Source organism: Anolis sagrei, chromosome Y, assembly GCF_037176765.1.
Source record: "Anolis sagrei isolate rAnoSag1 chromosome Y, rAnoSag1.mat, whole genome shotgun sequence".
NCBI lineage: Eukaryota > Metazoa > Chordata > Lepidosauria > Squamata > Dactyloidae > Anolis > Anolis sagrei.
Genome location: NC_090035.1, coordinates 13,481,504 through 13,542,451, shown reverse-complemented (window position 1 = coordinate 13,542,451; position 60,948 = coordinate 13,481,504). Strand labels below are relative to the sequence as shown.

Here is a 60,948-nt window from a genome sequence, read left to right as displayed (position 1 = left end):
GGGAAACAGGGTCCTTAAAAAAGATGGGAGTGAGATTTGCAATTTGGGGGAAAAGGCCGAAACAATATCTGGGAGACTTGAGATGGGAACTCCTGGCAAAGATGGGCTGAGATTCGCCATTCTTTGGAAACTCCTGCCATTTCCTATTTCTCTCTGGCTCTTTTCCCTCCCTTCCCTGGAGAGGAGAGAGGAAGGCATTTTTTGAAATGAGGAAAAAGAAAATATCCCTCCTCCTCCTCTTTCTCTCCTTCCCTCCTTCTTTCTTTCTCTCCTCCTCTTTCTTCCCCACCCTTTTTTGGATCCTGACATCACTCAGGGAGGGAATCCGGAGCCAGACCTGCAAAACAAGCCCCACTCTCTGCTATTTTGGCGACCTGGAATTGCCTGTGAGTAGCCACAATTGGGGGGAAAAGAAAGAAAGAAAGAAAGAAAGAAAGAAAGAAAGAAAGAAAGAAAGAAAGGGGGAAAGAAAGGAGGAAAGAAAGGAGGAATGAAGGAATAAAGGGGCGGAGAACTTTGGAGAACTCTTTGCGCCTTTCTGTGCTTAAAGGGAGCCAGATGTGAAGCAAAGGCGGGTGAGAACTAAAAAATAGGCTGGGGGGGGGGGATTTGGACCCTTTAGTCAACAAAGGAAGGAAGGAAGGGATGGAAAAGGCAGTTGGAGAGATCCTTTTTTCTGTCTTTCCCTTTTGCAACTGTCTGGGAAGCAAGTTCAGTCCAGTTTTGCTCCAAGCACTCTGTCTCTTTTCTCTCCCCTTTCCTTCACTTTGCAAATTTGAATCCCGGCCCAAAAGATCAATAAAAATAGCAGGAAGCAGAAAGAGGGTGGGAAGGATCCATGCAGATTTTGAATTAGAATAAGTCCTTTCCTTCCTATTCTTCCCTCCCTTTCCCTCTTTCTTCCTTTTCCCTTTCTTTATTTTCTTCCCTTTCCCTCTCTCCCTTTCCTTCCTTCCTTCCTTCTTTCCTTCATTTCTTTCCATTCCTTTCTTTCTTCCCTTTCCCTTTCTTTCTTATTCCCTTTCCCTCCTCTTCCATCCGTCCTTCCTTCCTTCCTTCCTTCCTTTCTATTTTCCTCTTTCTTCCTTTTGCCTTCTTCCCTTGCCATTCTTTTCCTTCCTTTCCTTCCTTCCTTTCCATTTCCCTCTTTTTTCCCTCCCCCACCCGCTTTTAATTTTCTTCCCTTTCTCTCCCTTTCCCTCCCTCACCTTCCTTCCTTCCTTCCTTCCCATTTCTCTCTTTTTTCCTTTTCTTATTTTCTTCCCTTTCCCTCCCCTCCCTCATCCCCTCTTTCTTCCTTTTCCCTTTCATTTTTCGTTTTTTCTCTTTCCCTTCCTTTTCCTCCCTTCATTCTCATTTTCCTTCCCCCCTTCCTGCTTTCATTTCCTCTTTCTTCTTTTCCCTCCTTTCTTTCTTCCCTTCCTCTCTTCCTTCCTTCTTTCCTCCTTTCCTTTCCCCCTTTTCTTTCCTTTCCCTTTCTTGCTCCTTTCCCTTTCCTCCCTCTCTCCCTTCCTTCTTCCTTTCACTTCTTCCTCACTTTTACTTTTCCCCTTCCCTTCTTCCTTGCCATTCCCTTCCTTCCTTCCTTCCTTCTTTATCTCTCTCCCTTTTTCCTTCTTTCCCTCCATTTCTCCTTCTCTTTTCCTTTCTTTTTCTGGCCCCACCTGAGCAAGAAGCAGCAAGCTTAGATTGTTTATTTTAAAAATTTGCATTGCAAAAAGTTACTTTTGGGGAAAGATTGCCACTATCAGGATTGCATTACCACCTCTGTGTTTAGAACAGGTTTCTCATTCTTTTTCTTTTAAAATTTTTTGTACATCAGAGAAGTTTGAAAAAGTTACTTTTGTGGAAGGGGTTGGGCCGGATGGCCTTTGAGGTACCTTCCGATTCTGTGATAGGAAGAACTTACATTGTAAGAGAGTAGTGGGCACTCCTACTCTGGAGGGAGGACTTGAAACAGTGGCTGGATGGTCATCTGTTGGGAGGGATCAGATGGTGTCTTCCTTTATGGCACAAGGAGGTTGGACTGGATGTGCCTTGGGGTCTTGTCCAACTCTAGCATTCGGTGATATACCCATCATAGATCTCTCTCAAACATTTTTATCTCTCTCTCAATCATATCTATGGTTGAATGACAATCTGTTGGGAGGGATCAGATGGTGTCTTCCTTTATGGTAGAAGGGGGTTGGATTGAATGTATCTTGGGGCCTTGTCCTACTCTAGCATTCAGTGATATACTCATCATAGATCTGTCTCAAACATTTTATCTCTCTCAATCATATCTATGGCTAAATGGTCATCTGTTGGGAGGGATTGTATGGTGGTGTCCCACCTGGCAGAAGGGGGTTGGGCTGGATGGCCTTTAGGGGTCTCTTCCATAGAATCATAGAGTTGGAAGAGACCTCATGAGCCATCCAGTCCGAATCCTCTGCCAAGAAGCAGGAAAATTGCATTCCAACTCTAGGAGTCAATTATTCTATGAAACAGTGACTATCTGTAAGGAAGGATCTGATTGTGTCTTCCCACCTGGCAGAACGGGGTTGGACTCAGTGGCCTTTGGGGGTCTCTTCCAACTCTAGGATTCAATGATTATATGAAACAATGATTGGATGACTATCTGTAGGGAGGGATCGGTTTGTGTCTTCCTGTCTGGCAGAATGGGGTTGGACTGGATCGCCTTTGGGGGTCTCTTCCAACTCTAGAATTCAATGATTATATGAAACAATGACTGGATGACTATCTGTAGGGAGGGATCGGATTGTGTCTTCCTGTCTGGCGGAATGGGGTTGGACTGTATGACCTTTGGGAGGGGAGGGGGTCTCTTCCAGCTCTAGGATTCAGTGCTTCTATGAAAGATGGGCTGGCCATCTGTTGGGAGGGCTTTAGTTGCGTCTTCTTGCCTGTCAGAAGTGGGTTTGTCTGGATGGCCCTTGGGCCTCCCTTCCAACAGTTGTGACCCCCCCCCCCCCTTTTGACACTTGAATGGTGTACTTTCTGTTGTTGCAACCCATGCTTTCAAGGATCTCAAGGCGCCTCCCGAAATGCAAGGAAGCCGCTGGGCATCTCTGCCTCGGAGGCCAAGCCCTGCTTCTCCTGTCAGCACACCTTTGGGTGTGTCCCAGGCATTTTGGCGCTTGGATCACCCTCAAAACAGCCACAACAGGCTGTGTTGCTCTCAGGAAGAGTGGAATCAATACTACTACGACGTCTACTACTACCATGAATAAATCAGGCACCATTCCTTATCATGGTCTGCTTTGTGTAACTTTCTCCATCCTTTGCAGAAGCACTGCAGAACCCTCCTTGCCCAGTGCAACCCATGTGCCCCATTGGGTTACAGTGCCCATCCTTTACTCCTACTACTACTACAACTACTACTCTTATTATTTTACTTGAGCCAATAGATAAAGATGAGCCAATAGTGTGATGCAGCAGCAAAAAAAGGAGCGTATAACCTAGGGAAGTAAACTAATAATAGTAATGATAATAGTAATAATATTGCTCGAGCCAATAGATACATTATTTATTTATCATTATTTTACTTGAGCCAATAAATATTTTTTAACATCATCGTCAACATATCATCATCTATATGCTGCTTTTTGTCTTGTAATTTTTTTTATTATTTTGCTTGAGCTAATACATTTATTATTATGATAATCACGACCATCATCTATATGCTGCCTTTGTATCATAAAATTATTATAAATTGGAGCCCATGGTGGCACAGCAGGTTAAACCACTGAGCTGCTGAACTTGCTGACTGAAAAGTCGGCAGTTCGAATCTGGGGAGTGGGGTGAGCTCCTGCTGTTAGTCCCAGCTTCTGCCAACCTAGCAATTTGAAAACATGCAGATGTGAGTAGATCAATAAATACTGCTTCTGCAGGAAGGTAATGGCGCCCCATGCAATCATGCCAGCCACATGACCTTTGAGGTGTCTATGGTCAACGCCGGCTCTTCAGCTTAGAAATGGAGACGATCACCACACCCCAGAGTTGGACACAACTAGACTTAATATCAAGGGGAAACCTTTACCTTTTAAAAAATATTATTGTTTTACTTGAGCAAATAATATAATTATATTTATTATAATTATCATCACGATCATCATCTATATGCTGCTTTTGCTCTTGTAAATTTATTAGTATCACCATATCATCATGTTTTTTAAGAGAAGTAAAGTGGGATAGAAATAATAATAATAATAATAATAATAATAATAATAATAATACTATTATTCAATAATAATAATGAGGCATAATACCGTTGCTCGGATGATCCATTGGAACTTACGCCACAAATACCATCTGCTTGTGACAAAGAACTGGTGGGATCACAAGTTACAGAAAATGGACACGTCAAACTCCTCTAGGACTTCCAAATTCAGACTGTCAGAGTTTTGGAGCACAATGCTCCTGACTTCACATTTGTGTTAAAAGCCAAAGTATGGATCCTCAGTGTTGCAATCCTAGGCGACAGCAAAATTGACAAGAAAAGCTTACACAATATGAGGATTTAAAGATCGAACTTCAAAGACTCTGGCACAAGCCAGTCAAAGTGGTCCCAGTGGTAATTGGCACACTGGGTGCAGTGCCTAAAGACCTTGGCCTGGACTTATACACAATAGGTGCTGACGAAATTACCATCTGTCAGCTGCAAAAGGCTACCCTACTTGAATCTGCTTGCATTATTCGCTGATACATCACACAGTCTTAGACACTTGGGAAGTGTCCGACGTGTAATCCAATACAACAGCCAGCAGATTGATCTTGTTTGCTGTGTACCAATCTTGCTGTGTTTCAAATAATAATAATAATGATAAAATTAAATGTAATATGATTAAAAACCATTAAAACCTATTACTACGGGATGGGAATGCTTCATTGCTGAAGACGGATCTTACAGTGCGGTTTCCTGCAGACGCAAGCCCTGTAAGGAATCCCAGCCAAGGCCATTAATATTCAGCTCGTTAATTTTAAAAGCACAATTGCTTAATTGCATAGACCTGACGCCACTGTCTGGAGGAACATCCTTCCCTCGATGAGTTTCAGGATCTGTCTTGCTCTCAGCACTTTTATGGGGAGACGCCACGAGAGGTAGGGCCTTTCGGGAGCTACAGAACTCCCTGAGACAAGGTTTTAACTTGAATCTTGTTTATTAACTTGATCTCGATAGGAAAAGACCTGAGAGGTAGGGCTGTTCCGTGGCTGCTTCCATCCCAAGGAACTCCCCGAGGCAGGATTTTAGTTTGTTTGCTCTCTCAAAATAAAATAAACGCAAGACTCTGCCTTCTTTTCTTCTGAGTTGAGGAGAAAGGAAAGCAGAAGTTGAGAAGGGAAACCGGGACATTTTGGAAAGAGTTGGAAAAAGTGGGATAGTAGAGGATTAATGGGTATGTCAAACCGAATGCATGAAGCGTGGAAAGAGTGATGTCTTAAGCGGCTGAGGGGGAAAAGGAAGGGTCCTGAGGCTGTTAGGAATGGAGTTGAAGTCCAAAACACCTGGAAGGCCCAAGTTGGCCCATGCCTACTCTAGAGGCACGAGTTGCAGACGGGATGCCATTCCTTGTGATCTGCAGCAACAAAAGTCCCTCTGTTTCTCTCTTCGACTCTCTCTTCGGACTGTAAAGATCAAGTCTGTTTCAGAGAAATAATAACGGGAGCGAACTAGGGTTGGGTCACGTACGGGGTGCTTCTCCTGAATGGGATCTTTTGCCTCGGCGCCAAAACCGTATGGATTGACTTCGTGCAGAATTGCAAAGAGGCAGAAAGAAAAACGTGCCAAAAACACAGGAGAAAGAAGACCCACTGTCTGCAGAATATCGCACGAAAACATGGGCTGAAATCCTGTCCATTACACTATGCAATGTGATTTTTTTGCTTCCCCTGAATGGGATCTTTTGCCTTGGCACCAAAACCGTATGGACCGACTTCGTGCAGAATCGCAAAGAGGGAGAAAGAAAAACGTGCCAAAAACACAGGAGAAAGAAGACCCACTGTCTGCAGAATATCGCACGAAAACATGGGCTGAAATCCTGTCCATTACACTATGCAATGTGATTTTTTTGCTTCTCCTGAATGGGATCTTTTGCCTCGGCGCCAAAACCGTATGGACTGACTTCGTGCAGAATCGCAAAGAGGGAGAAAGAAAAACGTGCCAAAAACACAGGAGAAAGAAGACCCACTGTCTGCAGAATATCGCACGAAAACATGGGCTGAAATCCTGTCCATTACACTATACAATGTGATTTTTTGCTTCCCCTGAATGGGATATTTTGCTTTGGCACCAAAACCGTATGGATCAACTTTGTGCAGAATCGCAAAGAGGGAGAAGAACGGATCGTGCCAAAAAAGAAGAAAATCCGCTGCCTGCAGAACATCGCACGAAAACATGGGCTGAAATCCTGTTCATTACACTACGCAACATTATTTTTGTTCCTGGGTTACAAATGTCATTTTCTAATTGGTTCTATCATAAAAATATGGGGAAAATAAGTCTATTAAACTGCAAAAACAGCTGTGGACAAGTCTACATAGCAACCCCCAAATACAGCATTGCCCAAACACGAGTCAAGGAACATGAAAGGCTTTGCAGACTAACTCAACCAGAGAAATCAGCCATAGCAGAGCACTTGATGAACCAACCTGAACACAGCATATTATTTGAGAATACAATTATCCTGGACCACTCTAACAATTTCTAATTGGTTCTGTCATAAAAACATGGGAAAAAAGGTCTATTAAACTGCAAAAACAGCTGTGGACAAGTCTACATAGGGACCCCCAAATGCAGCATTGCCCAAACACAAATCAAGGAACATGAAAGGCACTGCAAACTAACTCAACCAGAAAAGTCAGCTATAGCAGAGCAACTGATGAACCAACCTGGACACAGCATTTTCTCTGAGAATACCAAAATGCTGGACCACTCTAACAAACACCATGTCAGACTACACAGAGAAGCCATTGAAATCCATAAGCATGTGGACAATTTCAACAGAAAGGAGGAAATCATGAAAATGAACAAAATCAGGCTGCCAGTCTAAAATCATAACAGTAAATAAAGAACAACACTCAAAAACAGGGGAAAATCCAGACTAGAAACAATCAGGGCTAGCTAATGACCTTACAACAAAGGATTCCTCCAGGAAATAAGAAGCCAGACCTTGAAACCGCAAGACCATTAGATGCTAATCAAGCTGGCCAATTAAAACAATCACACCTAGCTCCAACACACAAGAGTTCTTTCTCCCACCCTGGACATTATTCCACAGATATATAAACCTTATTTTCCTAGTTTCCATCACATCTCACAACTTCTGAGGGTGCTTGCCATAGATGCAGGTGAAATATCATGGGAGAATGCTTCTGGAACATAGCCATACAGCCCAGAAAAATCACAACAGCCCAGTGATTCTGTCATGAAAGCCTTCGACAATACATTTTGCTATGGTTTTTAATGAATATCTAATTGAATCTCATCTGATTCAATCTAGTTTGTGCTTGCCATAGTTGCACGTGAAACGTCAGGAGAGGATGCTTCTGGAACATGGCTATACAGCCCAGAAAACTCACAACAACCCAGTGATTCCGGCCATGAAAGCCTTAGACAATACATTTTGCTATAGTTTTTTAATGAATATCTCATCGAGTCTCATTCAATTCACAAAAACAACATTTTTGGAATAGAACAACTACTTTCCAAGTAAGAACCATACAACTGAATGGGAAATAACACTTTCAAACCAGGAACAGAACTTTTTTTTCAAATTCTGTTACATAGTGTCATGGTAGATGGAGTGGACCAATGCTACCCACTGCGCATTCAGCAATACCTTCTGAATGTTCTGATGTAGATTAATCCTCTGCCTTCCCATTTTTGTCATTTGCTTTGAAAACATCCCAGTTTCTTATTCTCTTCTTTGTCCTCAACTGAGTGCAAGTTTATATTCATAGAATCATAAAGCTGGAAAAGACCATGTGGGCCATCTAATCCAACCCTTTGCCATGCAGGAAAAGCACCATTAAAGCACCCCTGACAGATGTCCATCTAGGCGAAACGGGATGAATTCCACCATTTTTGGTTGTCTTGGAAGGAAGAAAACAACAGTTGTGGCCTCCATTCATATAATCATAGAGTTGGAAGAGACCTCATGGGCTACCCAGTCAAACCCCATTCTGCCAAGAAGCAGGAAAATCGCATTCAAAGCACCCCCGACAGATGGCCATCCAGCCTCTGCTTAAAAGCCTCCAAAGAAGGCTTCCTTTCCTATTCATTTTTGCCATTTTCACCATTGTCGATATGAGTTGCTTTTGGTTTCTATCTTTTGATGTCAAAATTGGACAATTTTAGGTTGTTTCTGTCAGAGAGTTCAGATGGAGAGGAGGAGGAAGACCTCTAGGAATCAAATCCGCAGCTCAATTTCCAAAAGCTAGAAAACAACAAAATATTTGCTGCTGAATGTAATGTATCATCTTTATCATTTGGTCCAAAAAGGTGTGCATTACAATTGCTGCATGCATAGAATTCTTTATTTGAAAACAAAAGTATTAGGACACCAAAACTTCCATCAACCGAAAGGAAAAGCTTGGGGTGCATCTCTGTTGCAGAATGTATCCACTTGAATTACATTGGTTCAATGCTATGGAATCATGCGAACTGTAGTTTGACATGGTCTGGAACCTTCTCTGCCAAATAATGTTGCTGCCTCACTAAAGTACAAATCCCAACATTGCATAGCATTGATCTGTGGTCATTAAATTAGAGATGACATTATTTATTTAAGGTAAAGGTAGTCCCCTGACATTAAGTCCAGTCATGTCTGACTCTGGGGGTTGGTGCTCATCTCCATTTCTAAGCCGAAGAGCCAGCGTTGTCTGTAGACACCTCCAAGGTCATGTGGCCGGCATGACTGCATGGAGCGCCATTACCTTCCCGCCGGAGCGGTACCTATTGATCTACTCACATTTGCATGTTTTCGAACTGCTAGGTTGGCAGAAGCTAGGGCTGGCAGCGGAAGCTCATGCCGCTCCCCGGAATCGAACCTGTGACCTTTCGATCAACAAGCTCAGCAGCTCAGTGCTTTAACCCACTGCGCCACTGGTTTAGTTATTTATTATTTACGTTATTTATTATTTCCTCAGGGCGGCGTACAGAACCGGCACAATTAGATGCCACCTATATATACATACTTATCTCAGTTAATAGCAATTAAATTACATCACAAATACATATAAAAACCATAAAGGTAAAGGTAAAGGTAGTCCCCTGACATTAAGTCCAGTCATGTCTGACTCTGGGGTGTGGTGCTCATCTCCATTTCTAAGCCGAAGAGCCAGCATTGTTCGTAGACACCTCCAAGGTCATGTGGCCGGCATGACTGCATGGAGCGCCGTTACCTTCCCGCTGGAGCGGTACCTATTGATCTACTCACATTTGCATGTTTTCGAACTGCTAGGTTGGCAGAAGCTAGGGCTGACAGCGGAAGCTCACGCCGCTCCCCGGAATCGAACCTGCGACCTTTCGATCAACAAGCTCAGCAGCTCAGTGCTTTAACCCACTGCGCCACCAGGGGCTCCATAAAAACCATAGAAACAATGAAAACTATATAAATCTATAAAACCAATGTCTTCTGGTTCAAATTCCTCATCTGTTTACATCGTCTTCGCCGTTCCGTGTTCATATAACTATTTCAGTTTATCTGGTCACACTGAAGTTCCAAAGCTTGCTCAAAAAGCCAGGTCCTCAATCTTTTCCAAAAGGTCAGGAGGGAGGGGTCCAATCTAATATCCTTGGGTAAGCAGTTCCACAGCCGGGGGGCCACCACTGAGAAGGCCCTGTCTCTTGTCCCCGCCAAACGCGCCTGTGAGGCAGGTGGGATTGAGAGCAGGGCCTCCCCAGATGATCTTAAGTTCCTAGAAGGTTCATAGGGGGAGATGCGTTCGGATAGATAAGCTGGGCTGCAACCATTTAGGGTTTTTTAGGCTAAAGCCAGCACTTTGAATTGTGCCTGGTAGCAAACTGGCAGTCAGTGGAGCTGACGCAACAGTGGAGTTGTATGCTCCCTGTGCATCACTCCATTTAGTAACCTCGCTGCCGCATGCTGGACCATTTGAAGTTTCCGAGCAGTTTTCAAAGGCAACCCCATGTAGAGCGCATTGCAGTAGTCTATATGGGATGTAACCAGAGCATGGACTACTGTGGCCAAGTCAGACTTCCCAAGGTATGGGCGCAGCTGGCACACAAGTTTTAGTTGTGCAAAAACTCCCCTGGTCACCACTGAAACCTGGGGTTTCAGGCTCAGCGATGAATCCAGGATTACACCCAAGCTGAGAACCTGCGTTTTCAGGGGGAGCGTAACCCCGTCCAACACAGACATCCCTCAAATAGGAGCTCCAAATGCTCCTGAAGCAGCTTCCCTGTTTCCTATGGCTCAACACTAAGAGGACTGTATGACTCATTTTGGTGAGGTCATTTAGCCAAAAAAGGCGAGCATCAGATTTGAGTAAATAGGATATGTCTATATGTATGGTGGAGGCTCCTTCTTTGGAAACTTTTAAACAGAGGCTGGATGGCCATCTGTCAGGGGTGATTTGAATGCAACATTTCTGCTTCTTGGCAGGGGGCTGGACTGGATGGCCCATGAGGTCTCTTCCAACTCTTTGATTCTATGATTCTATATCTATAACACTATGTGGAGCTCCTGGTGGTGCAATGAGTTAATGCTCTGAGCTACTGAACGAAAGGTTGTAGATTCAAATCCGGGAAGCGGCGTGACCTCCCGCTGTTAGCCCCAGCTTCCGCCAACCTAGCAGTTTGAAAACATGTAAATGTGAGTAGATCAGTAGGTACCGCTTCAACAGGAAGGTAACGGCGCTCCATGCAGTCATGCCGGTCACATGACCTTGGAGGCGTCTACGGACAATGCTGGCTCTTCGGCTTAGAAATGGACATGAGCACCACGTCCCAGAGTCGAACACAACTAGACTTAATGTCAAGAAAGTCACAGGGAGGAGGGTGCAAGCTTGTTTTCTGCATCCCTGGAGACTAGGACGCGGAACAATGGCTTCAAACTACAAGAAAGGAGATTCCATCTGAACATTAGGAAGAACTTCCTGACTGTGAGAGCTGTTCAGCAGTGGAACTCTCTGCCCTGGAATGTGGTGGAGGCTCCTTCTTTGGAGGCTTTTAAACAGAGGCTGGATGGCCATCTGTCAGGGGTGCTTTGAATGCAATATTCTTGCTTCTTGGCAGGGGGTTGGACGGAATGGCCCATGAGGTCTCTTCCAACGCTATGATTCTAAGGGGAAACCTTACCTTTAAAAATTATTATTTTACTTGAGTGAAATAAACCTTTAGTTTTACCTATAACTCTATGTAACAAAATTTGAAAAGGTTTTCTGTTCCTGGTTTGAAAGTGTTATTTCCTATTTAATTGTGCGGCCCTTACTTTGAAAGTAGCTGTTCTACTCCAGAAACTTTGTTGGCTGCTGCAAACTCTGTCGAATTGGTTGAGACTCAATGAGATATTCATTGGAAAACTATAGCAAAACGTTCTGCAGGATGTCCTGCAAAAACAATATTTTTGCAGTTTAATAAACCTTTTCCACATCTTATGATAGAATCAATTAGGAAATGACATTTATAACTCAGGAACACAAATAGTATAAGCTTTGCTTATCCGGATGGCTCACTCCTGGACCGGTTTTAATTGCGCTGCTTTTCATTTTGATTTGCAAGCCTCTTTTGAGTCCTAGGCTTTAGGGGGAAAGTGATGCCAAGACGCTTTAGAAGTGGCTGGGAAAGGATTGGGTTAATGCTCAGGATGGTTGGCATGAATGTGTACTTCTCCAAGGCCTGAGAAAGTTTGGCTAAAGCTTAACCCATCACTGGTCATGACAGCAGCTGGCTTCGCCCATGAGTGGGAGCAGAAGGGCCTCTTCTTAAGGAAAGGAAAGGGAAACAATGGCCAGGAATGCCTCCACTTCATCCTCTGGTGGCGCAATGGGTTAAAACCTTGTGCTGGGAGGACTGCTGATGCAAAGGTCAGCAGTTCAAATCTGGGGTGAGCTCCTATCCATCAGCTCCAGCTTCTCATGTGGGGACATGAGACAAACCTCACAGCAGGATGGAAAAACATCCAGGTGTCTCCTGGGCAACATCCTTGCAGATGGCCAATTCTCTCACACCAGAGGTGACTTGCAGTTTCTCAAGTCGCTCCTGACATGAAAAAAATTCCTCTTCATCCCTGACTTGGATGGCAGAATGGAGGGCAATGCAGATCACTTTTCCAGGTGATACCAAACTGGGAATGGATATCCCCAAAGACAGGATCCAGATTCACAATGTAGAGTCAAAACGAATGTCAAATTGGACAACACTTAGGCAGAAAACAATGAAATATACAGAGATCTGATAGGATAGGTGAGATTTTGCTAAGGATCCCAATAAGGGTTCTTAGTAGACTCCATGCTGAATCTGAGCCAACAGTGTGATGCCGCGGCGAAACAAGCCAATACAATTCTAGGCTAAGTCCAGTGTCAAGATTGAGGGAAGTTGTGGTCCATTTTCTTCTGTTTTGATCAGGCCTCTTTACCTGGAATAATAACCCTGTGTCCAATGTAAAAGGCTTTCATGACCGGAGTCACTGGGTTGTTACATGTTTTTTGGGCTGTATGGCCATGTTCCAGAAGCATTCTCTACTGACATTTCAGAGACCTCACAACCTCTGAGGATGCCTGCCACAGGTGCAGGTGAAATGTCAGGAGAGAATGCTTCTGGAACATGGCTATACAGCCCAAAAAACTTACAACAACCCAACCCTGTGTCCAGTTTGGGAAAAAGCAACTCAAGAAGGAGGTGGACAAGACAGAAGAGGCCTGGAGAAGGGCCACCAAAATGGTCAAAGGCCCAGAAGCCATGAATCCCTCTTAAGGGAGATAGATGGCTTAAGGAGATAGATACGATTATCTTGGAGAAGAGAAGGCTAAGAAGAAGCGACTAGAGCAGCGGTTCTCAACCTGGGGTCCCCAGATGTTTTTGGCCTACAACTCCCAGAAATCTCAGCTGGTTTACCAGCTGTTAGGATTTCTGGGAATTGAAGGCCAAAAACATCTGGGGACCCCAGGTTGAGAACCACTGGACTAGAGAACCATGTTTGAATATCAGGAAGGAGGTCATATTGAGGATGGAGCAGGTAACCTTTCGGCTGCTCCGGAGACTGGGACATAACTGAGCCATGGATTCAAATTACAGGAAAAGATTCCACCTCAACTTTAGGAAGACCTTCCTGAAGAGAGCGGCTCGACGGAGGAATAGTTCTGATGGAATCTCTTTCTCTGGAGGTTTTTCATCAGTGGCTAGATAGCCATCTGTCAAGAGGGCTTGGATGGTGCTTGGCCAAATGGAGTTGGACAGGATGATATGTGGGGTCCATCAGTTGAGCTATTTGAAAAAGATAGGAGAGTCAGGACTTTGGAATTAGGCCTGCAATAATCGCACCCCTTCCCTTCTTTGCACGGTTTCTTCTTTGCCTTCCTCTGAGAGAATGGGACTTCTTAAAAGAGAGCTAAGCAGGGATTTGAACCCAAATCTTGGTGCTATTTGCCTTTTTTTCTCCCAAAGTTCCACCCTGAAAATTGCCCAAAGCAATAATTCAGCCCCACCTCTCCGAGGATTGCTTCATCTCCTCCCGGTTTGTTCGCATTTCCAACAATAAAAGCACCCAGGTGTTGTTGAAACAGGTAGACCTGAAATGGCAAGGTATTTGTGTGTATCTCTTGAGCATTAAGAGCAGCCAACCTCTTGCCTGCCCTCCTCCTCCTCCCAAAAAAGAAATCTGTGGGTTTTTTCCCGTCTTCCGCTCCCAAGACATAGAAGCATTTTGGAACAATTGATATTTGGACTAGTTTTGGAAACAGAACTTGTCAAAACTATTTGCACAATTGAATGCAAAGCAAAACTATTTTTTTTTTGCTCCTTTGCTTTCCTTTCTCTATTTTTCTCCAAAAATAAATGGAATTCTTTCCACCCTCTTCTTGCTCTCTCCAAAATGGAGAGAAGGAGGAGGGGAGAAAGAAAGAAAAGGAGAGAGAAAATAGAGAGAGAATGAGAAAAGGAAGAAAAAAAAGAGGTAGGAAAATGAGAGGAAAGGAAGAAAGGTGGGTAGGCAGGAAACAGGAAGGGAGGGAAGGAGAAAAGGAAGAAAGAAAATGTAGGTAGGAAAAAGAGGGAAGGAGAAAAGGAAGAAGAAGAGGTAGGAAAAAGAGAGGGAAGGAGAAAAGGAGGTAGAAAAAAGAGAGGGAAGGAGAAAAGAAGGGAAAAAGAAAAGGTAGGTAGGAAACACAGGGAAAGAAGGAAGGAAGGAGAAAAGGAAGAAAGGTAGGTATATAGGTAGGAAACAGGAAAGGATGGAAGGAGAAAGAAAGAAAAAATAGGTAGGAAACGGGGAACGTATTCTGAAAGTGTGGTGGGGTGATCTAAACCCACTGGATGCCTTTAGGCAAGACACACTCTCTCAGCCTCAGAAGAAGACTAAGACAAATCCCCTTTGAATAAAGCTTGACAAGAAAACACCTTGAGAGGGTTGCCTTAGGGCTGCCCTGAGTCTGAAACAACTTGAAGGCCGCCACAACAACAACAACAAATTACAATCTGCCCACCCCAACAGTCTGAGGGACTGTGAACTGGACCTCTGCTTAAAATGTTTGAGTGACCATTGGACCTGATTTCAAGTCCCTTCCGTGTCACAAATCTGCAACTCTGGATGCTCCTACACTGGAGAATGTATCTGTCATGGTTCAATGTTATAGAATTGTGGAAGCTGTAGTTTCACAACTGTCTTGAGCCTTCTAAAAGTGCAAGCCACAACTCCTGTTATCCCATAGCATTGAGCCATGGGGCAGGCAAAGCGGTCTCAAGCTGCCTTCGTTCCACAGTGTAGATGCACCCTCTGACTTCAGAAACCAGACCAGAAGCTTCAAAGGCAACTTTGTCTCGACACATAGATGGATGTCCTTTTTCTGGAGAGAGAAGGGCTGGAGTCCCTCCTGGAGCTACGTTTGGGGCTAATTGGTTTAATGACATCCTCGTGAGAGGCGTGAGGCACATTCTCCTCCAATGCAAGGAAATGAGGCCAGTTACGTTTGGAGACTGTTCTGCTCTACTATGGATATGTTTCCCTTTTTGAGAACAAGATTGTATGCTTTTTCTATCTTAGCATGCATTATGCATGGCCAGATTCATAGGACGCTGTTGAACTGCATATTTCATCATGCCCAGATAGCTTTAATGGGCTTTGCAATCCAATAGTGTAGTTGGAGGGTCCCTTAAGGCCCTCCCAACATGGCTGAATATGCAAAATACATTAATAATAATAATAATAATAATAACAACAACAACAACAATAGCAATAATATCCTGCATTTTCTGTGCCAAAGGAGACTCAATGCATTTGTCCATCAAGCAACCAATGTAGCTCAACATGTTCTGAATGATGGCTTAAAATTCCAATTTAGAGTTCTGATTAATTGAAAAAGCGAAACCCTTTATTGGGACGATGCCATGCCGATATCATCTAGATCGGACTCTTTCTACTTTTCTTTATTTATTGACTTTGTTTCGATCCTGCCTTACTCCCAATGTAGAAATGAACCTCTGTGGTGCATCTGCACTGCAGAATGAATGTGGTTTGAGACCACTTTAATGGCGACCGAATCCTGGGAGCTGTAGTTTGCACCCTTTGTCAGAGAAGGCTCAAATGACAACTCCTAGGATCCCATAGTATTGATCCGAGGCAGTTCAGGTGATGTGAATCTGTATTCATTCCACAATGTGTAGAAAGGAACTTCTATGGTGCATCCGCACTGCAGAATGAATGTGGTTTGAGTCCACTTTAATGGCGACCGAATCCTGGGAGCTGTAGTTTGCACCCTTCGTCAGAGAAGGCTCAAATGACAACTCCTAGGATCCCATAGTATTGATCCGAGGCAGTTCAGGTGATGTGAATCTGTATTCATTCCACAATGTGTAGAAAGGAACTTCTATGGTGCATCCGCACTGCAGAATGAATGTGGTTTGAGTCCACTTTAATGGCGACTGAATCCTGGGAGCTGTAGTTTGCACCCTTCATCAGAGAAGGCTCAAATGACAACACCTAGGATCCCATAGTATTGATCCGAGGCAGTTCAGGTGATGTGAATCTGTATTCATTCCACAATGTGTAGAAAGGAACTTCTATGGTGCATCCACACTGCAGAATGAATGTGGTTTGAGTCCACTTTAATGGCGACCGAATCCTGGGAGCTGTAGTTTGCACCCTTCGTCAGAGAAGGCTCAAATGACAACTCCTAGGATCCCATAGTATTGATCCGAGGCAGTTCAGGTGATGTGAATCTGTATTCATTCTACAATGTGTAGAAAGGAACTTCTATGGTGCATCTGCACTGCAGAATGAATGTGGTTTGAGCCCATTTTAATAGCGACCGAATATAGGGAGGTGTAGTTTGCAACCTTCAGCAGAGAAGGCTCAAATGACAACTCCTAGGATCCCATAGTATTGATTTGAGGCAGTTCAGGTGATGTCAAACTGTATTCATTCTACAATGTAGATCCTTTTTTCCTTTTGTTTTCAAACAGAAGTAACTTCTCCTAGAGTAGCTCCTTCCCCAGGCAAGAAGAATGCTGATCCTTTTGGCCTTTATCCTCATCTTCCACATCACTTCCGCCGCCTTCCTCTTCATCGCCACCATCGACAGTGTAAGTACACCCTGGAAATGTGTGTATTTCTGAAACCTTACGTTATGTTGGCTCGACAGCAGTATGTGTGAAAAAGATCTTGGGAGTCTTCGTGGACAACAAGTTAAACACATGCCAACAATGTTATGCAGTGGCAAAAAAGTCAATGGGATTTTGGCCTGCATCAATAGGAGCCTAGTGTCTAGATCCAGGGAAGTCATGCTATCCATGCTCTGTTCTACCTTGGTCAGACCACATCTGGAATCACACTGTGTCCAATTCTGGGCACTGCAATTGAAGGGAGATATTGACTTTAAGCTGGAATGTGTCCAAAGGAGGACGACTGAAAGGATCAAGGGTCTGGAGAACAAGCCTATGAGGAGCGGCTTAAAGAGCTGGGCATGTTTAGCCTGCAGAAGAGAAGGCTGAAAGGCGACATGATGTATAAATATGTGAGGGCAGGCCCGTAGCCAGAATTTTGATTCGGGGGGGGGGGGGGGGCTGAGTTTGATTCCGGGGTGGGGGGGCAGGATCTACCCTAGCAAACCTTTTGTATCATTATCCCAATGCCCCCATGCATATGGGATATATTGAGCATGGTGATCAGATCATGATATGAATAAATATAACAGTTTAAATAATGTACCAGTAAGGCCTTCTTGTGGACTACCCTGAGAATTTCGGGGGGGGGGGGAAGCGAAGCCCCTCAAGCCTCCCACCCTGGCTATGGGCCTGTGTGAGGGGAAGTCAAAGGGAGGAGGGAACAAGCTTGTTCTCTGCTGTCCTGGAGACTAGGATGCAATGGAACAATGGCTTCAAACTACAGGAAAGGAGATTCCACCTGAACATTAGGAAGAACTTTCTGCCTGGGAAAGCTGTTCAGCAGTGGAACTCTCTGTGCCGGAGTGTGGTGGAGGCTTTTAAACAGAGGCTGGATGGCCATCTGTCAGGAGGTGCTTTGAATGCGATTTTCCTGCTTCTTGGCAGAATGGGGTCCCCTTCCAACGTTATAATTCTGCGATTCCATTTACTCTGTATACTTGTCTATTCAACCCCCTTTAGACCCATCTTCTGAATTGTCCTCATTGTTGTTTGCAGCCATTATCCGCTTCTTCTAGTTTCCTCCATGCATAAACGATTTTCCTTAGTTTGCAGTTTGCTGTGGCACAGTGGGTTAAACCGCTGAGCTGCTGAGCTTGTTGGCTGAAAGGTCGGGGAATGGCATGAGCTTCCGCTGTCAGCCCCAGCTCTTGCCAACCTAGCAGTTCGAAAACATGCAAATGTGAGTCAATCAATAGGTACCGCTCCGGCGGGAAGGTAACGGCACTCCATGCAGTCATGCCGGACACATGACCTTGGAGGTGTCTACGGACAATGCCGGCACTTTGGCTTAGAAATGGAGATGAGCACCAACCCCCAGAGTTGGACATGACTGGACGATGCCAGGGGAAAACCTTTACCTTAACCTAATAATAATTCAGTTCTTGTGGGTTTTTTCGGGCTATATGGCCATGTTCTAGAGGCATTTCTCCTGACGTTTCGCCTGCATCTATGGCAAGCATCCTCAGAGGTGACCTCACCTCTGAGGATGCTTGCCATAGATGCAAGCGAAACTTCAGGAGAAATGCCTCTAGAACATGGCCATATAGCCCGAAAAACCCACAAGAACTGAGTGATTCCAGCCATGAAAGCCTTCGACAATACACTAATAATAATTTATAATAATGCAAGTATTTTAACCTTTACCTTAGTTGATCTCTGGATGCCTTTAAATATGTAGTGTTTAGTTCAATATATTCCTCCACTATTCTGTGACCAATAATCTAAAGATAACTTCTCACACCAGAGTTTACCAGTGGATTTCAACTTGTCTTTTAACTTTGTGTATTTTGTTGTATGTCCTTTTAAATACCGTTTCCCCTCTTGTAAATGTCACAACAGTCTTTTTGCGCGTGTGTTTCTCACCTCTTTTTTGTATTGCAGGCCTGGTGGGTTGCAGATGGATTTTATACAGATATCTGGCGGCGGTGTTTCAACGCCTCAAACTGTACGACGCTTGACGACAGCTTCCCGGGTAAGTCCCATTTAGACAAATTCAGTGGGTCAAAAGGGATCCGCTCCTGCTTCTTCAAGGGAGGTTCCCTTCCTCTGCCCGGAAGCTGTGTTTTGGAAAGGAAGCGCTCTCTGGAGAGTTGGCCAATGGCAGGCGACTTTCGTCGCTTTGCAGGCAAAAAAGCAGGATGCAGGTGGGCCCCAAGGAGGAAAAGTGGGGCGGAAAATAACGCTTGTGGCGAAGGAAGGGGGGAAGATCGAGGAATGGCTTGGAGGTGGAAGTGGTCCAAGGGTGGCTACCTGAGCAAGATGAAGGCTTGCAGGGTGAGACTCCAAATGTAGGATGAGAATCCAAAATTGCACTATGTAAACACTATTTTTGTTCCTGGCTTATGCATGTCATGTCCTAACTGTTCCTATTGCAAAAAACATGGGAAAAAAATTAAACTCCAAAACTTTTTTTTTTTTTTGCAAGAGGGACATCCTGCAGCACACTTTGCTCTAGTTTTTCAATGACTATCTCATCGAATTTCTACCAATTTGACATTGTTTGTGGCAGCCACAAAAGCAGTTTCTGGAGCAGTACAACAAAGTAAGGGCCACACAATTAAGCAGGAAATAACACTTTCAAACCAGAAACAGTCCCCCCCCCCCCCAAATTTGTTTATATGGTGTAAGAGTTGGAAGAGACCACATGGGCCATCTAGTCCAACCCCCTTCTGCTAAGCAGGAAAATCAAAGCCCCTAAACAAAAACAGATGGCCATCCAGTTTTTGTTTAGTAGCCTCCAAAAAAGGAGCCCACACAGGACTCAGAGGCAAAGTTTTCTGCTGTTGAGCAGCTCTCCCTCATGTTCAGGTGGAATCTCCTTTCCTGTAAATCAGTGTTTCTCAACCTGGGGGTGGGGACCCCTGAGCAGGTTGCGAGGGGGTATCAGAGGGGTCGCCAAAGACCACCAGAAAACACAGTATTTTCTGTTACTCATGGAGATTCTGTCTGGTGTGCCAAGTTTGGTTCAATTCTATCGTTCTTGGAGTTCAGGATGCTCTTTGACTGTAGGTGAACTATAAATCCCAGCAACTACAACTCCCAAATATCAAGGTCTGTTTTCTCCAAATTCCACCAGTGTTCACATTTGGGCATATTGAGTATCCATGCCAAGTTTGGTCCAGATCCATCATTATTTGAGTTCCACAGTGCTCTTTGGATGTAGGTGAACTAAAACTTCAAAACTCATGGTCAATGTCCACCAAACCCTTCCAGTATTTCCTGTGGTCATGGGAGTTGTGTGTGCCAAGTTTGGTTCAATTCCATCCTTGGTGGAGTTCAGAATGCTCTTTGATTGTAGGTGAACTATAATTCCCAGCAACTCCAAGTTCCAAATGTCAAGGTCTATTTTCCCAAAATTCCACCAGTGTTCACATTTGGGCATATGGAGTATTCGTGCCAAGTTTGGTCCAGACACATCATTACTTGAGTTCCACAGTGCTCTTTGGATGTAGGTGAACAACAACTTCAAAACTCAACGTCAATGCCCACCAAACCCTTCCAGTATTTCCTGTGGTCATGGGAGTTCTGTGTGCCAAGTTTGGTTCAATTCAATCGTTGGTGGAGTTCAGAATGCTCTTTGATTGTAAGTGAACTATAAATCCCAGCACCTTCAACTCCCAAACAACAAAATCAACCCTGCTCCCAACCCCACCAGTATTCAAATTTGGGTGTGTTGGGTATTTGTGCCAAATTTGGTCCAGTGAATGAAAATACATCCTGCGTATCAGATATTTACATCACGATTCATAACAGGAGCAAAATTAGAGTTATGAAGTAGCAACGAAAATAATTGTGGTGAGCCCCAACCATAATAATAATAATGATTACTATGATCTTGTAGGTTTTTTCGGGCTATAGGGCCATGTTCTAGAGGCATTTCTCCTGACGTTTCGCCTGCATCTATGGCAAGCATCCTCAGAGGTAGTGAGGTCAGAGGTAGTGAGGTCAGACCTCACTACCTCTGAGGATGCTTGCCATAGATGCAGGCGAAACGTCAGGAGAAATGCCTCTAGAACATGGCCCTATAGCCCAAAAAACCCTACAAGAACCTAGTGATTCCAGCCATGAAAGCCTTCGACAATACAATGATTACTATGGTTGGGGCCCACCATGACACGAGGAATTGTATTAAGGGGTTGCGGCATTAGGAAGGTTGAGAACCACTGCTGTTCTAGACTTAAGGTGAGAATGGTATTGCAATTTCTCTGCAGTCTCCTGCTTTCCCAAGCGTAATTGTCTTTTCCTCACAATGAATGGTCTCATAATACATCAAGCCTTTTACTGGATATAAACATTAAGGAGTTGCCCTCTTTTGCATCATGCAGATGCAAGTCCACTTATCGTCATATAAACCCCTACACAGTTCCATCATCATGGTTCTTATTATTCCAGACTATTCGTCGATCCAGGCCATCCAGGCCACAATGATCCTGTCCACCATCCTTTGCTGCGTGGCCTTTTTCGTCTTCATCCTCCAGCTCTTCCGCCTGAAGCAAGGCGAGCGCTTCGTCCTGACCTCCCTCCTCCAGTTCCTCTCATGTGAGTATCTCCCTGTTAAACATGGGGATGGGAATCCCCCCAAAGAGGACTCTTGGGTTGGAAGGGACCCCGAAACACCATCCAGTTCAACTCCCTTCTGCCACGCAGGAAGACACCATCCAATCCCTCCCAACAGATGGCCATCCAGCCTCTATTATTATAATCCTTTAGAAGGATATTAAAAACGTGGTTGTGGAACCGAGCCTTTGGGACTGCGTAATGAGGCGGCGATAGGAACTCTTAGTATGCTCACCAAATTCGATATGGTTGTTGAGACAGTTTTAACTAGAGGATTTTAACATCAAGATAAGTGATTTTAATGTTTTTCTATGTGTATGGTCTCAAACTAAGGCCCGGGGGCCGGATGCGGCCCTCCAAGGTCATTTACCCGGCCCTCGCTCTGGGTCAACCTAAGTATGAAACTACTTGAAAGCACCCAATAACAACAACAATCCTATCTCATCAGCCAAAAGCAGGGCCACACTTTCCATTGAAATACTAATAAGTTTATATTTGTTAAAATTGTATTGTTTTAAAATGTTTTTTGCACTACAAATAAGATATTTGCAGTGTGCATGATTTTTTCGAATTATAATCCGGCCCGCCAACAGTCTGAGGGATTGTGACCTGGCCCTCTGTTTAAAAAGTTTGTGGACCCCTGGTCTAGTATGTTTCGGCGTTGAATGTTTGCCATTTTATATCTAACCGTTTGAGTCGCCTAAGGGCTGAGAAAAGCGGTATATAAATGAAGTAAATAAATAAATAAAAAATAAATATATGTTGTGCTGCACCCTGAGTCCCCTTCGGGGTGAGAAAGGCAGAATATAAATGCTTTAAATAAATACATAAACAAATTAATAATAATAATAATAATAATAATAATAATAATAATAATAAAAACAACAAAAACATAGACTCCTAGAGTTGGAAGAAACCACTTAGGGCCATCTAGTCCAATCCTATTCTGCTATAAAGGAAGACCCCATCCATGCCCTCCCAACAGATGGCCATCCAGCCTCTCATTCATAATAGTAATAATAAAAATAAAATAATAATAATAATAATAATAATAATAATAATAATAAGATTTAAAGACCAAACTGCAAAGACTCTGGCACAAGCCAATCAAGGTGGTCCCAAGCCAATCAAGGTGACTGGCACACTGGATGCAGTGCCGAAAGACCTTGGCCTGCACTTAAAAACAATTGGTGCAGAAGGCCACTCTACTTGGATTTGCATACATTATTCACCGATACATCACAGTCCTAGACACTTGGGAAGGGTTCGAAGTGTGATCGATACAAACACCAGCATAGTGATCATGTTTGCTATTTATATTGATGTATATCTAATAATAATAATAATAATAATAATAATATGATTTAAAGACCGAACTGCAAAGAAACTGGCACAAGCCAGTCAAGGTGGTCCCAGTGGTGATAGGCACACTGGGTGCAGTGCCTAAAGACTTTGGCTTGCACTTAAAAACAATTGGCACTAACAAAATTACCATCTGTCAGCTACAAAAGGCCACTCTACTCGGATGTACACGCATTAATCACCGATCCATCACACAGTCCTAGACACTTGGGAAATGTTTGATGTGTGATCCAAAAGCCAGCATAATGATCTTGTTTGCTGTGTACTAATCTTGTTGTGTATCGAATAACAATAATAATAATAATAATAGTAATAATAATAATAATAATAATAATAATAATAATATGATTTAAAGATCGAACTGCAAAGACTCTGGCACAAGCTAGTCAAAGTGGTCCCAGTGATGATTAGCACACTGGGTGCAGTGCCTAAAGACCTTGGCCTGCACTTAAACACAATTGGAACTGACAAAATTACCATCTTTCAGCTACAAAAGGCCACTCTACTCAGATGTACACGCATTAATCGCCGATCCATCACACAGTCCTAGACACTTGGGAAGTGTCCGACGTGTGATCCAAAAGCCAGCATAGTGATCTTGTTTGCGGTGTACTAATCTTGTTGTGTATCTAATAATGATGATGATGATGATGGGGATGATGATGATGATTCCTAGAATTGGAAGAGACCTCCAAGGGGCATCTAGTCCAATCCCATTCTGCTATAAAGGAAATATAAAACAAGAGCCAATGTTACTGTCACAATAATAGGTGGCTCTTCAGGGATTGCAACTATAGCCAAACCCACACCTATGGTAAACATATCGAGGATATGCTTTTCTTGTAGCCAACCAATCAACATGATTATGCCAATGACACCATCAAAAGCCTCCCAACAGATGGCCATCCAGTCTCTGATGAAAAACCATCGAGTACTAAAAAAGCAGAATATTCCATTGCCAAATAGCTCTTACCATCACGAAGTTCTTCCTAATGTTGAGGTGGATTTTTTTATCCCTTGTCATTTGAATCCATGGCTCCGTTGTGTCTGGAGCAGCAGAAAACAACCGTATTTCCTCATCAGCGTGACTTCATATCCAGCATCTCAATATAGCTCTCCTGTCGCATTCCCTCAGTCTTCTCTCTTCCAAGCTAAACATCCTCAGCTTCCTAAGCTGCTCCTCCGAGGGATCCATCGTTTCCAGACCTTCAATGTTGTCTATACCCATATCTTGAACTGGACATAGAGTTCTTTCCAAAACAGAAGAGAGTGGGATAGAGTAGGCATGGGCCAACTTGGGTCCTCCAGGTGTTTTGGACTCCAACTCCCACCATTCCTAACAGCCTCAGGCCTCTTCCTTTTCCCCCTCAGCCGCTTAAGCGGCTGAGGGGGAAAAGGAAAGGGCCTGAGGCTGTTAGGAATGGTGGGAGTTGGAGTCCAAAACACCTGGAGGACCCAAGTTAGCCCATGCCTGGTCTAGAACTTCCCCCCATGTTCTCGATGCTGTACTCCTATGGATGTAGCCTAGAATGGTCTCGCTCTTCTCCTCCGCAGGCCTCTGCGTCATGATCGCGGCCTCTATCTACACCGACCGGCGGGAGGAGATCCACAAGGGCAACAGCTTTGGCTTTTTCGAAGTCACGAGCGGCGAGTACGGCTACTCCTACATCCTGGCCTGGGTCGCCTTTGCCTTCACCTTCCTCAGCGGCATCATGTACCTCATATTGAGGAAGCGCAAATAATGGACATCTGGATGCAGGTAACCATGGAGTGCTCACACAGCCTTTATCTTTGTGTCTATAGCCCAAGGCGAGTTTCTGAAGGGAAAGTTGGGGTTTTTATGCTGTTTCCAAAAGGGTTATTTTGGAAACAGCAGGTGGATTGGAGACACCTTGGCTCTCTGCAAGCCATTGAGCCTAATAATCATGGAGATAACCCATCTCAATCAAAAAGTGGGATATAAATAAATATATAATAATAATAATAATAATAATAATAATATTAATAATAATGCAAAGGCTCTGGCATAAACCAGTACTGGTGGTCCCAGTGGTCATTGGCATACTGGGTGCCGTGCCAAAAGATCTCAGCCAGCGTTTGGAAACCATAAACATTGACAAAATCACGATCTGTCAACTGCCAAAGGCCACCTTACTTGGATCTGCACACATCAACTGAAAATACATCACACAGTCCTAGATGCTTGGGAAGTGTTCGACTTGTGACACGAAATCCAGCATAGATTTCTCGTTTGCTGTAACATACTGTGTTTTAGTGTCAGTAAAATAATAATAATAATAATAATAATAATAATAACAAAATAACATATATATTGTCAAAGGTTTTCATGGCCAGAATCATTGGGTTGTTGTGTATTTTCCAGGCTGTCTGGCCATATACCAGAAGCATTCTCTCCTGACATTTTGCCTGCATCTATGGCAGGCATCCTCAAAGGTTGTGAGGTCTGTTGGAAACTAGGAAAATGGGGTTTACATATATCTGTGGAATAATGTCCAGGGTGGGAGAAAGAACTCTTGTCTGTTTGAGACAGGTTTGAATGTTGCAATTTGCTTCCTTGATTAGCATTTAATGGCCTTGCAGCTTCAAGGTCTGTCTGTTTTCTGGAATCCTTTGTTGGGAGGTGTTAGCTGGCCCTGATTATTTCATGTCAGGAATTCCCCTGTTTTTTGAGTGTTGTTCTTTATTTACTGTCCTGATACTGGTAGCCAGATTTTGTTCATTTTACTGGTTTGTCCAGGGTGGGAGAAAGAACTCTTGTCTGCTTGAGACAAGTGTGAATGTTCCAACTGTATTATAATGTAATGCAATATACTACTACTACTACTACTACTACTAAAACTAATAGTAATAGTAATATATTATAATGATATATTTATATTACATGTAATATTACTAATAGTATTACAATATAATGGTTTAGTACAATATAGTAATATTTAATACTGATATTGTACTATGCTAATAATATAATATATTCTATGTATATATATTTTGTAAGGCGCTCTGAGTCCCCTTCAGGGTGAAAAGGGAGGCATATAAATGTCGCAAATAAATAAATAAATAAATAAATTGAATACCTTGACTAGCACTGAATGACCAGGCAATCAGCCAGGCTTTGAAGCTGTAAGGCCATTCAGAGTTAATCAAGGTGGCCAATTGCAACATTCGCACTTGCCTCAAGCAGACAAGAGTTCTTTCTCCCACTCTGGACATTATTCCACAGATATATAAACCCCATTTTCCTAGTTAGTTTCTAACAGACCTCACAATTTCTGAAGATGCCTGCCATGGATGTGGGCAAAATGTCAGGAGAGAATGCTCCTGACATCAGGAACATGAGCTTGGAAAACACACAAGAACCCAATAAGAAGTCAATTAGCAAGAGGGGAGATTGGGTGGGTGGGGTGGGGGTGGGGGGGGATCTCATGTCTTGCCACCTAGAATAACAGTATGTAACACAATGTTTGTTCCTGGGTTATAAATGTCATTTCCTAATTGCCTCTCTCATAAAACCATGGGAAAAGTCTATTAAACTGCAATATTTCTTTTGTTTCTGTGGGACAGACATCCTGCAGCACATTTTCCTATATGAATATCTTATAAGTGTCTCAACCAATTCAATAGAGTTTGTGGCAGCCACATAAACAGTTTCTGGAGTAGAACAACTACTTTCAAAGTAAGTGCCACATAGTTAAAACAAGAAATAACACTTTCAAACCAGGAACTTTTTCCCCCCACATTTTGTTACATAGTGTAATTATTTACAGGCGCAGAGTGCAATGTATGGAATCCTTGTCAGGAAGTCATTGGGGACATCCAACCCAATTAGGATCTTGAAAAATTAGAAAGCAGATCGCCTTGGGTTTCGAACTGAGTCCATAGGTATATAGACACCATAGAGTCAGAGTTGGAAGGGACCTCCAGGGTCATCTAGTCTGACCCTATTCTGCCAGGCAGGAATCCACAATTCAAACACCATTTAAAGATGTCCTTCCAAACGCTGTTCATAAACCTCCAAAGATGGAGGAGCCATTTGAAGCAGTCCGTTCCGCTCCTGAACTGCTCTTACAGTCCAATCCCTTACATTCTTCTCTTTCCTTGTAATTTCAATTTTTCTCTTTTATTGTATCTTCAATCTATTCCAGTGGTTCTCAACCTGTGAGTCCCCAGATGTTTTGGTCTTCAATTCCCAGAAATCCTAACAGCTGGCAAACTGGCTGGGATTTCTGGGAGTTGTAGGCCAAAACACCTGGGGACCCACAGGTTGAGAAACACTGCTCTAGTAGAAGGCTTTCGTGGCTGGAATCACTAAGTTGTTGTAGGTTTTTTCGGGCTATTTGGCCATGGTCTAGAGCAGTGGTTCTCAACCTGGGGTCCCCAGATGTTTTTGGACTTCAACTCCCAGAAATCCTAACAGCTGGTAAACTGGCTGGGATTCCTGGGAGTTGTAGGCCAAAACACCTGGGGACCCACAGGTTGAGAAACACTGCTCTAGTAGAAGGCTTTTGTGGCTGGAATCACTAAGTTGTTGTAGGTTTTTTCGGCCTATTTGGCCATGGTCTAGAGCAGTGGTTCTCAACCTGGGGTCCCCAGATGTTTTTGGACTTCAACTCCCAGAAATCCTAACAGCTGGTAAACTGGCTGGGATTCCTGGGAGTTATAGGCCAAAACACCTGGGGACCCACAGGTTGAGAACCACTGGTCTAGAGGCATTCCCTCCTGACATTTCGCCTGCATCTATGGCAAGCATCCTCAGAGGTAGTGAGGTCTCCAACAGACCTCACTACCTCTGAGGATGCTTGCCATAGATGCAGGCGAAACGTCAGGAGAGAATGCCTCTAGACCATGGCCATATAGCCCGAAAAAACCTACAACAACCCACTGCTCTAGTCCTTCAGGTGTTTTGGACGTCAACTCCCAGAAGTCTTTGCTGATTTGGCCAATGCTTCGGGATTCTGGGAGATGAAGTTCAGAGTTTGAGAAACACTGTTAATCGAGTCTCTGGAACATCCCAAAACAATCCCTTGTCTGGCTGGATCGTTTGCATCCATCGCTTCAGCATTTACAGTTCCTTAAACCAGGGATAATATGGTTTTAGGACTGGATTAGGACCAGGGTTTGAGTCTTTCTTTCAGCTTTAAAAACCCAATGGATTGCCTTGGGCAAGTTACTCTTTCCGAGGATGTGCAAGTTGGCAAATGCAATCTGCGGAAATAAGGCTTGAAAACACCCAATACGCAAGGCTAAGCTCCAGGATTCTTAATGGTACAGCTAGAGGGGGGGAGAATCATCTTAATTTCCCTTTCTAAAACCAGTTAAGAGTAGGGCGGACCTGGCTGGATGGTCTGACTCAAGTCTATGGCATGAAGCAGGTCCTTTGGGCAGGGAAATGCCAGCTCTGCAGCGCTCTCAATGCCATGCATTTACATGCCAAGTCCACCTCTGCTGCTCCAAAGGGGAGGCTCCAAAAGGCTGGTTTTAAATGAGGAAATTAACAGGGCAAAGAGCACAGTCAGCAAGTCAGTCCTTTTTTTTTTCTAACCTCCAAAAGGTGCCCTTTTAGAGAAGCAGATTTCAAAAGGAACCCAACGACTGCAGTTGGGGCCTTTTGAAAACTCACTTCCCCTCAAAGGGCATCTCTGAGAGGTCGAAACCCAATGGAATTGATCTGTCCACAATCATGCCAGCCCCCAGTGCCACAATCTGTTAAACCCTTGTACTGGCAGGACTGAAGACTGACAGGTCAAAGGTTTGAATCTGGAGAGAGTGCAGATGAGCTTCCTCTGTCAGCTTCAGCTCCCCATGCGGGGACATGAGAGAAGCCTCCCACAAGGATGGTCAAAACATCTGGGCGTCCCTTGGGCAACGTCCTTGCAGATGGCCAATTCTCTCACACCAGAAGCAACTTGCAGTTTCTCAAGTCACTCCTGACATGAATACACACACACACACACACACACACCCAATGGAACTGATCTATCTACAATCCTGCCAGCCCCCTGTGGCACAATGGGTTAAACCCTTATGCTGGCAGGACTGAAGACCGACAGGTCAGAGGTTCGAATCTGGGACAGTGCAGATGAGCTTCCTCTGTCAGCTCCAGTTCCTTATGCGGGGACATGAGAGCAGCCATCCACAAGGATGGTAAAAACATCAAAACATCCAGGCGTCCCCTGGGCAATGTCCTTGCAGATGCCCAATTCTCTCACACCAGAAGCGACTTGCAGTTTCTCAAGTCGCTCCTGACACAAAAAATATATAAAATGCCAGCCCTGTCTCTTTAGAGGAGGTTTTAAGTTCAGATTCATCATCCCATGGAGCCTGATTCATTTCACACTTCAATAAGGAGGTGTTTGGAGCTCTTGAGGAAGGCAAACAATGACAACCATTGGCTACAATGGCATGAAAAGCCCGTTTCTTTCCCATTAACCGCTGCCAAATGGCGACGACTTCCTTCCTCCGCAGCCTTTGGGCGTCTGAAATGTGTCACCCGCCTGAAATTGATATCTTTGTCATTTTTTAAAAAGGGCTCTGAAACGCGAAGCAGGAGAGGGCCGAGGTCCTGCGAGAACCCACTGGATCCCCCCTCCAAAAAAACTCCAGGAGGATCGTGATTGCGGTGCCAAAGACCCAGTCCAGAAAGAGCCTTCGCCATTGAAACAAAACCTGCCTCTTTTATTTGTACATACAGTAGTGAAAGGGTCACATCTGAGAGCAAAACAGCCAGTCGCGCAACAGAACCTGAGAACTCTGCCAAATCTTCCTTCAACATAAGAACACTGACCGCCGGCCAGCAACCAACCCATGTTTCTGATTGCCTTTGCATCATCATCTTGGCCTGGAATAATCCAGAAGAAAGGCCTTTCGAACTCAGCACCCAAGAGACCTGCCAGGCCTTCTGGATTTTGGACTATCCCCCCCCCCCCCCGCCCCAAAATGGCTAGCTTTAACCCTACCGACTGTGCCTCTATTGTTTTGTATTATATATATATATATATATACCCCTGGTGTATATGGAAATAAAAGTTACCAAGAACAAGGTACCAGTGTTCGCGCTTTGGGTCCGGTTTTGAAATGGAAGCTTTCAATGTCCCAATATATTAGCTTCCTTCCCATCCAGGCCTTTCTAGGCTACTGGACTGCAAATCCCAGGATCCACCAGCAAGAAGGAAAGCTCCTACAAGGAGGGTTGGGGCCATCTGTAAAAGATGTAATTATGCCAAAGCTGTGCCCTTATTCCAGCACATGGAATTATACTGGCCTTTTGGCAGTCCAGACTGTCTCCAGCCAAAATGCCTGGGGATTCTGGGAGCTGGAGTCCACAATGTCTGGAGGTTGGGCAATTACTGAGGCAGAACGCCCTTATTAAGGGATACACACAGTATTTAACACAAGCAGTGCTATAATATTCACATTTATGGGCATTTTGACGTTTTGAGAAAACCACCCTGGGATTATTCTCATTGAAAGTGGCACTTTGGAGGCCTAAAGGCCACGGGATGAGAATGCTGGGCCTGGCACAAGACTTCAGCAGGAATTGCAGTTTGAAAAGGCCAGGTCTTTCTCTTTGACTTTTAGTGCACTGTGCATTGGTTGCTGTGCTCAAAGGTGCAAGGAGCCCCAACGTAAAAGGCACTTTGGTATGAAACAAAACAAATCAACATTTTTTCCACAACAGCGGACAGATGTTTCACATTTCTCACCTCTATCCCAACTACATTTGTGCACTGCATTCCCCGATACCTGGAGAATGTTGGGCATTATAGCACCAAAGAAATAACGTCCCCAGTGTCTGGGCGATGCATATAATCCAAGTGGAATCAAACTCTTACTTCTCAAAAGGCATCTAATGCAATGTGGGCTCTGGTTATCATTGAATTAGATGTCATTGGGGAGGTAAGAGTTCCGGTCCGCTCTGGGTTTCAGTCTGAATTCCACTGGAGGACAGCGGATGAGTCCCACCATCCTTTAAAGTTCAGACTAAAGCTTGGGGTGGATTTAACAGTACCAGTAACAACATGACCTCATGCTCCTGGAAGAACCTCAACCCAGAACATTGACCACGGGAAGAGGAACCTTGAATGGCGCCATGGTGGAGAACCGTGCCTCAGGGCCTATGCGGTGAAGACGGAGCGGACCTCGCTGAAGGGCCCCTCACGCCCGTAGATGTCCTTGGCCCGCATGGCAAAGTAGCACCAAGTAGAGGGGGGAAAGTCGGCCAGGGAGCAGGCCATGGAGAGCGAGACGGCCGGGATGCAGTGGGTCTCCCTCCAGGCAGAGAGGGTGCCCTTCTTGCTGTCTTCTTCTTGGCAGAGGAAGAGGTGGAAGCTCTCGACGGAGGCACAGAGGGGGTCTGGGTCCAGGACGCCCCACCGGAGGGCGATGCCTTTGGGCCGCTCCAGGCAGGCCACTGCCAGCGCCAGCTTCTGAGGAGGAAGGGTGCCCTGGAAGCACTCCACTGGGCCGGGATGGGAGTGGGCCTTTGGCAAGGGAGGCAGGCGGGAAAGGTGTCCTGGGCCCTGCGGGGTGGAAATGGGAGAGATCTGGTATGAAGAGCAGAGTACAGCACAGGCAGACTGGGCCCATCCCTTAGTAACACAGTATTTGTCCCTGGGTAATAAATGCTAGGGCTGGGCGGTTTCGTTCTTTAATTTCGTAATTCGTTATTGATTCGTATTTAAATTAGCTTACGATCCGATATTGAGCCATGCAGGAGCAACTAAAAATCGAAACGAATTTTTCAATTTATTTCGTAATTGTTTCGAAATCGTTTCGAAATTGTTTCGTTATTATTTCCGTATGTCTGGTTCAAGTTTTATAGTTGTTGTTTGTTTTATCAGTGATAAAAAAAATAAATTATCACACCAACAGTCAACAACAGAGGGAGAGGGAAGCTTCAGAAGTTCCCCCTGTCCCATTTGTAGGTTTTTTTTGCGTATTGCGCAATCGCATCCGCCATTAACGAATCAATTCGAAATTTACGAAATTTCGTAAATAACGAAATTTTTTAAAAGAAAAATTCGGAATTCTTTTTAAAAACGAAACGCAATGGACCCCCTAAAAACGAAACGAGTTTAGAAACAAATTTTTCCGTTGTTACCCAGCCCTAATAAATGCCATTTCCTAATTGGTTCTATCAATTAGGGGGGACGTCACCTACCTAATGTAATCTTCAAAACTACGTAAAACAAAACTTTAGGTACGAGCCTACTTTATATAAAAAAATTCTGATTCATACAATGGGTTTTATTAAGTTTTGAAAAAAAGGAAGTTATGCTGCTGCACCCTGTATATTAATATAATATAGAATTAATATATTACTGCTGTTGTACTGTGCTAATAATACAATATATTGTATACGCGATAATATTATAATGTAACACAATACAATACTAATAATAATACAATATAAGAATTGTAAATTTTATATTACATGTAATATTACTAATAATATTACAGTATAGTGGTGTAGTGCAATATAGTAAAATATAATACTAATATTGTGCTGTGCTAATAATATATTATTTATTATTATTTATTTACTATGCTTCTATACCGCCATTCTCAGTCTGAGGGCGACTCATGGCGGTTTACAAAAACAGCACAATTCGATGCCCACAACAGTACAAAAATAATTTAAACATTAAAAACATTTAACACAGGTAAAATTCATTGCAATTAACATCAGTAACACAATAAAAACCGTAAGTCCTCCGCATTTCATTACCAGTCATTATCCAGTCACGTTGTCCAACTGTTCCGAGATCAGCGTTTAATAGCTACACTGCGTTTGAAAAGGCCTGCTCATATAGCCATGTTTTAACTTTTTTGCGAAACGTTAAGAGGCTGGGGGTGGATCTAATGTCCCTGGGGAGGGCATTCCACAACCAAGGGGCCACTGCTGAGAAGGCCCTATCAATCATCCCCGCCAATTGAGCCTGTGAAAATGGCAGGGCCGAGAGCAGGGCCTCCCCAGAAGATCTTAAATTCCTAGAGGGTTTGTAAGGAGAGATACGTTCGGACAGGTAAGCAGGGCCAGAACCGTTTAGGGCTTCATAGGCTAAAGCCAGCACTTTGAATTGTGCTCGGTAGCAAATTAGCAGCCAGTGGAGCTGGCGCAACAGGGGAGTTGTATGCTCCCTGGGCACTGCTCCTGTTAGCAACCTGGCTGCCGGCCGTTGGACCATTTGGAGCTTTCAAACAGTCTTCAAAGGCAAACCCACGTAGAGAGTGTTGCAGTAGTCTATACGGGATGTAACCAGAGCATGGACCACTGTGGCCAAGTCAGACTTCCCAAGGAATAGTTGGTATCTTGGGTAGAGTAAGTTGTAAGGCTATTTGGTATCTCTAGCAGAGTAGGGTAACTTGCAGAAATATTTGGTGTCTACAGCAGCATAGAATAAACTGTAGGAATACTATTTGGTGTCTCCAGCAGAGCAGAGTGCGGTGGAAGTGGACTGGGCCCATAACCTAGAAAATATTGGGTATCCATAGAGCGGAGTGCAGCACAAGCATGCTTCATGTCAATAGGGTTTGCTCTTCTCCACAGCTGTATGTACCCACACAAAGGCCAAGAATGCCTTCCTCCTCCAAGTCGTACTGTGCTATTGTGGCTCTGGGAACCATTATGATGTTTCTGGCAGCCAGGAGTTAAGCTTTTAATAAGGGCAACCACTTATGCCGTGAAAAGGGAAAACCCGAGAGTGGCGTCTTTACTGTTCTGACACAGTCCCCTTGTGGCCACCCAGGGAAGCTCGCTCTCCGTCCACCATTCGTTCAGATTTGTTCTTGTTCTTGTCTAGTTCTCAAGGGAAGCTACCTTGCGGTTGCCACTGAGCTAGAATTGTATTACTCCTCTTTCATTGTCCATTGCCCCCAGGTCTCTGCCTGCATTGAGATTCCTCAATGCGGTGATTGTGGTGGCGCAATAGATTAAACCCTTGTGCCAGCTGGACTGCTGACCTGAAGGTTGCTGGTTTGAATCTGCAAGATGGGGTGAGCTCCTGTCTGTCAGTTCTAGCTTCCTGAGAGAAGCCTCCCAGCAGGATGATAACACATCCGGGCGTCCCCTGGACAACGTCTCTATAGACGGCCAATTCTCTCATGCCAGAAGCAATTTGCAGTATGTTCTCAAGTTGCTTCTGACACTTGAAAAAAAAAATCTCAAGTAACAGGAGAAACACCATCCCAGACAAAACAAAGCCCTGTGACTCTAACAGGCATCACTTCTCTACTCTGGTGTGGTTTTCATACACCTTTGGAAGAAGCCGGTGAAGCTTGGAAAGCTTGCATGGCATATTTTCAACGTTTTGGTTGTTAACCACGTTATGACTTTTTTGTGATTTTTATTAAACTATTTTTTTCTTATTTCATTTGAATATAAGTATTTATTATGTTATTATTTGTAAAGACATTCCCATAGTAATTAACACATAACTAATAATAATAATAATAATAATAATAATAATGCCTTTGAGCACCTCCTCCATAAGGGCCCTCAAGGTGGTTTATAACAATAACACAAAATACAAGGGGAATAAATGAGACGGTAGAAACAAACAAAATACATGTGTTCTCAAAGGCTTTCATGGCCGGAATTACTAGGTTGCTGTGTGTTTTCCGGGCTGTATGGCCATGTTCCAAAGCATTCCCTCCTGACGTTTCCCCCACATCTATGGCAGGCATTTTCAGAGGTTGTGAGGTCTGTTGGAAACTAGGCAAGTGAAGATTATATGTCTGTGGAATAATCTCCAGGGTATGAGAAAGAACTCTTGTCTGTTGGAGGCAGGTGTTGATGTTGCAATTAATCGCCTTGATTAGTATTGAATGGCCTTGCAGCTTCAAAGTCTGGCTGCTTCCTGCTTGGGGGAATACTTTATTGGGAGGTGTTAGCTGGCCCTTATTGTTTCATGTGTGGAATTCCCCTGTTTTTGAGTATTGTTCTTTATTTACTGTTATCATTTTAGAGTTTTTAAATACTGGTAGCAAAGATTTTGTTCATTTTCATGGATTCCTCCTTTCTGTTGAAATTGTCCACATGCTTGTGGATTTCAGTGGCTTCTCTGTGTAGTCGGACATGGTGGTTGTTAGAGTGGTCCAGCATTTATATATGCTGTGTCCAGGTCTGTTGGAGGCAAGTGTGAATGTTGCAATTGGCCAGCTTGATTAGCATCAAATGGCCTTGCAGCTTCAAAGCCTGGCTGCTACCTGTCAGGGGGGAATTCTTGGTTGGGAGGTGTTAGCTGGCCCTTATTTTTTCATGGCTGGTATTCCCCTGTTTTTGAGTATTGTTCTTTATTTACTGTTATGATTTTAGTTTTTAAATACTGGTAGCCAGATTTTGTTCATTTTCATGATTTCCTCCTTCCTGTTGAAATTGTCCACATGCTTGTATATTTCAGCGGCTTCTCTGTGTAGTCGGACATGGTGGTTGTTAGAGTGGTCCAGCATTTATATATGCTGTGTCCAGGTCTGTTGGAGGCAAGTGTGAATGTTGCAATTGGCCAGCTTGATTAGCATCAAATGGCCTTGGAATTCCACTGTTTTTTGAGTGTTACTTTTTATTTACTGTCCTGATTCCAGACAGGAAACAATCAGGGCCAGCTAACACCTCCGAACAAAGGATTCCCTCCCAAGCAGGAAGCAGCCAGGCTTTGAAGCTGCTATGCTATTCAATGCTAATCAAGCTGGCCAACAGTCACACCTGCCTCAAGCAGACAAGAGTTCTTTCTCCCACCCTGACATTCCACAGATATGTAAACCCCATTTGCCTAGTTTCTAAAAGACCTCACAACCTCTGAGGATGCCTTCCATAGAGAGGCAGGTGAAAGATAAGAAGATAATGCTTCTGGAACATGGCTATACAGCCCAGAAAAATCACAGCAACCCAAACAAAAGATAGCACAATTAACAGAAAATTAAAGGCACTGGAAACCTGGGAATATATATATCTTGTCTTCACTGTCCATATAAGAAAAAAAAAACCCACTAGAAGGAACTAACTATGGCAAGCATCACGATTATTGAAAGCAAAAGGGGTTACATTGCAACACCCGAGGCATAGTTGTGCTGTTATTACTGGGTTAGAATCCCTGCATAGTTTCCATTTTATTGGGCAGGGTATGCAGGGATTCTAACCCAGATCCATAACAGCACAACTATGCCTCGGGTTTTGCAAATTCAACCCTGAGAAGAGAAAGAGAATTACACATCTGAGTGTAAAAGATATGCATGTTCAAAAGGTTAGGTTTTCATCTTGGTGGCAACCTATTTCAATGTTTATTTCTCACCAGAGAATGTACCTGTTTGCTTTTAGAATGATTGATAACAACAACAACAACAGTTATTACTATTTTATGTGATCAATGTGAAGCCAGCCCCGGCCTCCAAATAGACATTTTTAAACCTTTTTAAAAAACTGAAATATATTATTAAATATTTATTTATTATTTGTTTACAGTATTTATATACGGCCTTTCTCACCCCTGGGGGGACTCAAAGCGGTTTACACATAAATAATGGCAAGATTCAATACCTTACGTTGGGCGCCGATACGATGCCAATACAAACAATTAAAATACTAAAACCACAATTAAACATATATCACAATTAAAACAATACATCAACAAGCATGAAAACAATAAAACAGTCTCGTCAGTCGAATTGCCGTTCTAGTCAATGCCCCTCTAAAATGCTATATACATCTACTGTCCGAAGGCCTGGTCCCAGAACCATGATTTAAATTTTTTTCTAAAAGCCAGGAGCGAGGGAGCGGATCTTGCCTCATTTGGGAGTGTGTTTACATACCCTTCTTTCATATACATAAGAATTTTTGTTGTTTCCATATTATCTAGTTCATTGTTTAGGGTAAAAGTAAAGATTTTCCCCTTGACATTAAGTCTAGTCGTGTCCGATTCTGGGGGTTGGTGTTCATCTCCATTTCTAAGCCAAAGAGCCGGCGTTGTCTGCAGACACCATCAAGGTCATGTGGCCAGCATGACTGTAAGGAACACTGTTACCTTCCTGCTGTAGCGGTACCTATTAATCTACTCACATTTGCATGTTTTTGAACTGCTAGGTTGGCAGAAGCTAGGCCTAGCAGTGGGAGCTCATTCTGCTCCCCGGATTCAAACTGCCAACCTTTCGGTCAGCAAGTTCAGCAGCTCAGCAGTTTAACCCACTGCACCGCTGGGGGATCCAGTTAATTGCGTACAATCTAATATAATAGATTAACCTTGTAAACATGAAGCCCCCATGTTGGAATTCTCTTTTCTTCCAGGAAATTTTCGAAAGGCTCCCAATCTTTTTTGAAAATTAAAGATTTTTGGGTGATTTTTGTATTTTAATGTCTGGCCTGAACGAGACTGGTATTGGTAAGCAGATTCCTACAAATAAACATCTATCATTGTGCTTTCCTCCAGATTTAAATACCTGGTTTGACGCCTCCAGCAAAGGCTGAAGAGGGTTCAACGTCTGAATCTCTTCTGTTGAATTTCTCCTTCCCTTTGCGTCTTCGTCTGTTGATACACAATCCATGAACATCACATTGGAGACTGTAGGCCACTTCCCATTCGCAGCATATTTGAATATCCCCCCCCCCCTTATTGAAATATTCCTTTTAGTAAAGTATCTTTGGGTTCTGATATTCTATGAGGCATTTATCATAATCATTGGAGCTCCCGGTGCTGCTAGGACTGCTGACCAAAAGGTCGGCAGTTTGAATCTGGGGAGTGGGCTAAGCTCCTGTCTGTCAGCTCCAGCTTTTCATGCGGGGACATAGGGTGGTAAAACATCTGGGCATCCCTGGGCAACGTCCTTGCAGACAGAAGCCACTTGCAGTTTCTCAAGTTGCTCCTGACACGAAAGATAAATAAATCATCATCACTGCCTTTCTTGATATGCCAGCTCCTCCCCACAATGGAGGGTCAGGACTTCTTCCAAATTATAATCCCAAAATCATCAAAACAGGAAAAGGCCACATTACATTTGAATTGGAGAATAAGACAAATGAGTCAGCGCTAATAGTAAATGATTGGACCAAAAAACCAAATAGTTCTGCTACCTTTGCGAAGCTTGTTGTCTTCTTCCGTGAGGTCGATGACGAAGAGATTCTGCAACGAGAAGTGAATGTGAATAAAACTGGAATCACTATTTCCAGGAAATGAAACCTGGAATTCCCTGGTCAAAATGGTCTCTGGTTAAGTTGCCCCTGGTCAAAATGGTCCCTGGTCAAAGTGGTGCCTGGTCAAAGTAGTCCCTGGACAAGTGGTTCCTGGTCAAGTGGTCCCTGGTCAAAGTAGTCCCTGGTCAAATGGTCCCTGGTGAACTGGTTCCTGGTTAAGTGGTCCCTGGTCAAAGTGGTGCCTGGTCAAAGTAGTCCCTGGACAAGTGGTCCCTGGTTAAGTGGTCCCTGGTCAAAGTAGTCCCTGTCTAAGTGGTTCCTGGTTAAGTGGTCCCTGGTCAAAGTAGTCCCTGGTTACGTGGACCCTGGTTAAATAGTCCCTGGTCAAAATGGTCTCTGGTTAATTTGCCCCTGGTCAAAATAGTCCCTGGTCAAAGTGGTCCCTAGTCAAAGTGGTCCCTGGTCAAGTGGTCCCTGGTCAAAGTGGTCCCTAGTCAAAGTGGTCCTTGGTCAAGTGGTCTCTGAGCAAAGTGGTCCCTGGTCAAAGTAGTCCCTGGTCAAATGGTCCCTGGTGAACTGGTTCCTGGTCAAGTGGTCCCTGGTCAAATGGTCCCTGGTTCCTGGTTCCTGGTTAAGTGGTCCCTGGTCAAAGTGGTGCCTGGTCAAAGTAGTCCCTGGACAAGTGGTTCCTGGTCAAGTGGTCCCTGGTTAAGTGGTCCCTGGTCAAAGTAGTCCCTGTCTAAGTGGTTCCTGGTTAAGTGGTCCCTGGTCAAAGTAGTCCCTGACCAAGTGGTCCCTGGTTACGTGGACCCTGGTTAAGTAGTCCCTGGTCAAAATGGTCTCTGGTTAAGTTGCTCCTGGTCAAAATGGTCCCTGGTCAAAGTGGTCCCTAGTCAAAGTGGTCCCTGGTCAAGTGGTCCCTGGTCAAAGTGGTCCCTAGTCAAAGTGGTCCTTGGTCAAGTGGTCCCTGAGCAAAGTGGTCCCTGGTCAAAGTAGTCCCTGGTCAAATGGTCCCTGGTGAACTGGTTCCTGGTCAAGTGGTCCCTGGTCAAATGGTCCCTGGTGAACTGGTTCCTGGTTAAGTGGTCCCTGGTCAAAGTGGTGCCTGGTCAAAGTAGTCCCTGGACAAGTGGTTCCTGCTCAAGTGGTCCCTGGTCAAAGTAGTCCCTGTCTAAGTGGTTCCTGGTCAAGTGGTCCCTGGTCAAAGTAGTCCCTGGTCAAGTGGTCCCTGGTTAAGTGGTCCCTGGTCAAAGTGGTTCTTGGTCAAGTGGTTCCTGGTCAAATTCATCCCTGGTCAAGTGGTCCTTGGTTAAGTGGTTCCTGGTCAAAGTAGTCCTTGGTCAAGTGGTCTCTGGCCAAAGTGATCCCTGGTCAAAGTGGTCCCTGGTCAAAAAAGGTTGGGAACCACTGTAATAAATGCATGACATAGGCTGCCAAAACGGTCTTGTAAAGCCAGAGCAGCACACATGGCTTGCTTGTTTGAGTCTATCCACCTATAATGCAGTTTCCCTCTTTTCCTCCTGCCTTCCATCTTACCATGATGGCCTTTTCAGTGGATCATCTCTTCGCAGTCTCAGTTTTGCCATCTCTTTTATCCCATCCAAGCATTTCAACCCCAAGTCACTTTCATTAAGGGACTGGAGAAAAGGATTCAAAGGCTGCTTTACACCAAAGCAAAGACAGGGAAAGTGGCGGGCGAGGGGTTTGGAAGCTGACCTTGGAGCTGCCTGGAGCTGCGGCAGAAACGTCCACATTGGCAGAGGTTTCCTTCTGCCCAACATCTGTAGAAACTGTACAGAAGAGGGATTTGGAAAGGCAAACAAGTCACAACGGCTTTCCGTGATGGATTTGGACGGGTAGCTAATACAGATGAGATACAAAAAATGGAGAAAACAGACAGCACGAACACAAACACTGATCCAGATGTAGCATGACTTCAAGCCCCAGTGTTCCTCACCAAGGGCTGATGGGAAAAGCAGTCCAACACAGCACTCTGACTGCATTACTTTTCTACTTGACATCACAAATATAGATTAATATATATGACCTAACCCTGGGTTTCCACCTTCCATGTGTGGAAGATAGCAAAGTCCGCTCACCTCATCCTCCAGTTATGCCTGCTTTTTATAAGAAGGAGGGAAGAAAAGAAAGAGGACGAGAAAAGGGAAGAGAACAACTGTAAACAAAACACAAAAGTTTAAATGGTTCCTTCCACTCAAATGAATGCAATTTTTAAAATTTATTTGTACCTGTAGGATTCACGGCTTGTGTGGCAGAGTTTTGGCTCACGTTGTCGTCCAGGCAAACCACATCATCTGATCTGGGAAGAAAACCCATTGGCATCAAGGCCCATAAAACAGAACACTCCCCTCCTTGTCTGAAGCTAACCAAGGCCTATTTATAGGCAGCCATAAATTCCTTTTACGCTTTGACGGGGACTGTCATGACATTGTGAAATTGTCCGTCATCTGCATAGAATATTCAAAGTACAAAAGCCAGGACCTGAAACTCAGGCATAGAGAGTAATAAAAAGATATCACTGAGCTATCTTTCTTGATCTCGCTTTGCAATTAAATGGGGGAAAAAAATAAAACCTCAATAGAATGAATAAATCAAAGCCATTGCTGTCAAGGCCTCCCCTGAAGATCTTTAAAGGCAAGCTCATACTGGAAGATATGGTCCATTCAAAGTTTGGGGCTTCAGCTCCCAAATAAATAATAAGAACAACAACAACAACAATATTGTGTAAAGGAAAAGAACCCAGGGAACACTGTCCCTCACTCCGGGAACTTGCCGGGACACTATTTGAGATCACCAGGAGTCCAAACAGTTAGTGCAAAACACAGGTTTATTTCTACTGATCAGTAAGAAAGGTGGACAGACAGCATACAATGCCGATCCCAAGCTGCCATGCCCTAACGGTGCAGCTAAGAAGCTTATATACCCTCTTGGCAACCATTTAGCAATCATATACAGTAATCATGTAGCAACCATGTACCCTGTGGTCGTCCACCGTGTACCCTGTGGTCATTCTGAAGCAATCATGAAGCAAGCACCCCTTGGTTAACATCCTGTTTGTTACAGGAGTCACACCATCACCAAATACAACATGCCCGCCCCAGGCACCTACATTATTTCCAAATATGGTACGCACACAGCATGTATGCCTGAAACACACAGTATCTCCAAATATGGCATACCCATCTGGCATACCCTCTCAATTGTAACAATAACAACACTACTATTATTACTATTATTATGATTATTATACTGACACAAAAATACAGTATGTCACATCAAACGAGATATATATGCTGGATTTCGTATCACAAAATCACAAGTCGAACACTTCCTGTTTAGGACTGTGTGATTTATTATTATTATTATTATTATTATTATTATTATTTGGTGGTGCATCAGGTTAAATTGCTGAGCTGCTGAATTTGCTGACCGAAAAGTTGGTGATTCAAGTCTGGGGAGCGGGGTGAGCTCCCACTGTTAGCCCCAGCTTCTGCCAACCTAACAGTTCGAAAACATGCAAATGTGAGTAAATTAATAGGTACCGATCCAGCAGGAAATAAATAGGTACCGATCCGACAAGGAAGGTAATGGCACTCCATGCAGTCATGCCGGCCACGTGACCTAGGTGTCTACGGACAACGGCAGCTCTTCCGCTTGGAAATGGAGATAAGCACCAACCCTCAGAGTTGGACATAACTAGACTTAATGTCAAGGGGAAACCTTTACCCTTCCCTAATAATACAACAATTATGTCATCATTGAGTCTCGGCCAATTCAACATAAAACGTGTGGCAGACACAAAAATGAAGTTTCTGGAGTAGAATAATTACTTTCAAAATCTGTTCAAACCAGGAATAGATTTTTTTAAATTTTGTTACATAATGTAATAATAATAATATGCCATGAAATAAATATAATAAGCCATGAAATAAATAATAATAATCTGCCTCCTCTGCAGCTCAAGGAGGGGTACAACAGGATTAAAACAGAGAGATATAAAGATTAAACTATTAAAATACATATTTTATAGGATTCACACAGTTAAGTTGCAGGTTACAATTCACTGCCAGCAAAGCTTCTGCTCAGGCATGTTGGGAATTGGGGTCTCTCAATATCTGGAGGGCTAAAGATTGAACAGCACTGACATGGAACCTCCTCATCAAACTTTGCTCTCTGTGGCCTGAAAACCCACAGAAACATTGCTGGCAAAATACCAAATCCATAGCTTTGACTCACTGTTCAGTGGCTGTGTGAGGTATTTCCCGGGGATTCGAGGACGGCTCTTTGGACGGCATCCTCTTGCTCTTCGTCCCACCTTTTGATGGTTTGTTCTGGGAATGGGATCCCAGGCGGTTGATCTGAGAAAGAGACCCAAGACTGTCCTGATCCAGGTAAGGAAGGAAAGGCAACTTGCCCTCCAAAGCAAAAAGGCCTGCTTCACAACACTCTTTCCCAATTCTTTGCTGTAAAGGTCACAGAATCATAGAGTTGGAAGAGACCTCATGGGTCATCCAGTCCAACCCCCTGCCAAGAAGTTGGGTCATATTTTAACATGGCTTTGGGAGCCAATGTTTTCCCTTTTCAGCATGATGAGTTTTCCTCCCCTAATTACACTCCGAAGGTATATTAAGGACACAAATGATGCCATCTCTGGTTAAACCAGTGTGGGGTACTGTTTTGAGTGTTGGGATTCTGGCAGACAGGGAGTCAAACCTCAGCCACAGAGGAAGGCAATGGCAAACCTCCTTGGAAGATGTTCTTGTAAAGGATGTCTGGCCAAACATAGAAGACGGGCAAAGGCAACCTGGAGGCATCTACAGACCTTTATATGTATAAGGGAGCCCTCCATGCCTGAGAACTTGCCAATACAGCCAAACACAGTAAAATGACCTTGCTTTTGAGTTGTATTGGAGGATCCAGAGCAGAAGTTCCAAACCTGTGGTCCATGGACCAACAGTGGTCCGCAAGAACGAAAATATGGTTTGCGGCCTCACAATTACTTACACAGTTGCCTCGAAACCACAAAACAATGAGAGCAACTGGTTTCGGGGATGGGGATGTTGGAAAGGGAGGGCCTGACTACCTACAAAGCATTACTACTAGCACACCAATTCTAGATTATTAAATATGGTATTCTGTGGGCGAGCAGATGGCGACTACTGGATGGCATATGTTCTATATCAGAAACTAGAGCTGATGTGGTCTATCCAATGCAGTTTTCTGAATCAGCACCTCAAATAACCAAACTGTATCTAAAGATGACCAAAAACTGATTCGTAACCCTTTTGGGGCAAAGCATACTATAGAACGGCCCGGCTTGTTCAACTGTCAGGAATTCTGGGATTAGAAAGCCCAAACAGATGGAGAGCCGCAGTTTGAGGATGCCTGATCTAGGTCCTCTGGGCCATTCTATGGTATACTTTCCCCCAGAATCAGGTGGGAGGGACAACAAACCCTAGGAATCTCTAGATCAGTGGTTCCCAACCTTTTTTGAGCAGGGACTACTTTGACTAGGGACCACTCTCCAACATTTGTATCAAAAGGGTTATGAATCAGTTTTTGGTCATCTTTAGATTCAGTTTGGTTATTTGGGGTGCTGATTCAGAAAATTGCATTGGATAGACCACATCGGCTCTAGTTTCCGATATAGAACTTGTGCCACCCAGTAGTCACCATCTGCTCGTCCACAGAAAACCATATTGAATAATCTAGAGCTGATGTGGTAGTAGTAGTAATCTTTCATGGTAGTCAGCCCCTCCCTCCCGACATCCCCATTGCCTTGGCACTATAAGAGGGTTTCGGGAGACCAGTTGCTCTCATTGCCGTATAGTTTCCAGGCAACAGTGTAGTCATGGTGGGGCCGCGAACCGTATTTTCATTCTTGCGGACCAGTGGTGGTCCACAGACCACAGGTTGAGAACCATTGGGTACGCATAAATGAAACTACAGATATGGGTTATGAGAATCTTACTCCAAGCAGAGAATGGGTTTAAACTCCCCAATTTTCCAGCTGTACTGGTCTAATAGCCATGCTGCTCCTAATAAAAAAACAATCTTCCCAAAGTACGGAAAATAGAAACATGCTGAAATTGTCCTAATTCTCTAGACCTGTGTAAGGAATGAATGGGTGATTGCATTGAGAAGCGTAGCGAGGGTATTTCCCTAGGAACAGGCCAAGAAGAATCAACATGGAGTTTGCGCAAAGCACGGTATGGGTCAGACTTGGCAGTTGAAGAAAGGAGGCAGTAAGGCATAACTGAACAACAATGAACAATAAGGTTTGCAACCAAGAGTGCAAGGAGTGCAGGGAGTGTGCAGGAGGTACCCCATAAGTCATATGGCCTGGAATGTAGATGTCTTGAACTTGAAAAGAACAGAACAGCATGTTTATTAAAAGGAAGAAACATGGATTTTGGCCTATAAATGCAGGGGGACCCCAAGAGTATGCATGCTTCCTGATCCGTGGCAACAGGAACATCCACACCTTCTCGGAAGAAGGCTGATCATCTTTGTTGGGAGAAGGCCTGTGTGTGTGTGAGTATGTGTGAATGTTTGGAGTGTGTGCACAAGAGCTGTCTCTTGATGTGATTCTGATGTGATTCTATGGTGATTGTATTTCAATAAAAGTTACATGAATAGGGTTAAAACACTCTGCACAAAAGAACAGGGACCTCTCGGGGTTCATAACACCTGAAATGCATTAAGGTTCCCATACAAGGTACATGACTGCACTTGTCCGCACTGTTGTGACATGTGCCAAGAAAGATGCCAAGACTTACTTTGGAAGACAATGCGGTTACTGCCTGGTTGAGGTGTTTGTCCAGCTTAGAGATTCGCTTCTGCAGGAGGAAAAATCAAAATGATTTACACTGAGCCGCAGCACAGATTCACAACTCCATTAACAATGCTGTTGGGAGTTGTAGTCCCAACACCAGGGTGAAGGCTTTCCCCTGCAGACAGGAGCTATACCATTTCACCGCACGCCGGGTCATTGGGGAAAGGCTGCCTTACCACGATTTTAATGCTGATGCCTTCATGTTTCCGGAGGCACTGTGTGCTCTCAATCCGTTTGTGCAAATCCTGGAGCCGGTGGTCCAGAGCCTCCATTGAAATGGCCAGCTGCTCTTGAATGAAGCCTTTCACCTGCCAGGAAGGAAACACACTTCTGCGTCCCTTCTCAAAAGGCAACCCTGAAATCCCTAGGACAGGCATGGGCCAACTTCGGATCTCCCTCCAGGTGTTTTGGACTTCAACTCCCACAATTCCTAACAGCCGGTGTCTCTATCCAATGAAGCGAGGAGATCAGGGACAACAGACAAATTTGATCAAATCTCTCTGTTGGATAGGCAAGAAGAAAAAGTGCCACATTCTGAGAAGGGAGCTCAGGGCATTTTATAGTCAAAGGTTTCAGGCATGCACACACAAACTATTTCATTCACACCTCTCCTTCCCCGTTTGTTCTTTTCAGGGGCTTCCTTATCAGCAATTCACAGCAACAATTTCCCTCTCTTCCTGGCTTGCAGATCATCAAGCTCTGTCCTTTGAACTTTCTCTTCTTTCATCTAACTCCTTCCTTTGTTGCTTTGACTACAAAATCTCCACCCCCCATCCGAAGCCCCTCTCTTCGTCTAAACCTTTTTCTGGCTTGGTCATTTTCTATTTATTTTTTTTTAAAAAATCTCTTTCCTCCAGTGCCTCCACTCCCTTGAGAAGAAGAAGAACTTTATTTTTCTACCTTGCCTCCATCTCCCTGAAGAGACTCGGGGCAACTTGCATGGGGCCCAAGCCCAGGCAGAATACAATTAAAATAAAGCAATAACAATTAAAACAGCATTAAAACAGCATAAAACAACATAACAAAAATAGCTAGCAACAAAAATAACAGGAGACTAATTTTGGAAAGGGGGGGGGGAAGGAAAACCACTACGTGAACTAATTAAAGGATAAAGTGGTTTAATAAGGTAGATGACAATGTATAACGGCACAGGAAAAATCATGGAAACAGAGCAAATTAACAGGATCAGTTAATATAATATAGGACGTCAGATTGAATGACAATTCAAGTCATGATACGGGCCATTTGTCATAGGAGTCGTCAATCGAAAGCACGACGAAACATCCACGTCTTTAATTCCTTACGGAATGTGGCTAGGGAGGGTGCCAGCCTAATTTCCCTGGGGAGGGAGTTCCAGAGACGGGGGGCCACCACCAAGAATGCCTCCTCTCTCGTCCCCACTAACCGTGGCTGAGAGGGGGGCGGGAGTGAGAGAACCCGGAACCTCGATCCATGGCTGATAATAATAATAATAAACTTTATTTGTACCCTGCTACCATCTCCTCAAGGGACTCAGTGTGGCTTGCATGAGGCCAAGCCCAAAGTACATCAAACAAAACATCAATAAATACAACATCAATAAACAATCAATAAAATACAAATCATATAAATCACATAAACAAAAAATAATAAATAGTGACATAAACAATTTTAAAAATGTAATAGATTAAAATTAATTAATGTAATAGATTAAAATTGAAAATATGCTGACATGAGCAAGATAAAATGTAACTAGTATAGGATTTTTTGGAGAGAAATGAGGGAGCATAGTTCATCCTAAGTCAGTATTAAAGTGCATATTGCTGAGAGTTCTCCTTATTCTGGGAAGGCACACTGGAACAACCACGTTTTCAGCTCCTCCTAAAGACTGCCAACGTTGGGGCATGTCTAATGTCCCTGGGAAGTGAGTTCCAGAGTCGGGGGGCCATCACCGAGAAGGCCCTCCGAATGAGAGACTCCCTCCTGGGCACACAGAAGACTGGGTGACTTGGAAGGCGCTGAACAGGCTGCGCTCTGGCACCATGAGAGGCAAAGCCAACCTTAAGAAATAGGGCCACAAAGTGGAGTCCACAATATGTGAGTGTGGGAAAGAGCAAACCACAGAGCTCTGACTACAATGCAGCCTGAGTCCTGCCACATGCACAATGGAGGCGTTTTTTTATAGCAACACCAGAGGTACTCCAAGTGGCCAGCTTCGGGTCAAAAGACATTTAATATGTTTTTAAACATTGTGTTTTTTAAAAATACATTACAGCTGTATCCTGGTTTGCTTCTGATATGATCAATAAATAAATACGTGGAATACACTACAGCTGTTTGATAGGAAGCACCACTATTGTCAGGCCTTTGAAAAGGGGCAGATAGATCACGACATGGGCTTCAATCTCCACTGTGATCATTGTCCCAAAAGGGCGCCTCAGACCATTTTCTCCCCCTTAAAGGTGTCTCTTAGATATGCAGATGATCCCACTTTGATGGCTGAAAATGAGGAGGAGCTGAGGAGCCCTACACCACTAGAGAAATTACACTGCTTAGCCGGTATTGCACCACCTGACATCCGCTGGGAAGTAGCAGCCAATAGTGAAAGGACCAAGGCAGAGACATCTCCAGCTCATCCCCTGTTTGGGTATCAGCCAGCACATCAACGACTTAAATCTAGAAATAGTTTTCTAAGATCTACAGAGACACTCGCTGGTACACCTCAGCAAGCGAGAGTCCAAAAATGGCAGGCTCAAACCCAGAACCTCAACCAATGGCTGATACCAAATGAGAGACTCCCACCTGGGCACACAGAAGACTGGGCGACTTGGAAGGCGCTGAACAGACTGCGCTCTGGCACCACGAGATGCAGAGCCAACCTCAAGAAATGGGGCTAAAAAGTGGAATCCACGACATGCGAGTGTGGAGAGGAGCAAACCACTGACCACCTGCTGCAATGCAACCTGAGCCCTGCCACATGCACAATGGAGGACCTTCTTGCGGCAACACCAGAGGCACTCCAGGTGGCCAGATACTGGTCAAAGGACATTTAGTCATCTACCAAACTCACAATTTTTGTATTCTGTCTGTTTGTTTGCTTTGTTCTGTTCTGTTACTGACACAACAAATAAATAACCAAGGTGAAAGAAGAAAGTGCAAAAGCTGGGTTACAGTTCAACATAAAAAAAACCCAAGATGATGGCAACCAGACTGATTGATAACCGGCAAATAGAGGGAGAAAAAGGGGGAGGCAGTGACAGACTTTGTATTTCTAGGCGTGAAAATGACTGCAGACGCCCGACTGCAGCCAAGAAATCAGAAGACGTTTCCTTCTTGGGAGGAGAGCAATGACCAATCTTGATAGAATAGTGAAGAGTAGAGACATCATACTGGCAACGAAGGCCCGCAGCAACCAAATAAACAACAAAAGGTGTCCCAAACCTCCTTTAACATTTCGTTTATGCAGAAAGAGGCTACGAGAGGACCACCAAACTGCAATACAATCTCTCATTTCTACTTAACATTTTTTACAATAAAACACATAACTAGAATACGTAATAAGACAGACCACAATTGCTTAACGAACATACATCTCTTTCCTTGAACTCTAAAAACAACAATGTATCTAGACAGGAAAGTAAAACAGGGCCTAGCTAGAACTACTTAAAAGCAGACATCTTGTCTCCTCCGTACTCACCGGAGAAGAACAAAATGGAGAGTTTGGGGGCTTGCCATGTGCTCAGAAAAAGAACGGTATCCTTGAGATGTATCAGTCTAACAGGAAAGGAGGCGGGAAGAAATTGACAGGCAAAGCGAGAGGCCAACTTATGCAATCTGCCTTATCTGTTTCCTGAGGCGGTTCCAAACAGCCCTTGAGCATTGGCATTAAAAGCGATCGCTGCTGGGTTAAAGTCCACCCCTGGCCCAGAAAGCATGCGCTAACAGAGGCTAATAGATCTGCCCATTTAGCATTGAGATGACTGAAATCATAGGAGATGTGCCAGAGGAAGGAAATACATACCAGGCAAAAGGCTGTCTTTGTATTAGAGCACAGGTCCTCAAACTTTTTAAACACTGGGTGGGGCAGAATCTATAGTTTGTTGTTGTGGACCTTCAAGTTGTTGATCCTAAGGCAACCCTCTCACAGTGTTGTCGAAGGCTTTCATGGGCGGAATCATGGGTTGCTGTGAGTTTTCCAGGATGTATGGCTATGCTCCAGAAGCATTCTCTCCTGACGTTTTGCCCACAGCTATGGGAGGCATCCTCAGAGGTTGTGAGGACGATGGGGTTTATGTATCTGTGGAATGTCCAGGGTGGAAGAGGGAACTCTTGTCTGTCTCTGAGGATGAGAAGTGTCTCCACTGAAGCTAGGATGCCTAGTTTTGTGGATTGTGGCACAGCTGGCTGTGTGTCAGCTGCATTAAGATCACTTCTGACCAAAAGGTCATGAGTTCAAAGCCAGCCCGGGTCGGAGTGAGCTTCCGACCAATTGTATAGCTTGTTGTCGACCTTTGCAACCTGAAAGACAGTTGCATCTGTTAAGTAGGAAAATTAGGTACCACCTATGTGTGGGGAGGCTAATTTAACTATTGAAGGAGAGGGATCTGTAGGCACAAGCAAAAAGCTTTGCCAACAGCATTACATTGGGAGTATTAGAAGCTCAGGAGAAAATGCCTCTAGAACATGGCCATATAGCCCGAAAAAACCTACAACAACCCAGTGATTCCAGCCATGAAAGCCTTCGACAACTAATTTAACTAATTTACGAGGCCATAAAAAGACTCCAGCAAAGCACTCCAGCAAAAGCATGCGGAGAATGCGGAAGTACTTCATCAGTGTTGCAGATGGATGATGATGAAAGCGACAGCTCCCCTGGCAGACAGAAAAGTTAAATAGCCTCTGAGTGTCTGTCTATGTCATGTGTCTTTGGCATTGAATGTTTGCCATATATGTGTACATTGTAATCCGCCCTGAGTCCCCTGCGGGGTGAGAAGAGCTGAATATAAATACTGTAAATAAATAAATAAATAGTTTCTAACAAACCTCACAACCTTGGAGGATGCCCGCTATAGATGTGGGCGAAACGTCAGGAGAGCATGCTTCTGGAATATGGCAATACAGCCCGGAAAACTCACAGCAACCCGACCCTCTCGCATTTTCTCAGCCTTTGACTTCTCTGAGGCTGAAAGAGTGCAAGTTCTTGCCTACAGGCACTCAGTAGGTTCAGACCCACAGTCCCAGGTTCACGCTTTATGAATCCCTTTCTCTCCTACCTTTTTTTCTCCCTTTCTTCTCTTCCTTCCCTCTCTTTTTCTACCTACCTACCTACCTTCCCTCTCCTTTCTTTCCTTCCCATTCCCTCTGTTTTGGAGGGAGAAAGAATGAGGTAGGAATCATAGAATCACTGAGTTGGAAGAGACCTTGTGGGCCCTCTAGCCCAATACCACTCTGCCAAGATGCTGGAAAATTGCATTCAAAGCACCCCCGACAGATGGCCATCCAGCCTCTGCTTAAAAGCCTCCGAAGAAGGTGCCTCCACCCACTCCAGGGCAGAGAGTTCCACTGCTGAACGGCTCTCACAGTCAGGAAGTTCTTCCTCATGTTCAGGTGGAATCTCCTTTCCTGTAGTTTGAAGCCATTGTTCCACGTCCTAGTCTCCAGGGCAGCAGAAAACAAGTTTGCCCCTCCTCTCTATGACTTCACATATTTCTACGTAGCCATCATGTCTCCTCTCAGCCTTCTTTTCTTCCGGCTAAACATGCCCGGCTCTTTCAGCTGCTCCTCATAGGGCTGGTTCTCCAGACTCTTGATCATTTTAGTTGCCCTCCTCTGGACACATTCCAGCTTGTCAACATCTCCCTTCAATTGTGGCACCCAGAATTGGACCCAGTATTCCAGATGTGGTCCGACCAAGACAGAAGAGAGGGGGAGCATGACTTCCCTGGATCTAGATTCCCTCAATTTGGGGGGGGGGGGGGAATAGAGAAAGGAAAGGAAAACAAGAGTGGGGTGGCTAAGATTCCCTCTGTTTTGGAGAGAAGTAAGAGAGATGAAAGGAATGGAAAGGAGGGTGAAGCAAGAATAGCTTGCAGCATAGTCTAGAGTTTAGAGCAGAGGCTAGATCAACCATCTTTCAGGGCCGGCTCTGGCCCGCGGGCCATAGTTTGGGGTCTCCTATACTAGAGGGACTGGGATTGGCCAAGGCTCTGATACGATCCAAGGGGGGAAGCATCATGGGGAAGAAATGGGGACTCAGCTGCAAGACCTTGCGCCTTCCTATTGTACGGACAGCCGGGCGAGTAAATATCGCTGAGAAAGTCATTTTCCCAAACATTTCTCACCCGGAGTTGTTCTAAGCATAAGCTCTGAGGGGTCATTCATCATAATTACAATGGGCACAGGATCAAAGAGTGCAGCCCTTGCCACATGGCTCCAATGCACAGAGTGAACTGCTTTATGCAGGAAGCCACTTACCACTTACCTTTTCCACCTCTGACTCCTTTGATTCTAATCTCTCCGCTCTGGCTCCAGTGCTCGAGGGTCTCGAGGGTTGGGGAAAGGCCTCCTTGCCTGCTTCCAGCCGTGGCCTCTTCTTCCTCTGGTGAATTTCTCGGGTGGGAAATCAAAGACATCAAAAGAGTGATTTGGAAGGGCAAAGCCAACACAAACTGTGCTGGAAGCACATCGATGTTGAGATAAATGTCCCTGGGCATTTTGAAGATACCGAATGTTTCAGAAGGTGCCAGCATTCTTCAGCAAAGAAGGCTACAGGTCTTGGAAAACTACAACTCCCATATCACATCAAGTGGTGTCCAACTATATCATTTCTACAGTATAGTTGCATCCGCTGAACTTTTTAAACATGATATAACAACAATAACAACAACAACAACAACAACAACAACAACAACAATGTATTTATTAGCTGCCTCTCCTTTCGGCTTGATGTGGGGCAGAACATAGGCCCCATCTATGCTGCCATATCATCCAGTTTCTGAATCCAGATCATCTGCTTTGAACTGGGTGATATGGCAGTATAGACTCAAATAATCCAGTTCAAAGCAGACAATCTAGATCCAGAAACTAGATTATATGATAGTCTACATCACAGCCATAGTTAAATGAATCTATAAAATCACATATTAAAGCATAATTAACCATAAGAGCATATATTAAAACATCAATGTGTTATAATATCTGAGACAAAAGTTAAAATATAATAAACATAGAATGTGATTTAAAAGTCATAGTTTAAAATAATAATAATAATAATAATAATAATAATAATAATAATCTGGATTCAGAAACTGGGTGATCTTTAGGAAGAGCTTGAAGACATGGTTGTTCCAGTGTGCCTTCCCAGAATAATGATCCCATAGCACTTTGTCCTCCAAAGCACTTTATATTGTTTTAGGTCTGCTTGTAAGTAAGTTTCCACAAACACCCCATCACGTTTTCGCCCATGTCCAGCAGTATTTTTTAAATTTTTAATTATATTTGGCCTACCCATAGTTTTTAAAGTGTATTATCCTACTGTTAATACTTATGTTATTGTCTTATTGTTTTGTTTGATTTTAATTGCTTGTATTGTTGTTGTTATTGCTTGTATTGTTGTATTATGGGCTCGGCCTCATGTAAGCTGCACCGAGTCCCTTGGGGAGATCGTAGCGGGGTATAAATAAAGATTATTATTATTATTATTATTATTATTATTATTATAGCAGTGTAAATGGAGCCTATGTTGTGGGAGTTGAAGTCCAAAACACCTGGAGCCAAAAGGAGAGGCAGATAATAAACAAATAAATAAATATTATTATGATATCATAATTATGATGAGGATTATTATTATTATTTAGATGTAAATGTGTATGATGAAATGTATGTGTTTTAACTATTTTTGGTTGTCATTTATGTTTTGAAGTTTATATTGATGCTATTTATTTGTTGTTTTGATTTCTTTTGTTGCTCACTTTGGCACTGAATGTTTGTTGCCTTTTTTTCTGGAAACCGCCCTGAGTCCCCCTGGGGAGATAGGGCAGGCAGGAGGTCAGATTCTGAGGCCTCAGAAAATGAAGAAAGGGATGCTGGGATAGGCTCAGAGGGCCCAGAGGAGAATACAAGTGGCCTGGAGAGAGTTGTTTTGGAATTTCTTGGCAGTTCCAATGAGACCGGAGAAAACGATATCAGTTCTCATGAGAACCTGTCAGAAGTGCAGGCTGAGACATAGGTGGGAGACTAATGTTTGTCCAGATCCAGGCGCTTAGAACTTCGGAGGTAGAACATACAACAAGGGCAGGCTCATTTTCCACAGTGGCTTAGAGATAAGGAAAAGAAAAAAGCAGGTGTGTGAGAAGCAGGTGTGTGAGAAGCAGGTGTATGGGAAATGATGTTATGGGAGAGAATGAGGCCTTTTAAAGTGGTTCCTGCTGGTACAATCCTTTGTGAGAGTAACATTGTATTCAGGTGAACAGCTCTCAGATTTTGGTTCTATGTTCTTGGAATTAATATATTCAAGTTTTTAAATTTGCTCTTGGTTCTAATTCATGTGTGGCATAAGTTGCCTGCCTTGGGTGTGAGTGTGGTTTGTGGTGAAAAGGTGTTTCAGGGCTCAAGTGCAACACCTTTTTGCCAAACAACATTGACATATGTAAGTAGAGGTTCCACTGTATTATATATGCTAAAACGACACAGCTACCTAATAATAATTAAGGTTACAAGCCTCATTGAGGTCTGGTTCCTGAGATAAAAGCGGGGCATAAATAAAAATGATTATTATAATTAGGTGAAACATTACTTTAAAAAAAACCTTATGATATAATTAGAAACAAGTTCATATCAGAATAGAGTGACAGTTTCCCTCCTGTCAAAACAAACAAAACACTTGCATCCATACCTTTAACAGTTTCGCCCAGAGCTGCCTCTCCGACATCTGTCACCCTCTCGAAGGTTGGCGCCTCTCTGGCAGGAAGAGGGACCTCCGGTCTGACCTCCTGGGACGGGCAGAGTGAACGCTGGGCCTCGTCTTTGTACCAGTGGCACAGGAGGCCCTGCAAAGACTTGGCGTCCAGGAACGACTTGGCTTCGGGGCACTCGGGAGCCACCGCCACCAATGGTCCTCCTCCTCCACCACCACCACCTCCTCCTCCTCCTCCTCCTCCCTTTGCCTTCTTCAGGGCCTCCATTTGGCTGCGGCTGCTCACGGTCATGGTCTTCCGGGCCCGCCATGGCTTCCGCACCTCACCCCCAGTGGTGCTCATCGCCTCCCCTGGAAAACACCCAAAGTATGCAGCTTAATGGGATCTCAACTGACTTCTTTTCAGAAATGTTTATTTTCTAGCATTTCCCGGGCATCATTGGGACTGCTGCCAGTCTATTGTTTGGTACAAGTATTATTTTTTTTGCTATGCTGGTGTTGTTTTTAATCTACGTAATTGATTGTATACAGTTAGTCCCCGAGTTACAAACACCTTTTTTTTTTTTTTTTGTCGTGTCAGGAGTGTCTGAGAGAATTGGCTGTCTGCACGGACGTTGCCCAGGGCACGCCCGGATGATTTTGATGTTTTATCATCCTTGTGGGAGGCTTCTCTCATGTCCCCGTATGAGGAGCTGGAGCCGATAGGGGGAGCTCATCCGCCTCTCCCCGGATTCGAACCTGCGACCTGTCGGTCTTCAGTCCTGCCAGCATAGGGCTTTAACCCACTGCGCCACCGGGGGCTCCTAATTTACAAACAACCCATAGTTAAGAACGGGGCTGAGGCAACAGCAAGTGAAAGGAATCTATCCTTAGTAAGGGAAATTCACTCCTGAAAAAGTCATCATGGGCAAAAGAGGTCTCCACTGAAGCTTTCTCACCCATTCTTGTTTCTATAATAATAATAATAATAATAATAATAATAATAATAATAATAATATGGTGTTTAGGACAGAACTGTCCATAGAGAAATGCAGGGCAATAATAATAATAATAATACTTGATATTTAGGACAGAATTATCTATAGAGAAACACACGATAATAATAATAATAATAATAATAATAATAATAGATATTTAGGACAGGTCTGTAAAGAAATGCAGGGCAATAATAATAATAATAATAATAATAAATGATATTTAGGACAGAACTGTTCATAGGCAAAAGTAATAATAGGCAAAAGTAAAAGGCAAAAGTAATAATAGCAATAGCAGCAGTAATAATAATAATAATAATAATAATAATAACAATAACAAAAATATTTAGGACAGAACTGTCCCTAGAGAAATGCAAGGCAATAGTAGTAGTAGTAGTAGTAGTAATAATAATAATATTTAGGACAGAACTGTCTATAAAGAAAGGCAGGGCAATAAATAAAGAAATAAATGAAATTTAGCACAGAGAAATGCTGGGTAATAAATAAATAAATAACAATAACAAATTAATTTTTAGAAAAAAGTTGTTAAGTAATGTTTTAGGGTTGGAAAGATTACCCGTTTACAAGAAATGTTGCCATGGGGCGCCCAATTGCATTTACTCAGTCTTTGAGGGGCAGTAGGGGCAGCAATTCACAATTTGTGAGAATGACAATGGACTGACATGGACTATGATTTCAAACTTGCGTGATTTAAACAACGTTTTAGCAATTTTAAAGCATTAGCAAATTGTTTTAATTACTGTTAACATTTATTACTGTTGTTGGCATTGAATGAATGCCTATTATGAAGCTGCCCTGAGTCCCGTTCCAGAAGGACGGGATATAAATATGCGAAATAAATAAATATTTAGGACAGAACTGTCACAGGACAATAATAAATAAATAAATAAATGATATTTGGGACAGAACTGTCCAGAGAGAAATGCAGGGCAATAATAGTAATAGTAATAGTAATAATAATAATAGAAGATATTTCAAAACGAAATGTCCAGAGAGAAATGCAGGGCAATAATAATAATAATAATAATAATAATAATAATAATAGATATTTAGAAACAAAATGTCCATAGAGAAATCCAGGGCAATACTACTACTACTACTACTACTACTAATAATAATAATAATAATAAATAATTGACATTTAGCACAGATCTGTCCATAGAGAAACACAGGACAATAATAAATAAAATAATAAATAAATTATATTTAGGATAGAACTGTCCAGAGAGAAATGCAGGGCAATAAATAATAATAATAATAATAATAATAATAATAATTAATAGATATTTCTAAATGAAATATTCAAAGAGAAATGCAAGGAAATAATAATAGATATTTAGAAACGAAATGTCCACAGAGAAATTCAGAGCAATAATAATAATAATAATAATAATAATAATAGATATTTTGAAACGAAATGTCTAGAGAAATGCTGGGCAATAATAATACTACTAATAATAAATAATTGACGTTTAGCAGAGAACTGTCCATAGAGAAATCCAGGGCAATAATAAATGTATAAATAAATAAATGTTATTTAGGATAGAACTGTTCACAGAGAAATGCAAGTAAATAATAATAATAATAATAATAATAGATATTTAGGACAAAACTGTCAATAGAGAAATGCAGGGCAATAGTAATAATAATAATAATAATAATAATAAATTAATAATTGATATTTAGGACAGAACTCTCCAGAGAAAAAGGCAGAGCAATAATAATAGTAATAATTATAATTTATTACTATTATTATTACCCTTCATTACTCTATGAACAGTTCTGTCTTAAATATCAATTATTACTTAATATTATTATTGTCCTACATTTCTCTATGAACAGTTCTGTCCTAAATATTAATTTATTACTACTATTACTATTATTAGTAATAAATAATAATAATAAATCAATAATTGACATTTAGGACAGAACTCTCCATAGAGAAATGTAAGGCAATAATAATAACAGTAATTAATATTCTTATTTATTATTACTACTATTCTTATGTATTAATATTACTATTATTATGTATTAATATTACTATTATTATTACCCTTCATTTCTCTATGAACAGTTGTCTTAAATATAAATTACTGATTAATTATTAGTATTACTTAATATTATTATTGGCCCACATTTCTCTATGAAGAGTTCTGTCCTAAATATCAGTTTATTATTATTATTACTACATGATAATAAATAGTACTAATAATAAATAGTAATAATAATAATAAAAAGTAATAATAATAAATAGTAATCATACTAATAATATTTCTCTAAGAAGAGTTCTGTCCTAAATATCAGTTTATTATTATTACTACTACTGCTGCTATTAGTAATAATAATAAATAGTAATAATAATAAATAATAATAGTACTAATAATAAATAGTAATAATAGTAACAATAAATAGTAATAATAATAAATAGTAATAGTAATAATAATAAATAGTAATAATAATAATAATAAATAGTAATAGTACTAATAATATTTCTCTATGAAGAGTTCTGTCCTAAATATCAGTTTATTATTATTATTATTACTACTGCTGCTATTAGTAATAATAATAAATAGTAATAGTACTAATAATTAGTAATAATAATGATTAGTAATAATAATAGTAATAATAAATAGTAATAATAAATAGTAATAATAGTAATAATAAATAGTAATAATACTAATAATTGTCGAAGGCTTTCATGGCTGGAATCACTCAGTTCTTGTGGGTTTTTTCGGGCTATATGGCCATGTTCTAGAGGCATTTCTCCTACGTTTCGCCTGCATCTATGGCAAGCATCCTCAGAGGTGAGGTCTGTTGGAGCTGGGGAAAAAGGGGGTTTATATATCTGTGGAATGACCAGGGTGGGACAAAGGACTCTTGTCTGCTGGAGCTAGGTGTGAATGTTTCAACTGACCACCTTGATTAGCATTTGATGGCCTGACTGTGCCTGGAGGAAACTCTTCTTGAAAGGTGATTAGATGTCCCTGCCTGTTTTTCTCTCTGCTGTTTTTGCTGTTGCAATTTTAGAGTTTTTTAATACTGGTAGCCAGATTTTGTTCATTTTCATGGTTTCTTCCTTTTTGTTGTCCACAAGCCTGTGGACAATTTCAACAGAAAGGAAGAAACCATGAAAATGAACAAAATCTGGCTACCAGTATTTAAAAAAAACTCCAAAATTACAACAGCAAAACAACAGAGAGTAAACAATCAGGGACATCTAATCACCTTTCAAGAAGAGTTTGCTCCAGGCAGTGTCAGCCCATTGTATGCTAATCAAGGTGGTCAGTGGAAAGATTCACACCTAGCCCAACTTGCAAGAGTCCTTTGTCTCACCCCAGCCATTCCACAGATATATAAACCCATTGTCCTAATTCCAACAGACCTCAGTACCTCTGAGGATGCTTGCCATAGATGCAGGCGAAACGTCAGGAGAGAATGCCTCTAGAACATGGCCCTATAGCCCGAAAAAACCTACAAGAACTGAGTGATTCCAGCCATGAAAGCCTTCGACAATACACTAATAATAGTAATAATAAATAGTAATAATAATAAATAGTAATAGTAGTAATAATAAATAATAATATTACTATAAATATGATTATTAATAATAATAAATAGTAATAATAATAATTAGTAATAATAATAAATAGTAATAGTACTAATAAATAATATTAATAATAATAAATAGTAATATTAATAATAAATAGTAATAGTAATAATAATAATTAGTAATAATAATAAATAGTAATAGTACTAATAAATAATAATAATAATAAATAGTAATAGTACTAACAATAAATAGTAGTAATAATAATAATAAATTAATAATTGATATTTATGGACAGAACTGTCCATAGAGAAATGCAGGCCAATACTACTACTAATCAATAATTGACATTCTTTATTATTATAGCCCTACTGATAAAAGTTGTTTTGAAAGGGCAACACTTGGGCCAAGTGACTCCCTCCAACTGCAACTCCCAAAATCCTGCCCCAAGCATGCCTGCCTTCCTTCCTCTCCCTCATCTCTCTCTCCACTCACCAAACGCCCTTCTGCGCAGGCGCAACCGAGCTCCTCGGGGGGCGGGGGAGTTTCGAACGTTCGCGCTCCCAACGTTCGAAAACCGTTGCCGACCCCCAAGAGAAAGGGGAAGGGGGCGGGGCGGAAATGAGGCAGAAACCGAAAGGAGCGACTGCGCACGCGCACAACGCTCCAGGGGGGGTGAGAGGGAAAGCGGTGAGGCGGAATCCCAACACCTCTCAGGAAGGCGCTTAGAGATTAGAGGCGCTGAGATTGGAGAAGATCCTTGTCACTCCAGAGTTGAGGCCCCGCCTTCCTTCCCTCGCTCTTGCCGCTATTGGCCCGCCTCTTTGACCAATCAGGAGTGGAGAACTCCTTTTGTCCCCCCTCCCTCCTCCTCAAGCCAAATAGGAGTATTTTTGTATCTATTTTCAGTCAGTATTTTGATTGAATCCCACTGGAGCATTGCAACGCACCCAAATACCTGGGAGTCACCCTGGACCGTGCTCTGACCTACAAGAAGCAAAACATCAAGCAAAAATTGGGTGCTAGTAACAACATCAAATGAAAGCTGACTGGCACAACCTGGGGATCACAACCAGACACAGTGAAGACATCTGCCCTTGCGCTGTGCTACTCTGCTGCTGAGTACGCATGCCCAGTGTGGAACACATCTCACCACACTAAAACAGTGGATGTGGCTCTTAATGAGACATGCTGCATTATCACGGGGTGCCTGCGCCCTACACCACTGGAGAAATTACACTGCTTAGCTGGTATTGCATCACCTGACATCCGCCGGGAAGTAGCAGCCAATAGTGAAAGGACCAAGGCAGAGACATCTCCAGCACATCCCTTGTTTGGGTATCAGCCAGCACGTCAACGACTCAAATCTAGACATAGTTTTCTAAGATCTACAGAGACACTCGCTGGAACGCCTCAGCAAGCGAGAGTCCAAATGTGGCAGGCTCAAACCCAGCACCTCAACCAATGGCTGATACCAAATGAGAGACTCCCCTCTGGGCACACAGAAGACTGGGCAACTTGGAAGGCGCTGAACAGACTGCGCTCTGGCACCACGAGATGCAGAGCCAACCTTAGAAATGGGGCTACAAAGTGGAATCCTCGACATGCGAGTGCGGAGAAGAGCAAACCACTGACCACCTGCTGCAATGCAACCTGAGCCCTGCCACATGCATGATGGAGGACCTTCTTGCGGCAACACCAGAGGCATTCCAAGGGGCCAGATACTGGTCAAAGGACATTTAATCAACTACCAAGTTTGCAAAATGTGTGTGTTTTTTTAATCTGTTTGTTTGTTTTGTTCTGTTAGAAATGTAATATAATGTTCTGGTTGCGGATGACACGATAAATAAATAAGCCCCAGCTTCTGCCAACCTAGCAGTTCAAAAACATGCAAATGTGAGTAGATCGATAGGTACTGCTCCAGTGGGAAGGTAACGGCTCTCCACACAGTCATGCTGGCCACCTTGGAGGTGTCTGCGGACAACGCCGGCTCTTTGGCTTAGAAATGGAGATGAGCACCAAACCCCAGAGTCGGACACGATTGGACTTAATGTCAGGGGGAAACCTTTACCTTTACCTATGTACATTAGAATCACTGAAATGTAAAAAAATCAGGTTCTCTCTGTGTTAGGAAGCCAAGCTGACAGAACAAAAACAATGCTGAAGGACCTGTGTCCAAGGCAGTAGGCAAGAGGGGGGTGAAATTCCAGGGGAGAGATAAGAACAGTCTGGCATGGAGAGATAGAGATAAAAAGTAAGAAGTGGTGCTCTCTCTCTCTCTCCCTCCCTCCTGGCAGGTCAAAATAGGCCCCTTGATGAATGTGTGTAAGCTGAATCCTTGTATCTCTAACTAGCTGTAAGCAGAATGCTGAGGCTTGCCTCGTGCATGTAGAAAGATATAATTTGATGGGTTGTTGAAGGTTTTTGGGGGCTATATGGCCATGTTCTAGAGCAGTGGTTCTCAACCTTCCTAATGCCGTGACCCCTTAATACAGTTCCTCATGTTGTGGTGACCCCCAACCATAACATTATTTTCGTTGCTACCCCATAACTGTAATTTTGCTAACTGATATGCAGGATGTATTTTCATTCACTGCACCAGATATGGCACAAATACCCGATATGCCCAAATTTGAATACAGGTGGGGCTGATTTTGTCATTTGGGAGTTGTAATTACTGGGATTTATAGTTCACCTACAATCAAAGAGCATTCTGAACTCCACCAATGATGAAATAGGAACCAAACTTGGCATACAGA

The 60,948-nt window shown here is 43.1% G+C and overlaps 2 protein-coding genes across 4 annotated transcripts; one reads left to right on the top strand and one right to left on the bottom strand.

Annotated features, from left to right (window-relative positions):
* The first annotated feature begins 270 nt into the window (after positions 1-270).
* On the top strand, positions 271-37,296 carry LOC137095104 (epithelial membrane protein 2-like). 2 transcript variants are annotated; one of them, XM_067461361.1, is made up of 6 exons: positions 271-386; positions 16,637-16,756; positions 18,719-18,809; positions 21,230-21,376; positions 24,311-24,515; positions 37,198-37,296. In XM_067461361.1, the coding sequence occupies exons 2-5, from the start codon at positions 16,679-16,681 to the stop codon at positions 24,496-24,498; spliced, it is 504 nt and encodes a 167-aa protein (XP_067317462.1). In that variant the 5' UTR covers positions 271-386; positions 16,637-16,678; the 3' UTR covers positions 24,499-24,515; positions 37,198-37,296. The 2 variants fall into 2 exon arrangements, with proteins under 2 accessions (XP_067317462.1, XP_067317461.1); XM_067461360.1 differs by lacking the exon at positions 37,198-37,296 and adding an exon at positions 29,305-29,818 and having other exon boundaries at positions 272-386.
* Positions 29,425-58,835, bottom strand: LOC132782096 (activating transcription factor 7-interacting protein 2). 2 transcript variants are annotated; one of them, XM_060786768.2, is made up of 11 exons: positions 58,685-58,835; positions 53,627-53,998; positions 51,215-51,342; positions 44,931-45,062; positions 44,699-44,758; positions 42,156-42,277; positions 40,148-40,218; positions 39,615-39,688; positions 37,839-37,887; positions 37,208-37,293; positions 29,425-31,296 (listed from the first exon to the last, which is right to left on the bottom strand). In XM_060786768.2, the coding sequence occupies exons 2-11, from the start codon at positions 53,988-53,990 to the stop codon at positions 30,892-30,894; spliced, it is 1,491 nt and encodes a 496-aa protein (XP_060642751.2). In that variant the 5' UTR covers positions 53,991-53,998; positions 58,685-58,835; the 3' UTR covers positions 29,425-30,891. The 2 variants fall into 2 exon arrangements, with proteins under 2 accessions (XP_060642751.2, XP_067317460.1); XM_067461359.1 differs by lacking the exon at positions 39,615-39,688.
* Between the last annotated feature and the right edge of the window lie 2,113 nt (positions 58,836-60,948).

Coding starts and splice junctions, on each gene's coding strand:
- LOC137095104 (XM_067461361.1), top strand. CDS start 16,679: ATGCTGATCCTTTTGGCCTTTATCCTCATCTTCCACATCACTTCCGCC. Junction 16,757..18,718: donor TCATCGCCACCATCGACAGT/GTAAGTACACCC, acceptor TTTGTATTGCAG/GCCTGGTGGGTTGCAGATGG. Junction 18,810..21,229: donor GCTTGACGACAGCTTCCCGG/GTAAGTCCCATT, acceptor TTATTATTCCAG/ACTATTCGTCGATCCAGGCC.
- LOC132782096 (XM_060786768.2), bottom strand. CDS start 53,990: ATGAGCACCACTGGGGGTGAGGTGCGGAAGCCATGGCGGGCCCGGAAG. Junction 44,759..44,930: donor GCATCAGCATTAAAATCGTG/GTAAGGCAGCCT, acceptor TTCCTCCTGCAG/AAGCGAATCTCTAAGCTGGA. Junction 37,294..37,838: donor AGACAACAAGCTTCGCAAAG/GTAGCAGAACTA, acceptor GTGTATCAACAG/ACGAAGACGCAAAGGGAAGG.